Raw genomic sequence first — 71,305 nt, 5'->3', positions numbered from 1 at the left:
TTGTGGCTTCCTTGGAGGGACCCCATTACAGGCTGAAGTGGGGCGCCATGGTGACCGGAGGAGAACCAGGAAAGGAGAAACATTGAAGTGATGAAGAGAATTAATCTGTTGCTATGCTATCTTTCAACAACAAAATATTGCTACTGCTGTTCTGTAGTGTTCAATGTAAAACTTTTCTTTTACTGCTCTGTGTTGTTCAATGTAAAACTTTTCGGAAGCTGGCCTCTGCTGTAGTTATGTAGTTGTATTTACCCAACTTGTTTTGAACTTGTTTTGCTCTATATTGATCACACCTGTAAACCCCCTGCCCCCCACCCGGAGCATTTCATCCTGCTTTGCCACCTGGTTGTTTGATGATTTCCAGTGAAAATCAAGCCTTGACCTGTTTGTTGGGACTCACACCTCTAGGAAGTAACAAGCCCCTATAGTTAAGCTAAAGGGAAAATTCCTGTAGTTTTGGGATGTATAAGCAGCCTTCTCAGATGGCCTGGAACTATATCTTGAGATACCGACCTGCAGTCCTCGCGTGCCAGTACTTTCTCACTCAATAAAATATTTTAAATTTTTCTAATCTGAGTGTCTCATTGCCTGTTGATCTGTGGACTCCCCAATAACATGAGGAAGTATCTGTCTGGGCCTAAATAGGGGCAGGGGCAGGGGGCAGGGTCACAGGAAACTCAGGAGTCTCAGAGTCTCCCAAGTTTAAGGCATAGGACTGACAGGTCCAGGAACTTGTCATCCAAGTCCCTGGCACTAGGAATTCAGGTATGCCCATTACCTGGGGGTAGAACTTCCCTGCCTCTACCGTGAAGACTAGACGGTGCCGGTTAGACCCAGTCACCTTATTTCTACTTATGTAGTTAAGGCTATTGAAAGGGTGCTTATAAAAATGCTTATCTGACTGGGTGCTGGTGGTTCATGCCAATAATCCTAGCTACTCAGGTTTGAAGCCAGTCAGGGAAGGAAAGTCTTGGCTCCAATTAACTACAACAACAACAAAGCCAGAAGTGGAGACATTTTTATGAGTACAGAAGCCACCATTATCCGGCAGATTTCTGAGGTATCAGAAACCTAAGGAGCAGGGGTTCCACAGACCCAAAGGCAAAGATTCCGAGTGGTAAATTTCATGTCAGAGTTATGAAGAACAGCAGAACAAATTGTCAAATGAAGTGCTGAGTTTCTTTCATGCTTAAGCTCTGTTCAGTGGGTCCCTTTATGCTCAGATTGAAACCCAAACTCTTCAACAGGGCAGGGTGAGCTGAAGAGAGTCAGGAGACATGAGGCATGGCACAAAATGATGGATGAAGTGGTGGGGCCTAAATAGGGACATGGTTAGGGGGGAGGGTCACAGGGACCTCCAAAGTTCAAAGAGTCTCATGAGTTCATGGTACAGGTCTGGTAGGTCTGGAAACCTACTGTCCAAGTCCCCACCCCATCTCCTTCTAGGAGTTCAGGTACCCATCACCTGGGGGTGGGGAAGTGGAAGTATTGTATGGGAATTGAGTCAAGAGGAACAGAGAAGCCACATTTTGAGAGGTCCAATTGGGAATCTTTATTGGAAAGCCAGCGACTGTAGGTGAACGCCAGTCTTAAAGACCTGCAGCCACTTTGAATACACTTAACAGTTAGAAAACTGAACTATGAGAGTTGGAGAGGAAAGAAGGAGCAGAAAAACAATCAACAAACCAGATCAACTCCATTGGAGAGCTGAAGTGGGATGCCACATTGACCAGAGGAGAACCAGGAGACATGAGGCATGCCATAATGGTGCCTGAGCTGGTCCGGACCTAAATAAGGGCCTGGTCAGGGATAGAGTAGAGCTTAAGAGTTCACGACCCAAGGGCTGGGGATATGGCCTAGTGGCAAGAGTGCTTGCCTCATATACATGAGGCCCTGGGTTCAATTCCCCAGCACCACATATACAGAAAATGGCCAGAAGTGGCGCTGTGGTTCAAGTAGCAGAGTGCTAGCCTTGAGCAAAAAAGTCCCACCCCTTCCTCTAGGAATTCAGGCCCCTTCTTTCTGTGAGAAGTTGCACACAGACTCCCCTCTCCCTTTGTTTTCCATGCCAGACTGCAGCATGTGTCCTTCCCTAGAAGTCTCTGCTCAGAACCCATGGAACCCAGGTGACTGGCTTACATGGGATTAGGAGGTCCTCCGTGCTCAGGAATCACTTCCCTTTCCTCTGAGGTCACACCCTGAACTGCCCCGGCTCACCTCCTTTGGACCATGGAAGGGTTCCTGGCTCTGAGGTCACATCTGCATCTGCTGTAGCCACTCCTCCTCCGTGCCCTCTGCCTACATTAACCTTGGTCTCTCAGTGTGCTGGCCTCTGTAAGGTCTACCCTGGGAGGGCACCATGCAGTACCTGCACTACCTAGGTAACTGGCATACCTAGAGGCAGCCCCCTCCCTCACGTGGGCACATCTGTATGGAGCCCTTCCAGGTGGACCTTACAGTCTCTACACAGCTATACCTCCTGTGGACCAGCATTTCAGATACCTCTAATACACCCTTTTCTGCTTGAACAAGATTGCATGCCAGTCTCCTTTTAGCCTAACCTTTTTTTGTCTGTTTGTTTGCCTGTCCTGGGGCTTGATCTCAGGGCCTGGGCTCTGTCCCTGAGCCCTCTACCACTTGAGTCACAGCACTTCCAGCCTTTCCTTGTTATATGATACTGAGGAATCAAACCCAGGGCTTCATGCATGCTAGGCAAGCATTCTACCACTAAGCCACGTTCCCAGCTGAAAGCATTGGTCCCGGCCCTCCCAGAGGACCATGCAGAGATAATCACAGGCAGGAGAAGGTTCATAAGGAGGCTTATTAGTGGGGCCATAGTTCCCATGGGAGAGGGAGCTACATGGTGTCTGCACCTTATCCAGGTGGCAGCTTCTCTCTTTGGGGGTAAAGGGGAAGTAGATAGGTAGTGAGTAGGAATGGCTCATTAGGTATGGGTGGATCTGAGGGCTAGTAGGAGGAGCTGAGGACCTGAGGCCAGGGAAATGCTAACATTCCCCCATTTGTTGTTTATTAATAACAGAGGAGGGGTACCAGGCCGGGAGTATGGGCGGAGGTTGTTTCTTCTGGAGCTACTTCCTGCTATAAAGGGGCCAAGTAGTCAGGGCTCCCTGATTCATCATATGGCCTGGTACCGTCCAAGAAGTATTTGTTTGACAGTTTGGTTGGTAAAAGTCCTCATCATTTCCACAAGAATGGTTATCAGGGCCAATGGGTGTCATGGTCTCCTCTGGCTACCTCCTGCAGCTTGGGCACATCAAGGAGTCACTGGGGCTGGGGTCTTCAGGGTCAAGATCTGCACTGGGCAGAGCAGTATTGTAAGAAGATGGCCTTGAACTGCAAGTTCCCAGGTGGCGTCCTGGGTGAGGGATGTTATCCTGTTAAAAGAGACTTTTGAAAAGGTCAGGCAAAAGGCTGACAAGTTCACAGGACCAGTTAACATGAACAACATGGGAGAACACACACTGGGCATAAGCCAGAAAAGTTCCATTTGGAACATAAACCCAATTGTGGCCCATTACAAGGAAGGAGGAATAACTGGACTGGGGGAAGGAAGGATGTGTTTAGGGATAGTGGACTGGTTAGGAGTAACCAGTCAGAGGCACATATATATATATATATATATATATATATATATATATATATATTTGTGTGTAATATATATATATATATACACACAAATATATATTACACACAAATAGCAAGTAACAAGGGCAAGACTACGAATTTCTTTCCAGATGGAAAATGGACAGGTATGGACATTAGGTGGGTAAACAACTATTCCTCTTTGTCTCCTGGCTCTGATTAATTTTTTTTAATATATTTTTTTTTCTGATTAATTTTGAAAGCTCAAGTTTAAATTGACTCCATTTAGGATGAGACTTCATCTCCTCTTACTCCTCTCCATGGTTCCTCGTTGTCAGGATTGATCTTGTCCTGAAGGTCTAGGGGCTCATTGCTTGGATACCTTGTCCCACTTGGCATTCACAGGCTTTGAACTCAAGGCCTGGGCACTGTCCCTGAGCACTACTGCTCGAGGCTAGTGCTCTACCACTTGAGTCACGGTGCCACTTTCAGCATTTGGCTGGTTCTCTTGAGCCAAGCTTCTAGTCTGGCTCTTTGCTGGTTAGTTGGGAGATGGAGTTTTAGAGGGATATTTTTTTCTTTCTGCCCAGGCTGGCTTTGAACTGCAATCCAAGGAGTCTTAGCCATAAAAGCCCTTTTTATTTCCAATTAAAGCAACAGGAGAACAATAGGAGTAGAGCTTACCTGTAACTTGTTGAGAATTGACCAACAAATACTTGTCAGGGTTCAGCTATAATACTTAGAGAAAAGCAGACTGAATGAGATCCACGTGCCATCAAATCAAATCATATCATTTCACCTTACTAGCAGGTGGAAGAGAACACAAATGAATAACAATCAAGAAGGCAAAGGGTCAGGACAAGGTAAAAGTCTCAGCTTTGGCCGATCCAAATTGGCTGTGTCTTCCATCCCGAATCAGCAGGCTTTGTTAGTCATGTGTGATGGAGGCAGGCAGGAGAGATGGGTTGGATCTGAGTGAGGCTGTAGTGGCATCTCAGAGTCCCCTGGATAGATTGTCACACCTCCTGCTGGGTTGCCTGCAAATTTCTACACAGACTGGTTAAAGACATTTGAAATCTCCCAGTATTCCCTGGTTGCTTACTCTGAGTACTCTGGCTTTTGTAGGCTGGTGCCCTACTGGTTTAAGCAGGGTGACAACTTTAAAAAGATTTTAGAAGGCTTGGGCCTTTAACCATCTTCCTAGTCACAAAATCCACACAGACCAAAGGCCAACCAAGTCTTCTCTCTGAAGCAGCCACGACAGTTTCTGAGACATAGAGGGGGAAGACACCAATGCTACCCCAAGGCAACCCCGTGGCCATAAAACACAACTTGAATGTTTTAACCTTGGAGTAAGTCTCGGTTGCAACTCTGTCATGATAGGCCTGCTATACACCCAACTCTAACCTTGGAAGGGGGTGGGGCAGAGCCAGGGCAGGAGCACTCTGGGCCTGTCAAAATCTTCACAGGAACACCACCAGTGACTCCTAGATTCCCTGAGCCATTTTCCAAAAAAGAGAGAGAATAAGGAATCACTAGAAGTGAAACCAAGCAGTTTGGGAGCTGTGGAGGAAGCATCCTGTAGCCACGGTCTGCCACAGTCCATGCAGTTAACACACATATTGACCTGCATCCTATAAAGCAAAATATCAATCCTGGGTCAGGAAAATTGAGGTCAGCAGCCACATTTGCACACTTGTTCCAAAATGACTCTGGTCCCTTGATCTTAAAGAGTTTATGAGAGGGGCTGGGGATATGGCCTAGTGGCAAGAGTGCTTGCCTTGTATACATGAGGCCCTGAGTTCGATTCCCCAGCACTACGTATACAGAAAATAGCCAGAAGTGGCGCTGTGGCTCAAGTGGCAGAGTGCTAGCCTTGAGCAAAAAAGAAGCCAGGGACAGTGCTCAGGCCCTGAGTTCACTGGCAAAAAAAAAAAAAAAAAAAAAGTTTATGAGAGCACAGGAGAGAAAAACAGAGAAGCAAAATCTTAGTCTATACCAGAGAATTGTCAGGATCAGATATACACTTGACTTTTAGCATAGATGGACATAAAGAATAACACACTGGATTTACATCATTGTACTTGTACCATGTGCTACATATTTGAACCTTTTGGAGTTTTTCTTAGACACATTTGCTTGTACACAAACATGATCAGTTTGGGTTTAAAACCTGGGTTGTTTTTTTTTGGCTTGGAGTATGGTGATAAGAGTCAGGATTGCCTCCAGGCTGTTCACTGTGATTCCACCCACAGGCTGCAAAGATCAGTTTAACAGGACTTAAAATAAGTTAAAATACTAGTCAGAAAAGCAAGTAATTTTGAAACCATGATGCCAGTTTTTACATGTTTTACCGACAGACAGACAGACAGACAGTTGTGCACAAGCTTTGGGGCGCGCTTAGAATTGTTCTTTAATTGGCCATGTAAGTTTTCTGGAATTCCAGTAGCAAAATGATATTATTTTGCCCATATTTTGGAACCACGTGGTCACTTAGAAAACAAAAAACGTTTCCTGTAAACAAAAATGTTCACAGATTATCCGGCGAGGAAATGGAGAAGACACATTTTGAGAAACCAGTTCAGCTCCAATGGGGAGCTGAAGTGGGATGCTACGACCAGAGAAGGTCCAGGATATGGGAGACAGGACACGAACAGAACACAGACATGTGGCAAGGCATAATGGCAGCGGAGCTGGTCAGAGCCTTAGCAGGCTCACAGCAAGACACCTTCACCTTCAGCATTTGAATTGCAAGGCCACAGTTACAGAGTTTAGGGTGGGGGGGCAGGGTTACTGGGAGCTTCAGTCTCCAAGTCCCTGCCCTGCCTCGAGGAATTTTGACATGGCCATTACCTGGGGGATGGGTGGGCTTCACCTCCAAAAGTTATTGGAAACTTGATGGAACCAAGATGGCGCTTGCTAAAATCAATTCTGTTGTCCACCACGTGGTCAATGCTAGAGAAAACTTAGGATTTAGCCAACAACAAGCAGAACTTAACAGAATCTCCAAGCTTAACAAACATCAATCAAAACAGATGTTAAGGGCTGGGGATATAGCCTAGTGGCAAAAGTGCCTGCCTCGGATACACGAGGCCCTAGGTTCGATTCCCCAGCACCACATATACAGAAAACGGCCAGAAGTGGCGCTGTGGCTCAAGTGGCAGAGTGCTAGCCTTGAGCGGGAAGAAGCCAGGGACAGTGCTCAGGCCCTGAGTCCAAGGCCCAGGATTGGCCAAAAAAAAAAAAAAAAACAAAAAAACAGATGTTAAACAAATATTGGTACCTTTGGAAGCTAGTACCAGTCCATCACAGGCAGGCAGGCAGAGTTTAGAGAGAGGCAGAAAGAGAGAGAGAGAGAGAGAGAAACTCCATCTGCCCGAGAACTCCATCTGCCCGAGCACTCATAGAAGTTATGTAAGTCCTGTAAAATATTCCAAATTTGTAAGACTGGGCTCAAACTTGAGCAGTTTTAGACTGTGCCCCTCCCATGGTAAGTGATTAGTGGAGCTGAGCAGTTAATACCAAGCGTCCTCGGTATTATGGAAATGTGAGACAATCAACGATGGAATCATCACCCCAATCACTGTGTCTCAGACCAAGCGTGGAGTGTGGCCCTATGGCAGTAGCCCTGTGGCCCTATGCTACGGTCATTGAGTGGGACTCGGACCTTGGCGCCAAGATTTTTGGTGTGGCCCAGAAGCCATGGCCCTGTGGCCATATGGTAAATCAGAAAATCGGATCCCAGCCCTCGTTTAGAAAATCAAATACCCTGGGTGTGAGGGCAAATTTGCCGCTGTTGGATGTAGAGACGTGTTCGCTCAGGAGGAGGCCAGCTTAGCGGTCTTCTGGGTTGGTTAGGAATTTGGGCTAGGTCCTGGCGGCAGCTTGGCCCCCCCCCAAAAAAATGGGGGAGCTAATCTGCCTGGGAACCTATCCCGGGTTCAGCACCAATGAAAGCATATATCGGCCATCCCAGAGGACCATGCGGAGATAATCACAGGCAGGAGAAGAAGGTTCATAAGGAGGTTTATTAGTGGGGTCATAGTTCCCATGGGAGAGGGAGCTACATGGCGTCTGCACCTTATCCAGGTGGCAGCTTCTCTCTTTGGGGGTAAAGGGGAAGTAGATAGGTAGTGAGTAGGAGTGGCTCATTAGGTATGGGTGGATCTGAGGGCTAGTAGGAAGAGCTAAGGACCTGAGGCTAGGGAAATACTAACACCAGCTTCGCCCTAACTTTATAGCCATCATCTACTAAGACGCCAAGATGGAGCCACTTAGACCTAGTATCCATATTTCATTGCTATTTTTCACCTTGACTCCAGTGTGCACCGAACATAACAACTCCTCCTCCTCCTCCTCCTCCTCCTCCTCCTCCTCCTCCTCCTCCTCATCATCATCTTTTTTTTTTTTTTTTTTTGGCCAGTCCTGGGGCTTGACTTAGGGTCTGAGCACTGCTCCCTGGCTTAGTTTTGCTCAAGGCTAGCACCTCTTGAGCCACAGCACTACTTCTAGCTTTTTCTGTTTATGTGGTGCTGAGGAATTGAACTTCCTGCATGGTAGGCAAGCACTCTATTGCTAAGCCACATTCTCAGCATCTTCTTCTTGAAATAACCAAGTGCCTCCTCCAAGCTATGGGCCTTCCTGTTTGCTGTTTCTTTTGCTTTGAATGCTTGTATCACAAACCCCCTTTCACCTGTCAGTGGGTTCATGACTTAGTTCAGGTGTGACTTGCTCCAGGAAGCCATCTTTGAGTCCTCAGTGGGGCTTGGTCTTCTTGTAGGTGTAGCCATGAACTTCCTAAAGTTAAGGACTGGGAATGATACTGAGTTTAGCAAACAATTGTAATGTGGAAACTGAGTCATAGCCATCCCTTGCCTGACCAGGTGCTGGGGGCTGTTATTTTCACAGACATCCTGGAGCTAGCCAGGAGGTGGGGGGCTGTTCTTCCAGCTCCCAGGCCTAGAGGTGAGAAGAGCCATCCTTTGAATTGCAGACACCTGGCTCAAAGGATAGAGCCTGGAGGGCCAGGTTTGGGGGAATATGTACATACCTTGTGTTGTTTAGGAGAGTTCTACTCCTAGTGCAGTGTTTCTGTATAATGCTTTGCTGTGGCTTGGTCTCCACCCAACATGTGACCTTTGTGTTTAAAACTCTTCTGGACTGCAGGGTTTTGTAACTGGCCCGCCTGCAGACTGCAGAAGTCTTCCCAATGAAGACTCCAAAATTTGATCTGGGAATGTGGCTTAGTGGTAGGGTGCTTGCCTAGCATGTGTGAAATCCAGGGGAAACCTGGGGTTTGATTCCTCAGCATCACATAGAGAAGGCCCAGAAGTGGCCCTGTGGCTCAAGAGCTAGAGTGCTAAGCCAGGGACAGTGCTCAGACCCTGAGTCCAAGCCCCAGGACTGGCAAAGAAAGAAAAAAACACAACTCCACAATGTGGCTTCTCTTTTTTCTCACGACTGGTTTTATATCTGATGCAGCACAACAGAATCATTGTAATATGTGTGGAATAGCTACAAGCAAACATTTGAGTAGAGTCTAGATCATCACCTGGTAGGAATGCTACAAAGGAGAATGGAAGATTCTAATATTTCCATGTTCCAACATTCAGTATTCTCTACTTGTTTTTGGGGGAGGGATGTCTTTTCTTTTTTGGTACTGGGGATTGAACCCAGGACGTTGCACTTGCTAGGCAGGCGCTTTGCCACTGAGCTACATCCCAGCCCTAGTCTACTTCTTTTTTTTTTTTTTTTTTTTTTTTGCCAGTCCTGGGACTTTGACTCAGGGCCTGAGCACTGTCCTTGGCTTCTTTTTGCTCAAGGCTAGCACTCTGCCACTTGAGCCACAGCACCACTTCTGGCCATTTTCTATATATGTGGTGCTGGGGAATTGAACCTAGGGCTTCATGTATACAAGGCAAGCACTCTTGCCACTAGGCCATATTCTCCGCCCCTCCCTCCCCCCCCCCCCCCCATCGCCCAGTCTACTACTTGACTGCAAATGCAGCTACGGTGGTTTCCTTCCATTTGGAGCCCATTTCGCAGCTAGCCACCTCCACCCTGTGCCCTCTGAGTGTTTGTTCTCTGGTAGTCACACACACACACACATACACTGAACATAGCCAGGAAAGCAATTTACAAAAAATAATTGCCAGTCAGGTCGATGTGAGACTGGAAACAAGCAGTGAGCTCAGACTATTTCTATCTGTGCGTCAGCCCACCCAGCTTCCTGTTTGGCTGCCCTGGGGGAGGGGCTCCTGCCCATCCAGAGTGAGCAAGTTTGTGTCTACGCAGGACTCAAATAAGCCAACTTTAGTGAGAGCCTTTTCTGAGGATGGACTGGATTCAAAGGAGAAAAGCTGAACTGAGGTTGGGGGTTGGGGAGCTTCCTAAGGCCTGGGATGTATAGGTAGCTAGCGCATTCTATTCTCCACCTGTGCCTACCCCATGCACATGGGTTTCTGTGCTTGTTTGCAGGGCTGTGCTTGGTGTGAGGTCTCCTAGCCTGCGTCCAGAGTCCTCAAAGCTGCTCTTTGTTCTTCAGGGCTAGTTGTGCTCAAGGGTGGTCCCAGCCCAGCAGCAGCCATAGCTGTATCACCTGGAATTTGTTAGAAATGCACATTCTGGAAACTTACTGGAGCCACCAAGACTGGAGGGGGAGGGGAGGGGGAGCTGGCCTATGGATTAACAAACCCTCAGCTGGTTCTGATGCCAAAAGTTCCAGAACCTTTGCTCGGACACTGAGATGACCACTTGAGATTTAGCATGTGCAGATTCCTCTTCCTTATCAGGCTAGGAGCAATGTAAAGGCCACACCATTATAGAATTCTTCCTTGAGCTTCCCAGAAAGCCCAGATCAGAAGGTGTTCAGAGAAAAATTAAATTCTCCTGATGAAGATACAAAGGATAGAGATCTATCCTGTGAAAGGTCACAACCCATGGTCAGTGACTAGTGCTCTTCCCCATGATTGTTATTGTCACCCACCTTCCATACACACACACACACACACACACACACACACACACACACACACACACACACACACACACTGCCTAAGTGCTCCCCACAACAAGTAACTAGGAGTTCCCAGGCCACGCTGAGCTCTCTTATCTGTTTCTGAACAGACTGTCCTCTGACCATCCAGTCTTACCTGGAAACTTTGACTCATCTTTGATGATTCAGCCCAGACATGGCTTCTTGCACCCCCCGCCCCAGCAGTTTGAAAGACAGAGGGCTCACTGTCTTTTGCCTACTTCTTTCTGCCTACTTAGCCTTCCACATGAGCTCCTTGAGAGCAGGATTCCTCTGTTTCTGGTATCCTACACAGGTCCTGATATAGAATAGACACCACTGAGAATATGAAAAGCACACAGAGCACACACACAAACACATCCCCACACCAATAGGGCAAATGAAGGAAGACCAGACAATCTAGAGGCACCCTGAGTAGCTCACCCAGATTTCCCACCCACCATGTGCCTTTGGTTGCTCAGGACCTGAGTGTGCAGGTACCTAAGAGCAACTATCTCACATTGCCAAAGCCAGCAGCAGATTAGATCATTGAAATATCAGGAGCTGATTTATTCTATTTATTTATTTGTTTTGGTCAATTGTGGAGCTTAAACTTGGGACTGGGCACTGTGCCTGAGCTCTTTTGTTCAAGACTAATACTGCAGCACTTTGAGCCACCATGCCACTTCTGGTTTTCTGGAGGTTAATTCGAGATGAGAGTCTTATAAACTTTTCTGCTGGAGCTGGCTTTGAATGGCGATCCTCGAATCCCAGCCTCCTGGGTAGCTAGGATTACAAGCATAAACTACCAGGGCTTAGCAAGAGTTGCTTTTTAGGGGCAACTATGACTGATCCTTGTTTTGCACTCCCAAGCAATGCCTAGTACCTTTGCCAAAGGTAGTAGAACAGTCCGGAGAGAGGGGTGGCCAGAAGCATCCTGCCCTAAGATCTCTTTGCTATCAGCTTAATAATTTTGAAATGTTAAAAGCAAACAAACAGGGCTGGGGATATAGCCTAGTGGCAAGAGTGCCTGCCTCGGATACACGAGGCCCTAGGTTCGATTCCCCAGCACCACATATACAGAAAACGGCCAGAAGTGACGCTGTGGCTCAAGTGGCAGAGTGCTAGCCTTGAAGAAGCCAGGGACAGTGCTCAGGCCCTGAGTTCAAGGCCCAGGACTGGCCAAAAAAAAAAAAAAAAAAGCAAGCAAACAAACAATAACAGCTATCAAACAGTACTTTCTCTTGTTAATACTATTTAAGTATTTGAATTGATTAGGAAGGTGTTGCTAATTCCCCTGCTTCTCAGGGCACAGGGAATGGCAGGAACAGGATGGTGACCAGACATTTGGCTCCATAAGCATCACTCTGTGTGTGTGCATGTGTGTGTGCATGTGCATGCACCTGCACCAGTCCTGGGGCTTGTACTCAGGGCCTGAGCACCTTACTACTACTTCTTCTTCTTCTTCTTCCTCTTTTATTTTTTTGTCGGTTGTGGGGCTTGAACTCTGGGCCTGGGTGCTATCCCTGAGCTCTTCAGCTCAAGGTTAGCACTCTACCACTTGAGTCATGGGGCCACTTCTGGTTTTCTGGTGGTTAATTGGAGATAAGAGTCTCATGGGGGGCTGGGAATACGGCCTACTGGCAAGAGTGCTTGCCTTGTATACATGAAGCCCTGGCTTCGATTCCTCAGCACCACATATATAGAAAAAGCCAGAAGTGGCGCTGTGGCTCAAGTGGCAGAGTGCTAGCCTTGAGCAAAAAGAAGCCAGGGACAGTGCTCAGGCCCTTAGTTTAAGGACCAGGACTGGCAAAAATAAATAAATAAATAAATAAATAAAAAGAGTCTCATGGGAGTTTCCTAACCCAGGCTGGCTTTGAACCGTAATCCTCAGATCTCAGCCTCCTGACATGCTAGGATTACAGCCTTTTCTTTTTTGTAGCTTATTGGAGATAAAGAGTCTCACAGACCTTCCTGCCTGAGATGGATTTTTTTTTTTTTTGCCAGTCCTGGGGCTTGAACTCAGGGCCTGAGCACTGTCCCTGGCTTCTTTTTGTTCAAGGCAAGTAGCACACTGCCACTTGAGCCACAGTGCCATTTCCAGCTTTTTCTATATATGTGGTGCTGAGAAATCGAACCCAGGGCTTCAAGTATATGAAGCAAGCACTCTACCACTAGGCCATATTCCCAGCCCCCTGAGATGGCTTTGAACTGAGATCCTTAGTCACAGCTTCCTGACTCATGAAGACTAGAGGCATGAGCTACCAGTGCCCAGCTCCATAGATACTACTCTTAATGATCATATTATACTGAAAAATTCTCATCTATGACTTTAAGTCTTGTAGTACTTCCATGTTTAGGAAGAAAGTTCAAATCTATCACTTTGTTAAGGACTTTCAATAACCTAGCAAGGGAAGTGAGGCTCAGGAAAAGGAAGGCCAGCAGGGTTGGGAACTGGTCAGGTTCACCTCTGCAGCCTGTGTCTGGTCTGCTAACTATGTATTTTCTCATTCTCTCTCATTCATTATTTCATCCCTTAGGAAGTAACAGATGCTCGATCCCCGAGTCTGCTCCATTCCCTCTCATTCGGTGACTTAGTGAGTGACTGTCTGGCTCAGGGTGGGCAGGGAGGCAGGAGGTCCTTTGCCCTCTGAATGCTGAGCCCTCCCAGAAGTTCCTACATACACCTCCTCTGGGAGAGAGAAAGCAAATGGCAATTCTCTGACTCATCACTTAGAAGAGGTGCTCTCTGCATCCCCCCACAGGCTTCTCTGTGTGACAGGAATTGTTACCGGCCATTCTTCTGAAGACTCAGATCCTGCTCAATTCTTTTGGCCTGCAGCAGGCCAAACAGAATAGGGTGCCTGGGTCCACCGCAGGACTGGCTGCCTTTGCTGGAAAAGCCCTCATGTACCCCACCAGGCTCCAATGTCCCTTTGACCATCCCCAATCCTGCCTTCCACACTGAAAACAGACTCCAGAACGAATGATGTAGAGATATTTATTGGATGTTTATGGGACTGGTCCACAGGCATCTCCAGTGGGGTCAGTTACCTCCTCTGGGCTGACTGGAATGGTAGTCACGGTGGCCATGAAGCAGTGCTGGAGGAAGTGCTTAGAGCCCAGGGTCTGCCTCTCCTTGCTTTCCAGCCACCGGTTTGAGGAAGGGTAACTCTGTGTGAGAGAGTTCGTCCTTGGCAACTCCATTGTGATGGCTGTGTTTGTTCCTTGATGATCTGGGGGAACCGCCTCAGGGCCTGAAACACAACATGCTGAGGGGGCTTCCTCCTGTAGACCCCTTTCCTCCAGGACCAGCCCCTATAAACAGTGCATTGTGCGTAGTTGCATCACTCATAAAATGAACTCTTGTTCACAACAGACCACAGCATGCCCTAGGAGCTAGCAGTATTTCCCAGGAATGTATACATTCATAGGGGAGACATGAAGATTTGACTTTCACCACAGCCCCAGGAGACAGGCTCTCTTAAAAACCCATTGTGTGGCCAGGTGCTAGTGGCTCAGGCCTGTAATCCTAACTACTCAGGAGGCTGGGATTTGAGGGTCATGCACCTGATTCAAGGCCAGCTGGGGCAGAAAGGTTATTGACTCTTAGCTCTAATCACACACACACACACACACACACACACACACACACACACACACACACACACACATACACACACACACCCCCAGAAGTAGAGCTGTGGCTCAATTGGTAGAGTGCTAGCCTCGAGCAGAAGCAGATCAGGGTCAGTACCCAGGCCCAGAGTTCAAGCCCCAGCGCCCTCCCTACCCCCCAAGAAAGTAATCTCAAGTGTTTAAGCTGGAATTTCAAGGCTTTGCCTCCACTCCAGAATAAAGCCAAGAGTTTTACCAGGTCCTGCTGATTTCACCTGCTCACCAGATGCCTCCTCCACCCATTTCTGTCTGTCTTCAAGGCTGTAGCCTGATATGAAGATGTCATCATTTTCTGCCCAGACCACTGAAAGAAGTCTACAGTCTATCCTCCATGCTGTAGCCACAAAGATGGTTATCTTTTCCTTCCCTCACATCCTCTCTCTCTCTCTCCCCTCCCCCCTTCCTCTCTTTCTTTTTGGTATTGATTTTTTCCCCCCCAGTCCTGGGGCTTGAACTCAGGGCCTGACACTGTCCCTGGCTTCTTTTTGCTCAAGGCTAGCACTCTACCTCTTGAACCACAGCACCACTTCTGGCTTTTTCTGTATATGTGGTGCTGAGGAATCGAATCCAGGGCTTTATGCATGCTAGGCGAACACTCTATCACTAAGCCACATTCCCAGCCCCCAGTACTACATTTTGAATTCAGATCCTTGCCCTTGGTAGGTAGGTACTCTGCCACTTGAGCCACATCCCCTGACTCTTTGTTTTCATTACTTTTCAACTGGAGTCTTACATTTTTGGCTCAGGCCAGCTCAAACCACATTCCTCCTATTTCTCCTTCCTGCTTATCTGGGATGGCAGACATGGGCCACAGCATCTAGCTCTTGTTGATTGAAAAAAGACTTTCCAACTTTTTCCCCCCAACATTTTTCCTGGGCTGGTCTTGATCCTCCTAATCACTGCCTCCCAAGAAGCTGGGATTACAGGCATCCTCCATTGTACCTAACCTCCAGAGAGACCTTTTTAAGGTTTGATGAATCCATATATTATGCTTTCTTAAAAGCCTCCAGTGGCTTCACATTACCTATGATCCTTGAGGTGACATCAAGGCTCTTCAGGAACTGGTCCAATTCTCTCCTGTAGCTTCATTACTACCACTCTTTTGTCAAGAACTCAATGAAAGACTTGCATCTGACCTCTAGGCTCATTCTATGTGTTCAAAGATGGAATATGAAGAATTGACCCCCACCCAGTTTTCCCAGGCCCATACAGGCACCAGATAAAACCTCAGGTATGTGTGAGCCTGCTTTGATATGCAGGCAGGACAATTCACCTAGGCCCAGCTGTAAAAAGTCCATTGTGGGCCCAAGGAAAAGCCACCAACTTCCTAGGCCTAGTAGTGCTTTCATTAGACTCTGCCTCCTTGCTCAGACTCCATATAAGTCTGGTCCCAAATTCACCCCCTCGCACAACCTCCAAACCCTACAAACCCAAGGGAAGGTTTGTGCCCCTCACTGTTCCTCAATAAACAGTCCTCGCCTGTTGATGATCAAGTCCGACCTGTTCCTATTCCTTTTCTGTTCCTCTCCATTTTCCCAACACTTTGCCACACCAGGGTTTTCATGAATCCTTAAGTGGGTCTTTTCCATCAAGTTGCTGAGCCTTTTCTTGTACTGTTTCTTCTTCCTAGAAAACTATTTTATACCTTCTCTGCCCAGCAAACTCCTATGCTTTAAGACATAGGATCTCTATCCAGGAAAAATGGTGCCTTGGAAACCAAGGGGAAGAGTCTCATTCAAGGAGGATGAAGAGCTGGAGTTGGCTACTCAACAACCATCCCCCACTACTCCATTTAGATAGCTCATTTGGGTGGGATTGGCCCTATCCCAGCTCTAGGAGTGGGCTCAAAGGATCCAAACCAATAGTTATCCCGTTTCTTTACTACATGAATGGGCAATCAATGCAGAGCATTGACCTTAGGTGGTCCAATCAAGTAGGGCTCACTCCATTTGCTCTTTTTCTTTTTCACTGAAGGAAGGAATGGCACCCTCTGATGCCTTCTGCTTGATGGGAACCAAAAGCCTGTAGTCCCAGGGACTGTGGTAGCCAATTCGCAACCAGAAGAAAAATCAGCAGTGGAGGAAGCCAGCCCGAGACAGAGGGCAGAGCTGAGAGTTTTGAGTACAGCCACAGGCCCAGGACCGTGAACCTTGCACACACCATGCCCACAGCCAATCCTCCTTTTGGACTTCTCACCTTTTATTTTTTTTTTCTACGAACTTTCTATTTTTAAGTAACCTGAAACTCACCAGAAATGATCAAAATAGCACAGAGATGCAGTGTTCCCTTTATCCAGCTGTCCCAACAATAGCATTTATAGAATCCTAAGGAGAACATTTATATAACTAGAAAGACTGATATTGCTAGAAATTGATAAACCCAACTATAGGTCTTATTTATTCTTACCTGCTTCTATATGCCACTATATACTATACTATACTATATGGCACTATATGTATAGATTTCTGTGATCACTGCTACCATAATCAGGATAAAGTACTCATCACTGCTGAGAAACCTGCTCCCACTGGCTATATGTAGTCAGACCTTCCTATTAAATCTCGTGCTTGGTAACCACTACCCTACTCTCTATGACTTCAGTTTTGCTATTTTGGTAGTATAGAAATGGAATTATAAAATACTCAACCATTTGAGATTGGCTTTTTCACTTGACTAAGTAATACTGAGATCCACTCAAGCCATTGCATGTGTTGACTACATTCCTTTTTAGGGCTGTGTAGTATTCCACTGTGTGGTTGTATCTTTGCCCACTGAAAAGACATTTAAATTGTTTCCAGCTTTTGTCTACTAGAAGTAAAGCTGCTATAAACATTTGGTATACATGTTTTTATACAGGTTTTCTTTTCATTTCTCTATAAGAACCCAGGAATATGATTACTGGTTTGTATGATAGAATAGTGGACCCCAAAATAACAGACTGTAATCAGATAGTATCTGTGTATGTTACTATATGATAAGGCTTATTTTTTGTGTGAACCTAATGGTACTCTAATTATGCTGCAGTTCTAACACTATTGAAAAGACTATTCTTTTCCAGTTGAATTGCTTTTGCATCACTGTCAAAATTCTGCAAACTTACCAGGCACTGATGGCTCACACTTGTAATCCAAGCTACTCAGGAGGCTGAGATCTGAGGATCAAAGCCACCTAAACAAAGAAGTTAGAGAGATCCTTACCCAATTAACAAACAAAAAAACAAAGGCCAGAAGTGGAGGCATGGCTCATGGCTCAAGTGGTAATAGAATGCCAGCTTTGAGCAGAAAAAGCCAAGCAAGAGCACATGGCTCTGAATTTAGACCCCAGTACTGGACATATAAACACACACAAAATTCTGCAAGCCAGGCACTGGTGGCTCACACCTGTAATCCTAGCTACTCGGGAGGCTGAGAGCTGAGGACTGTGGTTCAAACCAGCCCAGGCAAGAAAATCTGGGAGATTTTTTTTTTTTTCCAATTAACTACCAAAATGCTGGGGCTCAAAGTTGCTGAGTGCTAATCTTGAGCACAAAAGCTCAGAAATGTTGCCCAGGTCCTGAGTTCAACATGACCAGAAAAAGAAAAGAAAAGAAAAAAGAAAGTACCATGTTTTGAGACTAACTATATACCACGTACACATCATAGTAGATATTATTCTTTACATTTTACAAAGTAAATTGAGGCCCAGGGGATAGAGACTTGATTAAGACCACATAATGAGAACAGGAAGACCAAGATTAGAAAAAGAGGGCGGTGCTTTCTTACCTTTCCCCAGGGACCTGTGGCCAGCTCCCTACCTGGAGACCTCAATCCTGCCCTTGACACTGGCCTTGGTGATCATCCTTGAAGTTAAGGTCTCAGATTTCTTTTTTTCTGCTTAGATTAACTCATGGATGGCACCTGTGAACTTAAGTGTGTGGTTTGCAGTTGTCGCCTGCAAGTACAGTTAATTGAAAAGCAGTGGGATCAGGGATGATGGAGCACTCTCTGAAAAGTGAGATGGGTAACAGAAGTCACTCCTCGGAGAAAGAGAAAGGCCCATTGGCCTGCAAGGCAAAGGCTTGACCGCTAACTGGCCTGGTGACCATAGGCATAGTACTCTCCCTCTGTGGGCTCCACCTTTCCCATCTGCACAGTGAGAGCCACCAGACTTGATTTAGAGGAGCCCTATGAGTGACAGTGGTCAATTAATGAGATTTTCAAGGTATTAACTTTTTCAAGAGGAGAATGACAGATAAAACCTTAAATGCCTTTAAATGTTTTCCTGATTTGCTTTGTCCCATTAAATGTACCTAGGTTGGAACATCATCTCTATAGTCACCTCGCTTAGCTCACCTGCAAAATATTTTGTTTTGTTTTGTTTTTGTTGGTAGTTGGGCTTGAACTCTGGGCCTTGGCACTCTTCAGCTCAAGGCTAGCGCTCTACCACTTGAGCCACAGCACCACTTCCTAAAATATTTTGATAATAACCACCTGCCAGAGTAGTTGATCAGGTTACACATGCCCAATGCTTAGCAAAACAGTATGGACTCACCTTTCTGATATAGCTAGTTCCTCAGAGTCCTAGAGTAAGGAAGTTACCGGGGTTAGAGATGAAGCTTAGAGGTTGAGGTGTGATGTGGAGATGTGGCTCATGTAGTAGTGCCAGCTTTGAGCAGAAAAAGCCAAGCAAGAGCACAAAGCTCTGAGTTCATGCCTCAGTACAGCATACACACACACACACACACACACACACACACACACACACACACACACACACTTGTGCCCTGCATGTTCAGGGCTCTGATTTTGATCCTCGGCACTGCAGGAAAAAGCAAAGGAAAAGAAAAGAAAGTCACAGTGTCTTTTGCATTTCAAGTATGAGGAGCTACAGATGAAGAGGGGTCTAAGGGGACAGAGTTTGGGTTGGCAGAGGAGCCTATGTGCGAACTGCTTCTCCATTTCTACTATGCCATGGAGACTTCTTCCACCCTTCTTAGCTCCCCTTCTTAGAGATAAGGACCCGAAGTACAGCACAATGATCATAAGCTCTAAAATTTGAGAGATCTGAGCAGTCATCCCAGCAGCACAAATTCATTGTTTGTAGACACTCAATTCATTTCCCCTGCTGTGAAGTGGGCTGAATCATCTCCCTACATGTCCTACTAAAGGACAGGGCAGAAGACAGAATTGTTTAAGTCTATAAAGGGTAAAGCTCTGAGGAATATAAACCAGTGGGCCTATAAACTGTCTCAGATGGAAAGAGGAGTCAAGGCTCCTGGGCTGAGGCTTTGGGTGCAGAGGACAGAAGCCAACACAACAGAGAAGGAGGAACAAGACTTGAGATTGAGCAAAGCTATCACATGGTAAAGGTCAGAAAATGAACATTCCATCTTCAAAGTAAGCCAAAAAATGGTGTCCCAATCATTGTAATAGCCAGATTGCCATTGAAGAAGGGCATACCTTTTTTAAAACAATTTTACTGGCAAAAACGTAGAAATGGATCATATTAATAGTGAGAAAAGTGGGGTAGAACATAATGTTAGGGACATGATGTCCCACACAGCTGGTGTCTGAGCATTGAGAAGCTGGAGGGTGGTTCATCCACAGAGCCAAGACTGAACTGTGTGCCCACATAGCCAGAAAGGCATGAGGGGAGGCACAGCACAAGGTTAGAGAATCCATAGTTCTGGCTTTGCATGATGGAAAGAATGGGGCTTTGGCAGCCAGGACACAATGCTTGATTCCAGTTCCACCATTGACAAGCTGCGATCCATTGGGGAAAACATGTGACCTCTTTGAGACCTGTTTTTCACATCTGAACAATGGCGGATCAGTGACATCCTTCTCTCCAAGGGAAATGGAAATGGTTCTATGGTTATAGGAAGATTAGATGAGATGGTGCATGTAGTTTCAAATGGTGCTTAGTACATACAGAGAGCTCCTTCTTGTGGCAAAAGGGATAAGGAGAGGAAGAAGGCAGAGGTAAAGTGGCTCTATCACTCACTAGCCTCGGTTTCCAGCCTCAGTTTCCCCATCTTTTTTTTTTAACTTTACCTTACCCATCTTTAAAGTGGGAATAGTACTAGTATCTCTACACTGTTCAGTTACTGTTAGAGTTGGTTCATTCCTTTAACTACTGTAGCATATTTTAGCATTATGAGAACCACAGTTTATATATCCATCTTTCTACTGATGAACCCTTCATTTCTTTCCAATATGACCAGCTAGCATGATATCTACTTTACAAGTCTTCTGCCTTACATCCAATTGCTGAGTTACGGGGTCCATGCATTTTAGTTTTAAGTTGGCACTGTAAAATTTCTGCACAAAGCGGCTATACCAATTTACACTCTAACCATCCACATATGATAGTATCCATTTCTACTCCAATTTTCTCATTATTAATATGATCCATTTCTAGGCTTGTGTCAGTAGAATTGTCTTAAAAGGGAATATTTTTATTTTTTTTTTCAGTTGTGGGGCTTGAACTTGGGGTCTGGATGCTATCTCTGAGGGCTTTTTGGGTTGTTTTGTTTGTTTGTTTGCTTGTTGCTCAATGTTAGCACTCTACCACTTTTGAGCCACAGCACCGCCTCTGGTTTTCTGGGTAATTGGAGATAAGAATCTCACCAATTGGGCTGGGGATATGGCCTAGTGGCAAGAGAGCTTGCCTCGTATACATGAGGCCCTGGGTTCAATTCCCCAGCACCACATATACAGAAAACAGCCAGAAGTGGCGCTGTGGCTCAAGTGGCAAAGTGCTAGCCTTGAGCAAAAGGAAGCCAGGGACAGTGCTCAGGCCCTGAGTCCAAGGCCCAGGACTGGCCAAAAACAACAACAACAACAAAAGAATCTCACCAATTATCCTGCTCAGGCTGGCTTCAAACAACAATTCTCAGATCTTAGCTTCCTGAGTAGCTAGGATTAGAGGCATGAGGCATGAACTCCTGGCAGAAATATCATTCTTAAACTGCATTTTGGTTATTAGGAAGGTTGAGCACCCTTCTATGTATATTGGGCATTTGTGTATGTAGAGTACATTTTTCTGATTTGTCCAACAGTGTACTTACATATTCTAGATATCAATTCTGTTTTATTTTAAATGCAGTCAATTCTCATTATTCACATTAGTTATGTTCTGGAAAGTTATCACCAACACCGAATTAACAACTATTAAATCATTGCTCCTAGAGGAAGCATAGTTCCTGTGTATTTCTGGTTATAATACTTTTGTCTGTTAGTCAATACATAACCTTGCTTTTGTGTATTGATGTTCAAAGATACCTTATTTAGTATATACAACTAATTTGTTAAAATTGAAGTCATAGCCAACAGCACTGAACAATAGACATAGTTTTCCCTCAAGATACAAGCCTTCTTATGCTAGATAGATATCACTTCAACACTATGCTTATAGGATATACCTTATTCTTATTGTTGTTGTTATTTGCAGTGTTGGGGATCAAGCCCAGAACCTTGTGCTTGCTAGGCAATTGCTCTAACCCTGAGTTACATCCACTGCCCTCAATGAGGTTATTTTAAACAGTGAAACTGCCAACAAAAATCACACAAAAAATTTTTTTTGCCAGTCCTGGGGCTCGAACTCAGGGTCTGAGCACTGTCCCTGGCTGCTTTTTTTTTGCTCAAGGCTAGCACTCTACCACTTGAGCCACAGCGCCACTTCTGGCTCTTTTCTATATATGTGGTGCTGAGGAATCGAACCCAGGGCTTTATGTATGTGAGGCAAGCACTCTACCACTAGGCCATATTCCTAGCCCAGGAAAAAAATATTTTTTAACTCGGTGTTATTTTGTTAGTTTTTTGGTGAGTTGTGGGGCTTGAACTCGGGGCCTGGGCGCTGTCCCTGAGCTCTTTCACTCAAGGCTAACGTTCTACCTCTTGAGCCACAGCTCCAGTACTGTGTTTTTTGTTGTTGTTGTTGTTTTTTGTTTTTAAAACTGACATTGAACAGACTGCAAATAGGAACTTGTTTTTCGGTTTAGAGCTGGAACAAGAAAGCAGAATGTCACCAGGGTCAATATTACTTGGAAAGTGTGTACCTCACAGTTTTTGTCCCTCTGCACTGCCCACATCTGCAAATAACCTCAGCAGTGCCTCAAATATTGATTTAGAGGTTACATTTTAGCAAGCAGATAAGCTTGCAAATACAGGATCAGAGAATAAGATCAATTGTGTGCTATTGTTGGTAGATACTTACATGTCTACATTATATATTTTTCTTCCTAGGCCATGTTTGTTAATTTCATGTATGGAATCGTCTGTATAATTTGTATTTGATTTAATTTGATTGGCCTAAATTTACCAATATGTTCCTTACATTCTGATTTCTTTTCCTATTCCCCTGCCAATGCTTCCTGGGAATTTCTCACTCCACAGAGAACCATTGGAATCCTCCAACTTCTGGGTCGTTAACTGGAAATAAGAGTCTCATGGGACCTTCCTTCAGGGGCTGGCTTCCAACCTTGATCTTCAGACCTCAGCCTCCCAAGATAGATGCTAGGATAGAGGTATGAGTCACCAGTGCCCAGCTAGAAATTTTATCTTTTACAAATAATGACTCTGGCCTTGTCTTCCTCTAAAACTTGACTACCACCCACCTTGCCATTCTCCTTCCCTGATATTTGCTCAGCTTGACTCCCTCCCACTTCCCAGCTGTATTTCCTGTGGTGCAGGTTGTAACTCTGTGATTTTGGCTTTTAGAGGCTCTAGATGATCTCTGCTTATGAGAGGATAGGTAGTGAAAACAATGGATTATATAAAAAAAAAAAATCCTGTAGTTTCTGAATCACTTTGAGTTTGGGGAGCAGCAAACTTGTCATAGTAATGTCTGTTTTGTTTGGGATAATATTAAAATCTGTTTGTATTCCCTATGGCTTGAATTAGAACATCATCTCAGAAAATCTACCACTCGGATTAATCTTCATGTAACAAAGTGTTGACTACATTAAGGGACTCAGATAAACTCTGGGCCTGATACCTCCTGATAAATGTGCTGCTGCTTCTGCATCTTCCAGGAACAGTCAGGAAGCAAATGTTCCCAACACCATTTCTAATTAGCTCCCTTCCGGAAAGGTGCTAGCCTGCTCAGTATAAAGAAGTCATGTGGCCTCATTCTTACCTGTCATCTGTAAGCTTAAGCCCGGGTCCAACTTTGTGTGGGGCTTTGAGCTGATGAACAAGTAACAAAGCACACAGGCAGTCACGACGAAGGCAAGGAGAACCATCGCTGCTATGGAGAGGCCCACCAGAGCGCCAACACTGGGGAGAGAAGACCACATGGGAGCTGAGTGTTAGGGGGTGGGGACGGGAGGTAGCCCGTTAGAGAATGGTGGTAGGAATCAAGCCTGACTTCTTTTGTTCTGTCCCAACTTGTCTTAAGCTTTTTGTTCCTAAGTATGAGAAGAAATACCAACGACATGCCAAGTACTAACTACATATACAATGTGACAGTGCTTAGTCAGTGCCTCTTGGAGCTAGCATTCAGGATGTGTTTCCTTCCTTCTTGCTTTCTCTTCCAGCTTTCCTCAGCCTCTCTCCCCAGAAGACTGGAGTTTTGTTTGTTTGTTTTATTTTGTTTTTGGTGCTAGTCTTGGGGCTTGAACTCAGGGCCTAGGACCTATCCCTGAGATTTTGTTTTCAAGGGTAGTGCATTCTATCACTTGGGCCATATCTCCACTTCTGTTTTTTGGGTATTTAATTGGAGATATGAGTTCCACAGACTTTCCTGCTTGAGCTGAACAGTGATCACAGTCTCTTGGGTGGCTAGGGTTATAGACATGAGTCACCACAGCCTGGCTGGAGATGGCTTTAAAGCCTTCCTGACTTTACTTCCCCCCAAATCAAGAGATATAGATGGGGGGGGGAGGGAAGGTGGGAGAAAAATGAAGGAAGGGGTAACAAGTATGACAAAAAATATACTCCCTACCTTACATATGTAACTGTAACCTCTCCATACATCACCTTGACAATAAAATTAAATTTTTAAAAAAGATACAGAATGCCTTGGTTTAAAACACACACACACACACACACACACACACACACACACACACACCAGCTGTCTTTTGAGCCTGAAAGTAAATTCTGACCCAATGCAAGGTCATTCTGACCATACCCAGGGTCAACTCCTCTTCATGCTGTAACCTCACAGTCTCTACCCTAAGGCAGGAAGCCTTGGCTACCTGGTATGATGAAAAGGTTTGCTTTTTCCTTCTACCACCTAACACAGCACTTTTTTTTTTTTTTTTTTTTTTGCCAGTCCTGGAGCTTGAACTCAGGGTCTGAGCACCGTCCCTGGCTTCTTTTTGCTCAAGGCTAGCACTCTGCCACTTGAGCCACAGCCCTACTCTGGCTTTTTCTATATATGTGGTACTGAGGAATCGAACCCAGGGCTTCTTGTATGCAAGGCAAGCACTCTATGACTAGGCTATAATCCCAGCCCCTGACACAACACCAGATATGTGGGGTTTCCCCCATCACATACAACAGACAATTCTCTAGTTGATACCAGCTGGGTATATTATTATTTAACTCAGGCTTTGGACTCAGACTAACCTAGGTTCAGACCCAGCTTGGAAACTGACTCACTGTGAGATCTTGAAGTTAGTTAACCTTTTCAGTTTCAGAAAAAAAGAAAGTGATCAAAACACAGGCAGTAGTGAGAATGTATGATATTGAAATATATTCTTGGCTCATAGTAGGTGTTCAGCATATTCCTTATGTAACTCCTGAAGGTGGAGTCAGGCCATGTTTAATCAGCTTGTCTTTGTCTGACACATGTTAAGCAGTTGGGAAACACTGTTGAATCTCTACTGTGTCAGGTATTGTATCCTCTGATAGGAAGGGATGGGTAGGAACCAGGCTTTGTTTATGCATTCCTGCCTTCTCCTCCTACTCTAGAATTCTTGTTTACGCTCTGCTTTAACTCTAGTACCAGACTCCTGCTCTTGCCACTTCTTCAAGATCTCCTTCACAGCTGGCTGATGGGTAATTTACACTGAAAGACACTGAGAGCCAGGTACAGTGGCATATGCCTGTAGTCTCAGCTATTTCTTACCTCAGGATGTTCAGGATGGCTTCAGCCTGGGAGTTTAGAGCCACACATACAACATGGTCAGACCCCATCTCTCAAAAGAAATAATACAAAACAAAAAAAGCAAACTCCATCACATGAGCGAGGTGTTTGAAGAGTTGCTGGACATCGCTGCAATGGACTAGTATACAGCCACTAAAACATGGTTTCAAATAATACCTAAGTTATGTATAATGGGTTTTTTTGAGACAAGGTCTTACTATATAGTCCAAAGTAGACTCAAACTCAAGATCCTCTTGCCTTGGCCTCTGAACTGCTAGCATTGCAGAGGTGTGCCATCATGCCAAGCTGATCATGGATAAATTTTTATGAGGTTGTGTTATGTGAAAACAAGACTGTACTAAAGATATTGTTTGGGCTGGGGATATGGCCTAGTGGCAAGAGAGCTTGCCTCGTATACATGAGGCCCTGGGTTCGATTCCCCAGCACCACATATACAGAAAACGGCCAGAAGTGGTGCTGTGGCTCAAGTGGCAGAGTGCTAGCCTTGAGCAAAAAAGGAAGCCAGGGACAGTGCTCAGGCCCTGAGCCCAAGGCCCCGGACTGGCCAAGGAAAAATAAATAAATAAATAAATAAATAAAGATATTGTTTAATCACAACTTAACAAAGTAAGTGTAAATATATACATATCGCTATATATGTGAGATGGGATGGAAATATGCCAAACTACTAACAAGCTGTCTCTGGGTGTAGTTCAGGCTGTGAATGTCCTGTCTATGTCTCCTTGGGTCTTAGCAATGTGGAATCTTCTGGCCATCTGGATCTCTGCTTGAGGACTTTCTTGGACCCAGAAAAAGTTCTGCCTGTACACAGAGCAGGTAGAAGTACAGGATAATATCTTCCTTTCTCTAACAGCCCATGACTAAAGTAACAAATCAGTGCACTGATTCCTGGCCTTCAGATGGAATAACTCAGTCCATTCTACATTGGCTGGCAGAGTTTCCATTCTGATTATGTTGTTGTAATTGGCTTGGTAAAACACCATCGCTGTCTTCTTCCTTTCCTGTCTCCCTTTCCCACCGCCCCACCAATGTTTTCTGGACTATCATTTTCCATATAAAAATATTTGCCATCAGATCTGTATCTTAGCCTTCTGGAGGAACCCAAACTAAGACATTGACTTTCCATAATTTCTTTTTTTTTTTGGCCAGTCCTGGGGCTTGGACTGTCCCTGGCTTCTTCTTGCTCAAGGCTAGCACTCTGCCACTTGAGCCACAGCGCCACTTCTGGCCATTTTCTGTATATGTGGTGCTGGGGAACTGAACCCAGGGCCTCAAGTATACGAGGCAAGCACTCTTGCCACTAGGCCATATCCCCAGCCCGACTTTCCATAATTTATTTCCCTTTTTAATTTCATCTGTTCTTTCCACTTGGTACTCTATCTATCTATCTATCTATCTATCTATCTATTGTACTTTTTAGTTCCTGTGAGTACTCCAAACGTCATTTTCTCATTTCAGGTATACTTAATGGTTACAGAGCTGCTGGTAGATCTGTGCTCATGTGGGGATTCCACCTGTTATGACGGGCATCTATGGGTACCTGGATGGAAAAGAGCCTCTAAAAGTAGTTTTTTTGTGGAAAGGGTGAGAGGACTGTGGAATGTGTCCCAGATTGGAGGTCGGTGGAAAAGCAGGCAGTACCTCTGCTTGTGTCTGCCTGGAGAGTGGGGAATCACCTCTGTGTATAGAGCTGGGGACAGAAGGGAAGACTCTAAGGAGGAAATTCTGGTCTTAGTATAAGCTGAACTTTAAATGATCAGAATTGTCCCATGGAAGACACTGCCTCAGGAGGTGGTGAGTTCTCAGTCTCAGGAAAGGTTTGAAAGGACATTTGGCCTTGTAGGAGTTCATTGGCCTGATTCTAAATGGCAAACAAAAACCACTGTGAAGTTTAAAAAGAATCTGAGGAGCAGCTTTGGCACCAGGGAGTTCTAGGTTTGAATCCAGGTTCTGTCACATATAAGCAAGGAAATAATTTTACCCTTTGGGTCTTCATTTATAAAGCTTCCTATCTCACCAGGTCTCCCTAAGGATTAGATACAGTGCCTGACCACCAACTCTGCCCTCCTACAAGGCTGCTGTTTTCCAACTCACATCCTGGTACGAGCAGAACGAGGTGGTTCAGTTGATACGCAAGTAACAGCTGCTCTTCCATGGGGTGTCTTGCTTTTAAAGCCCACTCAAACATTCTTTCTCTCCAAGGAAACAGAGCATACCTGGACAATTTCATGTTTGCAAGAATCACTTTTCATGTAAAAGACCAAATAGAACTCAGAGTAAAATTAAGCTCTCCATGCTTGAAGTGGTAGGGCTCTGTCGGGATCCTAAGGGTGGGAAGGACAAAGGTGTTTCTGGTTCAGAGCTCACTGATCCTCTAGATGCCCTGAGGCCCCTCCCGGTCGTTCCCAGCCCCACCACTGTCAGTGATGTTTATGAACCACTTTATGTTTGAGCTCAGGAGGAAATGTCCCCTCCCCCCAGCCTTTTAACTGCCCTTGGGGTCACAGTGACATGAGATGTGACTTCAGAGATCATTGCACCCAATCCTCTCCTGAAACATTGTCTGAACCTGAGGTACTCCATGGGGAGAGGGTTTCCACAGCAACAGGAGGGATCCTGGACATGTGTAGGGAAGGGGTTCCTCCTGGGTGCTGAGAGGGTTGCTCATCTCTGTGTTTCCCAGGACCAGCAGGGTGCTCCAAAGACACCACTATCGGTGAGTGCTTTGTGAGTGATCTGAGTAGATTAGGTTATAAGAGGGCCAGGCTAAGTTTAGAGAGCCCTAGAACAACACCAGCCCAGGCTTGAGGCCAGATAAGCCTGTGTACTCTTCCCAGCTCTTCCACTTCTCACTAGGGCATGTGCAGATAAGCAACTTAACCTCTTTCAAGTCTTCCCATCCATAAAATAGAGACATAAGCCAAGGCTGTGATTTCTTAAAAGCATCTAATCCTTGTGTGGTCCTGGGTAGTGTTCTCAAAAATCTCAGTCTGCTATGATATTGGTAGATCTTGATAATTCACTTTCATACTCCCAGCTTCACATCCCACCCCCATGAACAAGGAAAGGGAACTCTCTTCTATTGAATGTCTACTATATGCACTGGTCATTTGACATATGCATTATTATACTCCTTACAACAATTCCATGTGATAGGCCCCTATTTTTAAGATGAGAAAAGAGATCGGGAGATGAAATAACATTTCCAACCCATGCAGCTAGTAAGACAGAGATGAGGTTTGGACCAGGTTTTGTTTAGACCCAAAGCCTCCCACTTTCCTTGTACTTCAAGGGGAAGTCCAGATATAAAGCACTCCCACTTTCTCTGTACCACCTTATTTCCACTTCCATACAGTGGGCCTGCAACAAATATTCCATTGTTTTACTTCTGTTCAGGTAGCGTCTCTCTAAATGGACTGGGAGCTCCTCTGGGGCAGAGAATAATTGGTGGTTGTATCCCCAGTGTCTTTCCAAATGCCTGGCATAAAACAAAGACTGTAGTAAACCAATGATGATGTGGATGAATGGAAAATGAATTCATATGCTTCCTATGTGCAGGCTCTGATAATGTTGCCGAACCTCCTTTAGAATTACAGGTGGAACATCCCAGAAAAAAAGTAATGTTTGTAACTGTCAGTGCCTTATACCTTAGTTGCAGTAGCATAAAAGAGCTGCCTTGGTCAGAATTCAAGCCAATGACTGGTCATTCTCCCCACTGCCAGGCCATTATGCCAACATGTCAAGATGAACTAGAGGCAGTCCTGACCTCCAGGTCTTCTGTCTTAGCTTGAGAACAGGGTACCACTAGATTACTTACCACAGGGCTGGGCACACACTAGCGGTCACTAAAACAATGACTGAATGAGGAAGTGAAGGAAAGGGCTGGGCTGGGGTGCAGCACCAAGTGAGGGATGCAGGTTTGAGGCTGAGGTTTGGTTGCAGGGCTAGACCCTATGTGAAATCAGAATGTGGGTGAAGGACTGAGGTGGGGTGGCAGGCAGGCTTTAGGAAAGGAGGTTGAGGTGAGTGAAGCAGAAAGACTGTGCTCAGTACTGAGGACCGGGAGAAACCAAGGGTGAAGTGGTTGTGGCCATCAGGAAGGGGGTTCGGGTGGGTGGCTGGATGAGGACTGGGATCCGGTGAATGCCTGAGGGGCGAAGTTTGCTGTGAGTGGATTTAAGTGAAAGTGGAGGTGGAACGGATTTTGGAATGGGGACAGAGTGAGGGTGGGGAGCAGCCTGGGGTGGGTTTCAAGCATGGTTCTAAACCATGGTTGGGGGTTAGGGTTGACAGAACAGAGCTAGAGGAGGTGGGGCTGGCGAAGGGGAGAAGAGAGGGGTGGCCTGGGCTGGGGGCCCGGGGCGGGGGAGGGGGCGGCTAAGGCTGGTAAGGGCGGGGTTCAAGGTGGGGTTGGGGCCCCGGGCCGGTACCTGAGCCACCACATGTAGCTGTGCTCGTAGGGAAAGAAGCTGTGCGGGTCGTCGCAGCAGTACTTGTGGTCGCGGAAGCCACAGCAGAAGACGGCGGCCGCCTCGCCCCCGGGCGGCGGGCAGCTGAAGCCGCGCACCACCTCCTGCTCGGCGCTCACGTAGCTCGTGCAGGCGCCGCTCATCGCGCGCCCCGCGGGCACGCCGGACGGACGGGCCGACCGACGGAGGGACGGACAGACGGACGGGCGGACGGCGGGCGATCGAGGGACTGTCGGAGACACACACACACACACCCCAGCTCAGCCTGGGGAAGACGGAGACCGAGGGATGGCGAGGCAGAGACGGACACCGCCGCCGGGTGGGACCCCGTGGGCGCCAGGAGGAGGAGGAGCGCGAGGTGCGAGGCGCGGGGCGGGGGGAGCCCCGGCGGGAGCTCAGCGTGGGGGTGGGGGTGGGGGGGCGCCTGCTGGGCTGGGCACTGCTCCCGCTCCCACGTGTGCGCCGGGGGCACGCGCGGCCCGGCTGGCACGGCTGGCATTCGAGGCTCACCTGCGCCAGGCGCCTTCCAGCTGCCGTGCCGGGGACCACAGGGGGCCGGGCCCGCGACCCCACCGCCGCCGCGGGCTGAGGAGCGCAGGACTGGATGTCGCCGTCTCCACCGCCCAGAGGAGCAAGGATTCGCAGACCCAGCACAAGTTATTCCCCTGGTCCCTGAACCCCTGAGACTCTAACCCCGGTCTGTGCAGCTGTGAACCCCAACGTACAGCTATCGCAGCAATCCCCCTTTTCTCCCAGTGGGCTTTTTTTTTTTTTAATGTCCCCGTTTTCCTGATTTCTAACCTGTCGCTTCCTTTCTCCTGCTTTTTAAATTTTTTAAATTGGTATTATTAAGATGAGGTACAGAAAGGTTACAGTTACATAGGTCAGGTAATGAGTACATTTCTTTTCGGATAATGTCACCCTTTCCCTGGCTCTCTCCCAGTTTTTCCCTCCCAACCCCACCCACAAGGTGTATAGTTAGTTCATTTTCAACATAATGTCTAGTGACTACCATTGCTGCATCTGTTCACTCTTTGTCCCTCCATTTCCACTCAAAAGACAGATAAATGAACAAACAACAAAAAGAAAACGAAAACAAAAACAAAGAAAAACTCTCTTGTTTCCGTTTCTTGGAGTTCATTTGGATAAATCTTATTTTGTATGATCAAAGGCACGTAGGCATTGCGCCTTTGTGTTCCTCTCCTGAGAGTGTCCTCCGGCTTCTTCATGCACTGACAGTGCCCTTATTCCCTGCCCTGTGGTTGGGGATTGCCCGGAGAAGCAGATCTTTCCCCAACTCCAGCAGTGCAGGCCCATGTAGACCTCTTCACATTCAGAAATGCGTTCCACCATCCACATGCCCCTCTCTGGACACATGGGTCCAAGAAAATGTGGCATATAGACACAATGGAATTTTACTCATCCATTAGGAAAGATGATAATACATCCTGTGCAAACATAATGGATAGACCTGGAAACAAATTATGTTAAATGAGGTGAGGCCCAGAGAGACAAAGGATGCTTGTTTACTCTTGTGTGGAAGCTAGAACTAATTTATAAATATACAAGTAAACACAGTGGGGTTGTATGCAAGTGTACATAAATGTATCAAGTGACATATAGTATTTGCAGGGGAGAATTCAAATTCCTTATCAAAACTAACTCATAGTCCAACAAAATGAATACAAGGAAACTAATACTTGAAAGGCCGAGGGGCCAAGTAGAGGAGGATAAACAAATGAAGACAGGAAGGGAGAGATGTACCAACAATACTCAGTGCATATACTGTGAAACTAAGAAACTTGAAAGAAGGGGCTGGGTTGGGAGGAATAGGGAAGAATAATGGGAGCATGATATCAGCCAAGACACATTATAGTTATAAACTAATTTATTGAACCATAACTCCTTCTACAACTACTTACAGATAATAAAAATATAATTTAAAAATTAAAGAAGCCAGCTTGGGCAGGAAAATCCATGTAACTCTTACCTCCAGTTAACCACCAAAAACCCAAAAGTACAGCTGTGGCTCAAATAGTAGAGTGCCAAACTTGAGCAAAAAAAAAAAAACTCAAAGACAGTGCCCAGGACTTGAGTTCAAGCCCCACAACCAACAAAATAAATAAATAAAAGTTCAGAAAAAAATTCATTTTAAAATGGTTTCCAGATCACAAAGGCTGTATGTTCAGAAGGATTAGAGGACCACGGTTGAAGTTGCTTTTCACACTTGGTTTCTCTAATGTGCCTGAGGATACACAGATGCCAAGGACATCATACAGTGGCTTCTTCAGAGTCTGAGCTCTCTACATTTTTCTCAGCAATGGACAGAACAGAAAATCACTAGTTGTGATACCTTGGTACACACACATACACCCCGTTCTTCCCCTTTTGCTTTGGATGTGTATGGGTTGGTTCATGGGTATCAAGGGATCTTGGTTCAAGTCTAGCTCTACTCCTTCCTGCTTCCCCCCCCCCCCCTTTTTCCAGTACCTTGTCTTCCTTTAGACAGTTCCATTGATGCTCTGGCCTGGGTTCTGGGGACCCTGAGCAGAGTCAGATCTACGTCTGAGAAACACATCATTTGATGGAGGAATCAGACAGCCCACCACTGCCTATAGGGCAGCACAAGAGGAAATGAAGGGACCAGGGAAGGGTTTTGAGGGGGTAGTGTCCTCAATAAGGACTGTGAGGTCAAGTACGAACACTGGAGGGATCCTGGGTATGGTGGCATGTCCCTGTATTCCAGCTACTTAGCAGGCTGAGACAGAAGGGTTGTTTGAGCCCAGGAGTCCAAGACCAATTCTAGGCAACACAGATTGCATCTAAAAAGTGTCGGGCCAGCCGGCAGGAAAAAGAATAAAAAAGGGGCTGGGGATATAGCCTAGTGGCAAGAGTGCCTGCCTCGGATACACGAGGCCCTAGGTTCGATTCCCCAGCACCACATATACAGAAAACGGCCAGAAGCGGCGCTGTGGCTCAAGTGGCGGAGTGCTAGCCTTGAGCGGGAAGAAGCCAGGGACAGTGCTCAGGCCCTGAGTCCAAGGCCCAGGACTGGCCAAAAAAAAAAAAAAAAAAAAAAAACAAATAAAAAGAATAAAAAAGGGTAGTGATGTGGCCTAACAATAGAGCACTGGCCTAGTGTGCATGGTGCACTAGCATCTCAAAAAACAAAACAAGAATTTATATTCCCCCAGATAATCCCTCCTTTGAGGTGTGGATCCTTGCGGATTGGGACTAGACATCTTACTCTAATGAAAGTGTACTTTGGTCTCTATCAGAAGGGTAAAGGGGGAGAACCTTTTGGAAAAGTGCAAAGACCTCCTGGAGAGATAGTGATTAGCTGGGAAAGAAAACATTGATCTAGTTTTTGCTAAAACTGACTGGGAAGGCAGTTTCTTGCTTGCTTTTCTTTTCCCTTCCTTCCTTCCTTCCTTCCTTCCTTCCTTCCTTCCTTTCCTTCCCCTCCCTCTCTCCTCCCTTATTCCCTCCCTCCCTTCTTTCCTTCCTTTCTTTTTTCCTCCCTTCCTTTCTTCTTTCCTTTCCTTCTTTCTTTTCTTCCTTTTTGCTGGTCCTGGGCCTTGAACTCTGGGCCTCAGTGTTGTCTCTGAGCTTCTTTTGCTCAGGGTTTGCGATCTACCACTTGACCCACAGTGCCAATTCTGGCTTTTTTGAGTAGTTTATTGTAGATAAGAACCTCATGGACTTTCCTATCTGGGCTGGCTTTGAACCTCAATCCTCAGATCTCAGCTTCCTGAGTAGCTAGGATTACAGGCCTAAGCCACCAAGCACCTGGCTTGGAAAGACAATTTCTAAAACCCTTTTCCAGACAAGAATTAATTTGTTCCAACAACTCTGAGGGAAGATTGTACCCCTGAGAGAAATAACAAGCAAAATGCCATACAGCAATTAGTGGCTTACTCAGCAATAATACCCATGCCTGTTTAGCCAAGTGTTTCATTTAGATTCTGATCAAGCTCATCAACCCACTACACAATGACTCTTTTTTTTTGACAGGGTAGTACTAAGGTCTGAAAAAGATCTAGAGATGAATCCATTAACTCCTATCATTTTATATTTTATATCTTGGAGGTGCTGGTTCTTTCTTTCTTTCTTTCTTTCTTTCTTTCTTTCTTTCTTTCTTTTTTTTGCCAGTCCTAGGCATTGAGTAACTCAGGGCCTGAGCACTGTCCCTGGCTTCTTTTTGCTCAAAGCTAGCACTCTGCCACTTGAGCCACAGCGCCACTTCCAGCCGTTTTTCTATATATGTGGTGCTGAGGAATTGAACCTAGGACTTCATGTATATGAGGCAAGTAGTCTTGCCACTAGGTCATATTCCCAGCCCGAGGTGCTGGTTCTTGATGCTGATACTGGGGCTTGAATGCAGGGCCTAGGCTCTATCCCTGAGCTTAAGACTACTGCTCTACTACTTGAGCTCCAGTGTTACTTCCAGATTTGTGGTAGTTGATTGGAGATAAGAGTATTACCAACTTTCCTGCTTGGGCTGGCTTTAAACCACAATCCTCAGATCTCACACTCCTAAGTAGCTAGGATTACAGGCATGAACCACAAGCTCCGGGCTAGTCCTCTGCTTTTAAATGATAAGAGAATGAATGTTACTTTGGGTCTTTTATTGTTTGACTTTTTTGAACTGTGTATTTTGGATCCTCTTATCTGTTGAATAGCTGGTGAAAATTTTCTCCCATTCTGTGAGTTGTCTCTTGATTATTTTCTTTCTTTCATTCTTTCTTTTTTTTTTAGAGAGAGAGAGCTTATCTCTGGATTTAAAAAAAAAACAACAACAACAAACTTTGCCAGCTCTTCTTTTTCTTTTCCTGTTTTTTTTTTTTTTTTTGCAAGTCCTGGGGCTTGAACTCAGGGCCTGAGCACTGTTCCTGGCTCCCTTTTGCTCAGGGCTAGCACTCTGCCAACTTGAGCCACAGTGCCACTTCTGGCCTTTTCTATGTACGTGGTGCTGAGGAATCAAACCTAGGGCTTCATGTATAGGATACCACTAGCCCATATTCCCAGCCCTGATTATTTCTTAAGTGGTGCAGAATCTTTTTAATTTAAAGGAGCCACATTTGTCCATTATTAACTCTTACTTTCTGAACAATTGGAGTCTTGTTAAAGAATAATTACCTATGACTAACCTGTATCAAGAATTTCTCTATAGTAGTTTCAGAAATTCAGATGTTATATCAGGTTGCAGGGTTTGTTGTTGTTACTTTGCTTTTTTTTTGTGCCAAAACTAGGTCTTGAACTCTGAACTCCAGACCTCAGCATTCTTGCTTGGCTTTTTCGCTCATGACTAGCGCTCTACCATGTGAGCTACTCTCTCTCTCTCTCTCTCTCTCTCTCTCTCTCTCTCTCTCTCTCTCTCTCTCTCTCTTGCACCAGTCCTGGGGCTTGGCCTGAGCACTGTCCCTGGCTTCTTTTTGCTCAAGGCTAGCACTCTACCACTTGAGCCACAGCACCACTTCTGGCTTTTTCTATATATGTGGTGCTGAGGAATTCAACCCAGGGCTTCATATATATGAGGCAAGCACTCTACCACTAGGCCATATTCCAGCCTGTGAGCCATGCCTCTATTTCTCAATTTTTGCTGGTTGATTGGAAATAGAACCACTTAGATTTATCTGCCCAGGCTGGCTTCTAACTATGATTCTCAGATCTTAGCCTCTTGAGTAGCTAGGTTTATAGGTGTGAACAATCAGTACCCTGCTCTAGCTCACAAATTTGAAGGTGAAAGCCTAAATGCTGGCAGGGGCCCGTTGGTTACATTACCTCCTAGGATGGCATTACCGTGTGGGAGAGTATGAAGGAGCAAAAGCTCATGTCATACACAATGAAATGAAGCTTGGTGCTGGTGTCTCACACCTGTAATCCTAGTTATTCAGGAGGCTGAGATCTGATGATTACCATCCAAAGCCAGCCTGGGCAGGAAAGTCCATGAGACTCCTTTCTTCAACTAACCACCAAAAGCTGGCAGTAGAGCTATGGCTCAAGTGGTAGTGTTAGCCATGAACAAAAACACTCAGGGACAGTGTTCAACTCCAACAGCAGCTTTGAGTTGGCAAGCCCAGTGGCACAGGCAGGTGGTATATTTGGGTATGTTCTTTTTTTTTTTTGCCAGTCCCGGGTCTTGGACTCAGGGCCTGAGCACTGTCCCTGGCTTCTTTTTGCTCAAGGCTAGCACGCTGCCACTTGAGTCACAGGGCCGCTTGTGGCCATTTTCTGTACATGTGGTGCTGAGGAATCGAACCCAGGGCTTCATGTATACGGAGCAAGCACTCTTGCCACTAGGCCATATTCCCAGCCCTGGGTATGTTCTTTAGAGCATCATTCACCTTGCAGTGTGAAGGATGGGACTGGAGGAGGGAGTTGGGGCTGAAGAGATGAGCTGGCAGCTGATAAATCTCCACATTTCCTTTAGACTTTCCAGCTTAGCCATCTTCTTTGGCTTCTACCATTCTGTTTGATAGAGGTTTCACTGCTTTATGAGCAATCCACAGTAAATAGTCTCAAACAGGGACTGTTTGAGTTAGTAAGCAGCAGGAAGAAGGAGAGGGAAAGATAAGAACGACATAGAGGTTTGTAGTAGAGGAGACTACTGCCCTGTCTCCTCAGTGTCACTTTACTATGTTAATGAACCTCTTTTTTTTTTTTTGCCAGTCCTGGGGCTTGAACTTAGGGCCTGGGCACTGTCCCTGAGCTGCTTTTGCTGAAGGTTAGCACTTTACCACTTGAGCCACAGTGCCACTTCTGGCTTTTTCTGTTAATGTGGTACTGAGGAATCGAACCCAGGGTTTCATGCACTGTACCACTAAGCCACATTCTCAGCCTGAGCCTCCAATTTTTTATCTGGGCCTAGCCACACAGAATAAAAATTTGCATTTCAGTGAATGAGGGTAGGTATATGATCAAGTTCTAAATGGTATGGCATGACATGTTCACCTTAAAGGAATTATGGTTCAGATGGTCAGCCATCTTTGATCATGCAAATAACACATTCTAGGTTTAGCAGAGCAATTAGCCTGAGCTCCCAGGGAATTCATAGATGAGTGAAGGTCTGGGTTTTACATGGGATGGGCATACATGTCTAATTCTTTCTCATAGTAAACTGCAGTGTTTACTCTGTATTTCTGTAGAAGCAGCTACATCTGTTTCCCAACACAAAGTGGTTGAAACCATAGGCAAAGGCTAAGATGTAGGTATTAAAGGAGATACAGGGAGGAGAGGAAGTTGTCTATAGTACTTTAAAAAAATTATACTCAAGGGGACTGGGGATATGGCCTAGTGGCAAGAGTGCCTGCCTCATATACATGAGGCCCTGGGTTCGATTCCCCAGCACCACATATACAGAAAATGGCCAGAAGTGGCGCTGTGGCTCAAGTGGCAGAGTGCTAGCCTTGAGCAAAAAGAAGCCAGGGACAGTGCTCAGGCCCAGAGTCCAAGCCCCATGACTGGCAAAAAAAATTATACTCAAGGCAGTATATCTTAAAATGTGGCCTTTGAGCCAATTGCAATATAATCATTTAGTGGGGCCTGGGAATGTATGAAAGCAAGTGATTTTTCGGGATTCAGTTCTTGGCAATCCCTTCCAGCAGTTCTCAGGCTGGCCCACTGGAGCTTCGCAGTGTAGTCCTGCCTGCTTCCCCGGGTGTCTCAGTAATGACTGGTCCTCCAGGCAACTACTGGAGCAACCTCCTTTTGCCTAGAGTACAGTGTCTACCAGTGTGCCAAGATTTCCTTCTGGCCATCAGATTTGGGACTCTAAGAAGTGCTTCCCATACCTCCAGAAGACAGGCTCTGTGTGCTGAGTCAAAGCATTATCATTTCTCACTTAGATCATAAGACCCAAGGTGAATTGGCTCCTCCCTCCCCCTTCCTACTCCTCCAGCCCTTCTTAGCTTCAAGTAGCATTGGCTTTATCATATCCAACATCTTCTTCCTTTGGGCTTTTGCCCAAGCTATTCTATCTGCTTAGGACCTCCTTGCCCTTTCTCCCAGTTGAATTATTTTAAAAATTATAGCTCTCTATTTTAATGTCATTTTTCTGGGAAATGTTCTCTGAACCCTGGAATAGGTCAAGTGCCACTTTATCCATGTACATGGGTCCCTGTTCTTCTTAGTGCTTCCATAATTGTAATTATAAAATAATTGGTATAATTATTTGCATTATGTCTGTCTTTCCTACTGTTCTCTAAGTGCCACACAGCTGGGAGCGTGCCTGCTTTGTTCACTGATATACCTTTAGAACCCAAGCAGTGCTCAAGAAATATTTGTTGAGTGAGTGTTCTTTTCTTTCTTTTTGCCAATCCTGGGGCTTGAACTCAGGTCCTGGGTACTGTCCCTGAGCTTCTTTTGCACAAGGCTAGCACTCTTCCATTTGAGCCACAGTGCCACTTCCAGCTTTTTCTGTTCATGTGGTACTAAGGAATCAAACCTGGGGCTTCATGTATGCAAGGCAAGCACTCTACCACTAAGCCACATTCCCAGCCCATGTCCCTTCTACCATGTTCCAGGGGCTCTCTTCACAGTCCCATCTTTCTTCACTCTCCAATCTAATGGAGGTGCAAATAAGTACCTGGGGCCAGGTGACATTGAAAGAGAACTCTTTAGAAATCAAAAGAGAGCTCAGCAAAGGACAGAGACCTTCAACATATCTGCAGCAATGAGGATCAGCCCCCAAACTCCTAGCCAGTGGTCTACAGTAGTAGTCCTCCCTTTATCTTCACTTTCACTTATCCGTGGTCAATTGTGGTCTGAAAACACTAATGGAGAATTCCAGGATTAAGTAATTTATAAGGTTTAAATTGCTGTTCTGAGTGACAGGAGGAAGTTTTGAGCAATCCTGTTTCATTCTGTCCAGGTGTGAATCATCCTTTGTGCTGTTTGTCCAATAGCAGTTGAGGAAAAAAAAGAGGGAAGAACACATTTAGATAACTCTTATTACTGCATGCTGTTATGGTGGTTATATTTTATTATCTACTTATGTTGATCTCAAACTATGCTTAATTCATAATTAGACTCACATAGGTATATATGCATAAGAAAAAACTCATATTACGAGAGCTGATCTTCAGTTTCAGGCATCCATTAGAGATTTTGGAACCTCTGAGAGTTATCAGTAATTAGAGTTAAGTAACTAAAATATTAATTAATAATTAAGTCATTATGTGGTAAGATTTAACCTAAAGAATAAAGTATGTGGCGTCTAAGCAAAGCATTAGGAAATAATTAAGGTATTAGTAGATGATCAAATATTAACTACTCAGATGTCAGCTGATAGATAACCAAGGGATTAATTTAAAACCCAGATGTTAGCAGGTCTTAGTTAACCAATGACTAAGGTGACAGTTGACAGGGATTTAGACTGACATTTTCTTAAGGGACACTTGCATGCACTGGCACTTGCAATTAGAAGAAAGTTAATAAAGTCTATAAGAATTCAGGTCTAATTGAGAGTATAAAATCCTCAGTTATACTGGAAGGTTCTGGGGAAATAGTTTGCTCACCTTTAGTGTTCAGATAGAGTTTCGTCAGGGATGTGCATGGAGCTGGTGCTCAAAATGCTTACCATCTAACCCAGTCTAATCTGGAGAGGAGAGGAGGGCAGTTGCTTCAACAGTCACAGAGTATAGTGTGTGAGAGAGTGAGTAAATCAGTGAGCAAACTGTGTGACGGCAAAGCTTAAGGGGGGTACCAAGGCTAGGTGCATAGGACAACAGGTGTGTCACAGAGAGAATAGTTCAGAATTAATGAGATGTGCACTGGGCAGGTGGATATGTGTCCAGCATGGATACAATGTAGAGACTTTGGGTATCATCAGGGTATAAGATAGTGGTCAAAACCATGAGATAAAAAATGAGGTGGTTAGAGACAAACATAGGAAGTTGGAAAAGGGGCCCACCTAGAACCCCAAGGAAGAACCAGCAGGGAATCAGTGAGTAGGAAGAGACACAAGCAGACACTTGAGATGAATGAAGCACTCTGAGAGAAAGGAGGGAAAGTATGGTAGAAAATTCAAGGGAGGAGAATTTGGCAAGGAGAGCTTGGTCAGCAATGTCACGAATGGTTGAGAGGTCAAGGAAAATAAGGTCAGAGGGATGTTCTATTGGACTCAACAATAAGGAGCTAAGTAATTGCTTCTGTGAGTGGTGTGAAGTAAGGCATAAATATGGATGGTCGAGACAATGCAGCCCAGGAGAATGTGGTTCTGAGATGCCACTATGAAAAAGTGATAGTTGGATTTTGTTGTGTGCATATGTGCATGAGCATACACAGAACAGGGCTTAGAGTAGGGTTGAGAGGAAAGGCTGCAGGCCACCATACAGGGGCTTGTGGTTACCACACAGTATTTCCACTGTTCCCTTTACTCTGGGCAGATATAAGAAGGACCACTAAGGAGGGCTGTGAGGTATACGGGGAAATGAAGGACAGTAGAGACAGGACAATATGCTCAGTTTGTGAGCCAGGGTAACAGGCAGGAATTAAATCTGAGTCTCCAGATTATAGAAGAGGCTGATCTTGGAAGGCGAATGGCTGATCGGTGTTTTTATATTTATATAAAATGAAAATATAGCCAGGTGCTGGTGGCTCACACCTGTTATCCTAGATACTCAGGAGGCTAAAACCTAAGGATTGCGGTTCAAAGCCTGCCAAGCAGGAAACTCTGTGAGACTCTTATCTCCATTAACCACTGGAAATGGTGCTATGGCTCAAAGTGGTAGAACACTAGCCTTGAGCAGAAAAGCTCAAGGATAATACCCAGGCCCTGAGTTCGAGCCCCATGACTGACAAAAATAAATACATATATACATAAATACAAAAGTAATATATATAGTATAACAATTGAAACATTAAAGAAATATTTCAACAAAGAAATGGACTCCTTATTTTACCCCTTCTCCTCCACAGATAACTACTAACAGTCTGGCCAATATTCTTCCCCCTTGTATAACATTGTTAATTTGCTGTAAAGGCATTACACTAAGTCATACCATTTTTGTGAATATATGTGCACATGTTCATTCTGCTCTATAACTTTTTCACTTTTAGACAACTTTTTCTTTTTTTTGTTGTTGTTATTTTACTGCTTTTGGGTGGGGTTTGAACTCAAGAACCTCAAGCTTGGTAGGTGGGTGTTCTATCACTTGTGTCATGCCTCCTGCCCAGATTGACAAATTCAAGACTCTTATCTGCAATGAACCAGCAAAAAAGCTGGAAATGGAGGTGTGGCTCAAGTGGTAAAGAACTAGTCTTGAGCAAAAAAGCTAAGCAAGAACTTAAGGCCTTGAGTTCAAGCCCTAATGCCAGAAAAGCTAACCAAATCACCCAAATCTGTGTAGTTTACATTCTACCAACAGTTTAAGTGAATGCCCATTTCCCCACCTTTTTTTGTTTGTTTGTTTTTGCCAGTCCTGGGGTTTGGACTCTGGGCCTGAGCACTGTCCCTGAGCTTCTTTTTGCTCAAGGCTAGCACTCTGCCACTTGAGCCACAGTGCCACTTCTGGCCATTTTCTATGTATGTGGTGCTGAGGAATCAAACCCAGGGCTTCATGTATAGGAGGCAAGCACTCTACCACTAGGCCATATTCCCAGGCCCTCCCCACCTTCTTACTAACAATGGCCAGTGTTATTTAAAGAAGCTGAACAACTTTACTATCCTTATTGGTTCTCTCATTTCTATGAATTACCTATTAAAAACCCTTGCCATTTTCCCCCTTCAGTTGTAGGGCTTCAACTCAGGGCCTGGGTACTGTCCCTGAAATTTTTCACTCAAGGCTAGCATTCTACCACTTTGAGCTACAGTGCCACTGCTGGTTTGCTGGTGGTTAATTAGATAAAAGAGTTTCATGGGCTTTCCTGCCTGGGCTGTGTCCTGAGTAGTGAAGATTACAGGCATGAGCCACCCGTGCCAGGCCCTTTGCCTATTTTTAATTGTAGTATCCTTTTTTTGTTTTGTTTTGTGCTGGTCCTGGGGCTTGAACTCAGGGCCTGCGTGCTGTCCCTGAGCTTTTTTTTTTTTTTTTTTTTCCTCAAGGCTGGCATTCTACCACTTGAGCCACAGCTCTACTTCTATTGATGGTTAAGTAGAGATAAGATTCTCATAGATGGGGCTGGGGATATGGCCTAGTGGCAAGAGTGCTTGCCTCGTATACACGAAGCCCTTGGTTCAATTCCCCAGCACCACATATACAGAAAATGGCCAGAAGTGGCACTGTGGCTCAAGTGGCAGTAGTGCTAGCCTTGAGCAAAAAGAAGCCAGGGACAGTGTTCAGGCCCTGAGTCCAAGCCCCAGGACTGGCCAAAAAAAAAAAAAAAAGATTCTCATAGACTTTTCTACTGGTTGGATTTGAACCACAATCCTCAGATCTCAGCTTCCTGAATCATTGAACTATAGACAAGAGCCACCAGTGCCTGGCAGTAGTAAATTTTTTATTGGGCATTTCTGATTGGATCGGTAGAAAAGGGGGAGTGGCTAGGAGCCTTTGTATCAAATTGCTGACAACCTTTACATACAAGGGGTAAGAATATAGAAGACTTAGACTTTTATGTCAATCTATACTCTGAGTTTTAAAAGAAATTTGCATCCTTTTTTATTTTTTTCCAGTTTTGGGGACTGAATCTAAACCTGTACATTCTAGATGAGTGCTTACTCTACCACTGACTACAACCCTGGCTCCATGACTTGTATCTTTTGTAATTAAGAATGAATACAAGCCGGGTGCCGGTGGCTCACACCTGTAATCCTAGCTACTCAGGACGCTGAGATCTGAAGATGGCAGTTCAAAGCCAGCCCAGGCAAGAAAATCTGGGAGACTCATCTCCAGTTAACCACCAGAAAACTGGAAATGGGGTTTTGCTAGCCTTGAGCTCAAGAGCTCAGGGACAGGGCCCAGGCCCAGAGTTCAAATCCCATGACAGACAAAAAAAAAAAAAAGAATACAATCTGGTGGGTTATACCTCTAATCCTAGCTGCTTAGAAGGCTGAGATCTGAGGATAATGGTTCAAACCCAGTTGGAGTAGGTAAGTCTATAAGACTTATTGCCAATAAACTACCAAAAAAAAAAAAAAGAGCCAAAGTGGAGTCTTGGTTCAAGTGGTAGAGTGCAAAAGAAGCTCAGGGACAGTGCAACAGCCTTGAATTCAAGTCCCAGCACTGGGCGCACACACACACACACACACACACACACACACACACACACAAAAAAAAAAAAAACAATACTAAAAGAGGAAAACAACAAACACATATTTGATCTGGATTTCCATTGGGTGAAAATTCATACTGAGTGCAAGCTTTCATTGATCACAAGTAATTTTTTGGTTAATATGCAAAAAAAAACATTTATTGAATGTTTTCTATTTGGCTTGTACTGCCTAAGGCACTTGCACATATATCTCCTCACAACCCTCACAAGAACCCTGTGAGGTAGGAATCAGTCCCATTTTACAGGAGCCTGCCCAAGACCTATCCTCTGCCTGTCACATGTTACCATTGGCTAGTTTTTATTAGCTGGTGATTCACTGTCAAAGGAGTTTTCAGTGGCCAGGAATTCCTATTAGTTGCTCTGGTTCAAATAATCAGACTGCTAGAAATGTTTCCCCTATAGAAGTGATAGGTATGGTAAGAGTGAAGGAAAGAGGACCAGTAGGTCTCTCCCTGGGAAGCACCACTTGAGTTTGTTTTGGTCACTTATATACAGGCGGGATGCGATGGGGAAGGAAGGGGACTGGAAATCTGGTCACAAGTCTTCTCGCTTTTTCAGGATGAGCTTCGCCACTAGGCTTATGATGTGAGGCCTGATTTCCTCCACGGACACAGTTGGATCCCAAGCTCCCACCACCTTTCCATCTGGGGCTACAAGGTACTTCCAGAAGTTCCAGGTGGGCTCCTTCCCAGAAGTCTCTAGAAAAAAAGGATGGGAAAACAAAGTGTGCTTCTCTGTGTAATTGCACTATCAGTATAATGCTGATACACATCCATACCCCAGAAAGACTGAGAATAAGACTCTGGTGGTAATATTTTTCAAAAGCTTTCCAAGAAGCCCCAATGTGAGATTAAGGCTGAGCACAACTGCTTTAGAATTCTGTGATATGCTTGATAAATAAATCTTTCCCTGGGCTGGAGATATGCCTAGTGGCAAGAGTGCTTGCCTCCTACACATGAAGCCCTGGTTCGATTCCCCAGCACCACATATACAGAAAATGGCCAGAAGTGGCGCTGTGGCTCAAGTGACAGAGTGCTAGCCTTGAGCAAAGAGAAGCCAGGGACAGTGCTCAGGCCCTGAGTCCAAGGCCCAGGACTGGCAAAAAAAAAAAAAAAGAAAGAAATAGAAATATCCACTGGTCCACTAGGCACTGGTAGATCATTGTCTATAATTCCAGCTACTCAGGAGGTTGAGAACTAAGAATTCAGGTTTGAAGCTAGCCCTGGAAAGAAAAGTCCGTGAGACTCTTATCTCCAATTAATCACAGGAAAAGCCGTAAGTGGAGCTGTGGCTCAAGTGGTAGAGTGCTAGCCTTGAGCAAAAAGGAGCTCTAGGACAGCACCTAGGCTCACAGTTCAAACCAGGACCAGAAAAAGAAAAATCCAAACATTTAGAATTGATTGGAGAAGGAAGTTTTGGTAAGAGAACTGATGTGTCAGACCGACGACTCCCCCAGAAACCACCAAGGAGCCGACCTGATGCAAGGACAAGAGAGTCATTTAATTCAGCTCCAGCCGGTCCCACAACCATCCATGGCAGTGGCCATGGGGTCGTGAGCCCTGCTTCTTTGTTCAGCAGGGTTTTTATTGACCATAGGGTGGGAGGGGGTTAGCTATGACAATGGCTTTGTGATTGGGTGGGGGTTTGCGGGCTTACACCTGACTGGCCAGGTAAGCTGTCTCTGACTCATTGTCTAGGGGGTGTGTTCCTAGGCCTATGAGGAGGGGAGGGGCTGGGGAGATAGTGGGAATGGAGTCAGCTTCTGTCCTCTTTTGTTGGCCAGATCTGATCACCACATTACAGAACTTTCTTATTTAGTCCTCTAGGTAAGTGGGTTGTAGAGTGAGATGGTGGTGAGGACATATGACAACCACCTTGGAGAAAGAGTAAGCAAAAATGGAACCCTCAACTGGGTGTTGGTGGCTCATGCCTGTAATCCTAGCTCCTAAGGAAAATGAAATCTGAGGATTTTGATTTGAAGCCAGGTAGGGCAGGAAAGTCTGTGAGACTTTTAACTCTAATTAACCACCAGAAACCTGGAAGTGGCACTGTGGTTTAAAGTGGTAGAGAGCACTAACCCTGAGCGAAAGAGCTCAGGGAAAGTGCCCATTCTCTGAGTTCAAGCCCTATGATTGACAAAAAAATAAAAATAGAAAAGAATGGGCTGGGAATATGGCCTAGTGGTAGAGTGCTTGCCTAGCACACAGGAAGCCCTGGGTTTGATTCCTCAGCTCTGCATATATAGAAAAAAGCCAGAACTGGCACTATAGCTCAAGTGGTAGAGTGCTAGGCTTGAGCAAAAAGAAGCTCTGGGACAGTGCCCAGGCCCTGAGTTCAAGCCCCAGGACTGGCAAAAAAAAAAAGAAGAGAAAAGAAAAAAATGGAACCTCCAAAGAAAGGAGAAAAGCCTGAGGGAGGAAAGAGTATGAGAATGTCAAACTTGACCCATCCATCAATCCATCACTCTTATTTTGTTATTCTCAGGCTTCTAGGGCTGGAGATGGTAACTATTTCTGAAACATTGAGGTCTAGTATTTTAGCTTAAATTTCCCTTTCCGGGCATAAAGAGACTGCTTCTGATTCAGGGCAGGAGATATCTATCCCCATTTTGGTCAGCCTGCTCAAGATAGATGGTATCCCCAAACCAAGTCTGTGTCTTGGTTTATCCATCCTAAGAAGTCCATGAATTCAACTAGTCTATACTGACTGAACCATGAGGCCAGTGTCTTTCCAAGCACCCCAGCAGGTGAAACAGGATCCCTGGGAAGTCCTTAGAGAGTAGGACAGCTTGGAGGCTGCAGGTGTGAAGACATTCTTATGCAGGAATCCCCCTGGACTCAAATTTATCCCTTCTCTCCTCCAAGATTAGTGCTAGACTAAAACATCAATCCACCAGGGTGGGTCAGGAAAGGAAAGGTAAACTAGCCAGCCAGTGGCTTCTGCTACCCAAGGAGCCACAGCCTCCACCAGCTGGCTGAAGATGAGGGGAGGGCAAGGGCTAGGACTCACGGGTCAGGTACTTGAAGGCAGGATGGGCACCAGTGCCAATGACTGCGACCTTGCTAAACATGGGGAAAGACACACTGTAGGTGCGGCGGGCAAAGCTCTCAATCTCCCTGTTGCTGTCTGGCTCCTGTTGGCCAAACTGGTTGCAGGGAAAGGCAAGCACATTGAAGTGGTGGGGCCCCAGGTCCCGCTGCAGCTGCTGAAGCGCTCGGTAGTGTTGGTCTGTGAAGCCGCACTCGCTAGCCACGTTCACCACCAGGGATACCTAGATGGTCAAAACAAAACAAATCCCAGATATATACACAGCCCCATAGATGCGTGTGCTCCCCGAACAACGAACCTTCCCTCATTCATGTAAAAATACTAAGAACGTAGGGAAGTGTGTGTGCGCTGCTCTCCTACAAATGTGTAAACACATGCACACTGGCACATAGGAAACAGGCATGAAGGTGCTTACACATGTGTGCACACATGAAAATCTGTGAGTATAAGTACACAATGAATACTTACAAATGGATATTCACATCCTATGGCTCAAACATGCATTTGCCAGTACAAATATATACATTGCAGTCGTGGGGAGGTGATGTGGGGGAAGGGAAGGCACACCTCCATTCCTTTTTGTGGCTCAGTCAGCTAGCATTCCATCAACAATACTGTAGTTGCTTGTACATGATTGATCTCCCTACCCAAGGCAGGAGCTATGGCCAGGATATCTCTGGGGAAAGTTTCAGTATCTGCTGAATAAATGAGTGTGCACATATTCATATATACCTGTGTAAGTACATAAACAGACATAGTAGGTTTTGGTTTTTTGATAAAATGATTTCTAGGACCCTAGGGCAATCCTTTTTTTTTTTTGTTCCCTTCCATCTTTCTCTGATTACTGGTCTCTAATTTTATTCAAGACTTTGAGTAACACATATAATGGCTAGGTGATATCACTAGGTTATAATGCTGCATTCAGAATTTTGACACCAATGGATACATTTTGTTAGCTTCTAACTACCTATTAAAGGATTAGAAGCCTTACCCTGTGCCTGGGCAGCCTAGCCCTATCTTCCAGGCTGCCTTTTTTTTTTTTTTTTGGCTAGTGCTGGGGCTTGGGACTCAGGGCCTAAGCACTGTCCCTGGCTTCTTTTTGCTCAAGGCTAGCACTCTACCTCTTGGGCCACAGCGCCACTTCTGGGCTTTTTCCTATATATGTGTGCTGAGGAATCACAGGGCTTCATGTACACAATGCAAGCACTCTACCACTAGGCCATATTCCCAGCCCCCATGCTGCTTTTTAAGAAGAGTCAGGAGGAGAGGTCACCTCCTAAGAGAGTCTTGAGCATTGGACACAAATTGCTCAGGCTAGATGGGTCTGTCTCAACCTTGGCACCACTGGCATTATGGGCAGTGCTGTGTTATGGGGAGGCTGTCCTGTTTGTTGTAGGATATTTGGCAGCATCCTTGATCTCTACTCACTAGATGTTTACTCATAAAAAAATTTTTTTAAAGTTTCAAAATATCCAGGTATAGTGGTACAGATCTGGAATCACAGCACTTGGAAGGACTGAGTTGCAGGCCAGCCTGGGTGACAAAGAGATCTTGTCCTGAAAAAAAAAATGTCTTAGCTGGCGCCAGTGGCTCACACCTGTAATCCTAGCTACTCAGAAGACTCAGATCTGAGGATGGAAGTTTGAAGCCAGCCTGAGCAGAAAAGTCCCTGCTCTTATCTCAAGTAACCACTCTTAAAAAAAAATGCAAGCGGTACTGTGGCTGAAGTGGTAGAGAGCACAAAAAGGCTTAGGGACCCAGACCCTGAGTTCAACCCCCACAACCTACAAACACAAAAAAGTCTCCAGACATGATCACATGTTCCTGGTGTGTGTGTGTGTTTGAGCGTGCCCATAAGCACACACACAGAGTCCACTCACCTATTGAAAACTTCTGGGCTAAATGACTAAACCACTGAGCTCTAACGCCTCTATCCAGCCTGGCCAACAAAGGAAAGACATTTCCTAGGGCTACATGCTATAACAATACCCTCCCTGTACCATTTATGGTCAGCAAAGGCCATACTCTGCTTGGAGTGGAGAGAGGCTAGGACTACTGGGTACCTCTTAGTAGCTCAAAACCTTGTTCTTTTTGTTTAGCACTTCTTCCTATCAGGAATCACCATATGCATTTCCCCTTCCTGACTGTCCCTCTCCTCCCCACAAAGGCTCTATAAAAGCAGAATTGTCTCTTTTATTCATCACTATATCCCCAGGGCCTAGCCTAGTAACTAGTATACAAAAGGTGCTAAATGATGAACAGTGAATTAATGAGTAGCTGAGATGATTATATGACAAATCTGGGGCCCTCCAGGTAAGATGCTCTAGTGGGAAGGAGAGGCCTAACAGGAATGGGTCCTGCTCTCCTCTCCTCTTTGTCCTGAGTTCTGGACAAGGTTCCTGATGAGATTTATCAAATAGGTAGAGCACTACAGATTACCAGGTGCTTCCACTGTCATCTCATGAAACTCACAGCACCCTGGGAGATGGTGAGGACGTGATTTACTGCTGCAAAGACTCCCAGCATGACTGAGAATTTGATGGCCTTGCTCCTAGGAAAAGCATTTTCATCTGGCTCATCCAAATCTGGGTGATGTGCTTGCTCATTGAAGTCCAATCCCCCTACTTTTTATACACCAGGGTTTCCAGGTCCAGGCATTGAAAGGCAAACTTGGGGGGAGGGCTCCTTCATGTGTAACACCTGGGTCTCTGACTGTGTGGTTTAAGACCCCTTTTAGTCCCCTCTGGCTCATTCAGCCTCATATCCAACACTGAGCCTCAGAGGTTCATATTCTCAAAAGCCTTCTGCTACAATCTCCCCTCCCCATGGCTTCTAGGCCTAGATGCAGTAGGGGGCAGTTCTCTTGTCTAGAAGGTCCTTCCCAATTTTGCTAACATCCACTCTTGTTTCAAAGGCTGAACCCTGACACTCTTACTCCCAGACCCAGATTCTTCTTTCTTGATAAGGAGGGGCCCATGCTCTGGGATGAGTAGTATCTTCGCCTGGACGGCTCTCTAAGGGATGGCGGGGAAGGGGGAAGGGGTGGGCTTCTCTTCCAGGCTGCGTGGACCTGGGTGTTCTCAGTCTAAGGGTGATGATGCCTGCAAAGGGCCGGTGCAACTCGCATGCAACGCTCCCACCCACCCCCACCCCCGTCCTACCAAGTTCTCAGCAAATCCCTCCCCTCCATACACGGGAGGCGAGGTGGGTGCGGGCTTCGGTGTCAGCAAAGGCCATGCCACGTAGGCGCGCGCGCGCGCGGGATCCAGAGAGGCTCAGGGTCCCGGGGGCGCTGCGCGGGGGTCGGGGATGGAGGGCGGGGTGGGGGTGGGTGGGGAAAGCTTGGGGCCGGGTGGGGGAAGGGAGCCGCCCCTCCCCCACCACCAACCCCCCCCCCCCCCCCGCCCGGTCGGGGCGGCACTCACCGAGCCCCGGTACTTCTCCAGCGACACTAGCTTGCCCCGGATGTTGACCACCTGGAAGTCGTAGAAGTCCGGCTCCCGCCGCGCGCAGGCCGCACCCCACAGCAGCAGCCACGCCGCCACCGCGCCCGCCGCCATGACTCGCTCCGGCCGGGGTGGGGGGCACGGGCCTGGGGGCGGGAGGGGGCGGCCCGCGAGGCCGGGCGCGCCCCTTTCTCGGGCTCCGCGGGCTCCGGGCCCTGGGTTTCCCCTGCCTCCCTGCGGGAGTGCAAGGCCCTGCTCGCCCGGCCTGGACCTCAGAGCCATGGCTCAGGATGCTGAGCATCGAGCCCGGGGCTGGCAGCGGCCAAGCGTCCTCTCGTTAGCCCGGAGCGAGAGACAAAAGACGGAGAACTTGGTCCGGAGCAGGCGACTCCACCATCCCAGGCCTCATTTTCACCGCTAGGCGATCCACCTGGGTCGCTGTCGGTGGGAGCGCCTACCATGCCAGAAAAATGGATGCGAGACAGGCTGACAGTGAACAAAACGCCTGTGAACTTTAGGTGAATGGGTGGATGGAGGCCTGGCCTGCTGCGGGTGGGGCATGGGGATTGGAATGCAGGAGGTTTAGGAGGGAGCACCCTTGGGATCCGTATCTGGGAAGGAAGGGCAGGAACCCAAGTGGCAGACAGGTGGAGAGCTCATGCAGGACTAAGGATGTCTGACCCAACAGGGCCTAAAGCTGGAATGGTCCATCGAAGTTGTTTGCAGATGAACTAAAATGGCCAGGCCTTTGTTCCTCAGTCATCATCAGTCACTGGATAGAGGACCTAGGTACGCTTCCTGACCCTTTTGTGCTCAATGCTAGTACTCTACCACTTGAGCCACAAATAAAGTTCTAGGTCTTTTGGTGTTTATTTGGAGATAAGAGTCTCATAGACTTTCCTGCCCAGATTGGCTTTGAACTGTGATCTTCAGATCTCAGCCTCCTGAATAGCTAGGATTACAGGTTTGAGCCATCAGTGCTGACACCGGATGCAGGTGAGAGTTTGTCCCTATCTTTAGAGGTAGGGACTCTTCACTTAGCGTACTGGACTTTGACAGCAGAATAAGAATTTCTGAACAAGTCATAATGGTAAGAAAACTTGGCAGAGCTTAGTAAGTAAGCAAGCAGGCAAGCAGATAAACAGACAAAAAACAGACAAGCAGAAAGGCAGGGGTACACTCTTAACAGAATTTGGGAGAGACACCATGGTCTCTTTTTCATCAGGGGTGTTTATAGGATCAAGACAGGGTCTGACTTAACAGTTCTGCAGACAGGTGTTTATCTTTGCTCCTGATCACTGTCAGTGTTACGCTTTTACCATGGGGGGCTCAGGGCCGCTGAGATTGACCTTTTCTTTAAATATATGGCCATGATGTTTGGGCATCCCTTTTAGGAAACAGTGCATTCTGTCATATGTTTTAAAATTGGTGTTTATCCTTGAGATACAAGCATCTAGCCACAAATGTTTATCCTTTGGGATAAGCACTTTGTGCCAGGAAGAGCCATTTTTCCAAGTATTTGCTTCTCTAGGATACATGTCTTTTTGATTATGTCCTTTCTCAGTTTTCAGAGCACACTAATTGTTTGGGGCCAGCAGGCAAGGTCAGATGGAGAAAACCACTCTTGCTCGTGTGTGTGTGTGTGTGTCTGTGTGTGTGTGTGTGTCTGTGTCTGTGTCTGTGTGTGAATACTGCAGCGGATGAAGGGAGTACCAGGGAGTACCAGTGCTTTTTCTAAATACACTATTTCCAAATTACTGGCTGCAATTCACCTTATTTTCCCTAGTCTATCCTGACTCATTTTCCCCTAAAATGACTTTGGTCCCTTTTTCTTTCTTTCTTTCTCTTTTTTGGCCAGTCCTGGGCCTTGAACTCAGGGCCTGAGCACTGTCCCTGGCTTCTTTTTGCTCAAGGCTAGCACTCTGCCAACTTGAGTCTCAGCGCCACTTCTGGCCCTTTCTATATATGTGGTGCTGAGGAATCAAACCTAGGGCTTCATGTATACAAGGCAAGCACTCTTGCCACTAGGCCATATTCCCAGCCCTGGTCCCTTATTTGTTTATTTGTTGCCAGTCCTGGGGCATGGACTTGGGGCCTGAGCACTGTCCCTGGCTTCTTTTCGCTCAAGGCTAGCCTTCTACCTCTTGAGCCATAGTGCCTCTTCTGGCTTTTTTTTCTATATATGTGGTCCTGAGGAATCGAATCCCGGGCTTCATGTATATGAGGTAAGCACTTTACCACTAGACTGTATTCCCAGCCCCTGGTCCCTTATTCTTAATGGAAGTTGATGAATGAAGATCAATCTCCTGTATTTGCTTTAAGCTGAGTTTTAAAAATTTCTGGCTACCCTTTACCATGCCTCATTTTCCCTAATGTGTTCTGCCTCAGGTCCAGGCTATAATTATTTTTTGGTGTTGTTGTTGGTCTTGGGGCTTGAAATCTGGGCCTGGGTGCTGTCCCTGAGCTCTTCATCTCAAAGCTAGCACTCTAGCACTTGAACCACAGTGCCACTTCCAGTTTCCTGGTGGTTAATTGGTTAAAGTCTTACAGACTTTCTTACCTGGGCTGGCATCAAATGGAGGCATGAGCCTCCTGAGTAGCTAGGATTTCAAGCATGAGCCGCCAGAATCCAGCATTGAGGACATTTTCTATGCCAAGTTCCAGGTGCCTCTGATGTCGTGATGGGTGGGACAGACATAGTCCATACCCTGGGAGATACAGGCATTAAATAATTCATAATTAGCTATGGAACTGCTATTGTGCCAAGCAACCTAAACTAGCCTAGAAGCCCAAGGAGAACTTCCTAGAAGAGAGATTTGAGCTGAACTCTGATGAATGAGTAAAAAATGGCCAGGTTGAAGCAGTGAAGCATGTACAAAGGTCCTAAGAGAAGAGAAGCCTGGTGTACTGAGAAACAAAGAAGGCCAGAGCAGAAAGAAAAAGGGATTGACGGGCTGGGGATATGGCCTAGTGGCAAGAGAGCTTGCCTCATATACATGAGGCCCTGGGTTCGATTCCCCAGCACCACACATACAGAAAATGGCCAGAAGTGGCGCTGTGGCTCAAGTGGCAGAGTGCTAGCCTTGAGCAAAAAGAAGCCAGGGACAGTGCTCAGGCCCTGAGTCCAAGGCCCAGGACTGGCCAAAAAAAAAAAAAAAGGGGGGATGTGAGGGGAGGAAGGTGAACAAGTATGAATGAGTGAGGCTATACAGAACATGACTGGTCATGGCAAAGATAATGGGTTACCCAGGCACCAGTGGCTCCCACCTGTAATCCTAGCTACTCAGGAGGCTGAGATCTGAGGATCTGGGTTCAAAGTCAGCCTGGACAGGAATGTCATAAGACTCTAAGCTCCAATTAACTACTGGAAAACTGGAAAGGGTGCTGTGGCTCAAAGTGGTAGAGTGCTAGCCTTGAGCAAAAAGAAGCCAGGGGCAGCACCCAGGCCCTGAGTTCAAGCCCCAAGACTGACAGAATCACCACCCTCCACCACCATCATCATCATCATCATTTCTCTTCCTCCCCCACCTCTTCCTTTGGGGTAAAGGAAGTTCAGTGCCTTGAGGCCTAAGGGAGGGAAGACAACAATAGGAATTGAGGTTATTTGAACTTGGGAGGCTTCAGAAAGGAGGACTCCAGAAGGGAGGAGGCTTCTGCCTGGTCCTTGGGTGAGGAGGAGTTCATGATATTGCCACAAAATAAATAAATAAATGTTAGGACATATGCAGTTACACACCAAGAAAGTTGATTAGTAAAGTGAAACAAGGAAAGGATAGTACATAATCCAGACATGGGTTCAGGCACATATGATAAGAGGGCTTGCTGGGAGCTAGTGGCTCATGCCTATAATCCTAGTTAGTCGGAAGGCTGAGATCTGAGGATCAGTTTGATGCCAGCCGGGGCAGTAAAGTCTATGAGACTTTCCAATTAACAACCAAAACACTGGAAATATGAGATTTTTTTTTTTTTTTTTAGTCATGAGGCTTCATCTCTGGGCCTGGTTGCTGTCTCTGAGCTCTTCAGCTCAAGGTTAGCACTCTGCCACATTGAGCCACAGCGCAACTTCTGGTTTTCTGGTGGTTAACTGGAGATAGTCTCACAGACTTTTCAGCCCTGGCTGGCTTTGAACCATGATCCTCAGATCTCAGCCTCCTGTGTAGCTAGGATTACAGGCGTGAGCCACTGACACTGGCCAGTATAAAACTCTTATCTCCAATTAACCATCAGAAAACTGGAAGTAGAGCTGTGGCTCCAAGTGGTAGAGTGCTAGCCTTGAGCAAAACAGCTCAGGGACAGCATCCAGGCCCTGAGTTCAAGCCCACAACTAATAAAAAAACAAAACAAAGGACTTGCTGAGTGCTCTAACTGAACGGGCATTGTAGTGGGAAAATGAGTGGGAACTGATTCAAATTTACCCTAATATGACTATGCCCCTGTGTTCTGAACACCTGATACATTTAATCATTCTTGCTGTTACAGTTATCAAGTGAGCTTAGAGCTATCAAGGTTGCTCTGTTCGTTAAATTTGAGTCATTGAAACATAATTTTCTGAGATTCCTTTTAAACAAAGGACGGCTTTTGACAGATGCTCCTTGTAAGACAGATGTCCATCCTTGAGATAAATATTTTCCTTTGCAAACACTTTTTGTGTCCAGATGAGTCATTGTATCAAGTGTTTTTTCTCCATTGATAAGTATTTGTTTGGTGTGTTTTTTTTGTCATCCTTGTTCAGCTCCCAGAGTGTACTAATTATTTGGGCAAGTAGACAAGGTCACAGGGAGATAACTGCTCTTTTTCCTTTGTTTTCTTTTTACTAAATATTGTAGTTTATTGAAGAATATAGGTTTTAAAGCCAAGTAGTGCTTGTGTCCATTTAATCAAGCTGTTCATTAGTTCAGTGTTTGTCTGTGAATTTCCCAGCTGCTGTTTCCCATACCTCATCTTTCCTGCCCCATTCTATTGAAGGGCTGGACCTGTGAGGACACAGAACCTGTGAGGAGGGCACTTGTGTTTGGGATAAAAAGAACGTGAGGGGTAGGTAGAGTGCCGGCAGAGCACACAAACTGAGTAAGTGTAAGGCCTGAATTCAAACCTTGAGACTGACAAAAGTAAATGAATAAAAGGAAAGAACTGGAGGCATGGCTCAAGTGGTAGAGTGCTAGCCTTGAGCAGAAACAGACAAGTGAGAATGAGAGGCCCTGAGTTTGAGCCCCAGTACCAGCACCCAAAAGCAAGGATGTGGGGTTGATGAGTCTGGAAGGGACATCTGAGGAGCCAGATGGGGTTAAGACCTTGAGTGTACAGTCATCGCTAGGCAAGCAACGATTTAAAGCTGAGCACAAGATCACACACTTAATGAAACTTGAACCCAGGCTTTAGAGTGTGGAGTCCCTTTGTACCCCCAAGATGGCTCTGTTCAGGAGCAATGTTAGAGGGAGTAGGGAGCTGGAGACTTGGGCAAGGGCCAATAAGTAAGTACCCTGCTCCTTCTGCTTCTCCCTCCTTCTGGTGGGAGCTCTTGTTTATGCCTGTGGTGGGTTATAGGGGGCAGGAGGGGGTACTAACTGATACCCTCTTCCCTGTTCTGCCCATGCACATGGGTGCCCTCCCTCTCTGCCATCTCTCCCTTTCACTCAGAATTCCTTCCTATTCTAGCACCGAGGGTTTCCAAATGCTATGTCATACAACTAGTTTTGGCTAAGCTACTTGAAGGGAGTCTTGCGAATCTAGATAGGTAGGCCTTTGACAAACAGAAAAAGGTTATTGTGCAATGTTTCTCAATTGTAAATTTCTTTCCTCAGTCCTTCCTTCCCTATTTACGCTTTAAAACCTACCTCACATATCATCCCGCTGTTTTTGTACCTACCATATGTTTCCTGTTAGTAGCTGACGATATGGTTATACAGATGTCAGTTTCTGTGGTTGTCCCCTCCACCAGTCTTGGAGCATCTTTAGGGTGGACCAGCCTGTGTCTGAGTCATCTTTGTGTCCCCATGGAGAAATACTAGTTACATAGCAAGTATTCCTTTTTCTTGAACATTCTAGTGACTTCTTTTCCTTGCCTGTCCTAGAACCTGATAGGAGGTACTGTTGATTTCAGTCAACAATGTTGTATTTTGGTATTTTATTTTCAGTCCACTATAAATTGTTTTGGAGGCAGGACTTGAACTCAGGACCTTGAACATGCTTGGCTGATGCTCTACCATTTAAGCCATGCCTCCAGCCTGGCTTTTTGCTAGTTATTTGGAGATAGTATCTTGGGCTTTGCTTCCCTGGGCTAGCTTTGAACAGTAATCCTCTAGGTCTTAGCATCCTGAATAGCTAGAACTATAGGTATCACTGGCACCCAGCCTAACTTTTGTCATTTTAGAAAAAACACAACTATTTCCAGGTGGGCCGTCTACACATCTAGGAGACTTACAGGTGCAAACACACACAGTTTTCAGCTAAGCACTATAATAAGCTCGAAAACACTATGAGTGTTAAAAATGCTGATAATTGTGGCTGGGAATATAGCCTAGTGGCAAGAGTGCTTGCCTCATATGCATGAAACCCTGGGTTCGATTCCCCAGCACCACATATACAGAAAACAGCCAGAAGTGGTGCTGTGGCTCAAGTGGCAGAATGCTAGCCTTGAGCAAAAAGAAGCCAGGGACAGTGCTCAGGCCCTGAGTCCAAGCCCCAGGACTGGCAAAAAAAAAAAAAAAAAGATAATTATTCAACAAACTATTGAGTCTCTCTTACTATATTATGTAAGAAAAAAATTTAAGGACTTTTAACATAGTAGAGAGAAAAAAGACAAAACACTCTTGAGCATGCATTCTAGTGGGAAGAGGAAAAATAAAAACAAAACTTATAAAACCTTCAGCACTTTAGATGATATTAAGCAAGGGGTAGAGAGAGGGCTAGTGTGGTGGGAGGTAGGAGTTACCCTAATTTTAAATCACATGATCAGGAAGCCCTATTGAAAAGGAATATTTGAGCACACAGTGGGGAAAGTAAGAGGAAGAACATTCCAGGTAGAGGAAACAGCAAGTACAAAGGCCCCTGAGGCGAGAACATGTCTAACACGTTTGAAGAATAGCAGAGAGGTCAGTGTGGCAGAAGTACAGTGAGTGACATTAGAGAGGAAAAGAATGTGTGGGCAGATACTGTAGGATCTTGTATGCTGTTGTAAAGACTTTGCCTTTGACTCTAAGTGAGAGGGAAAGCCATTAAAGGTGTGTGTGTGTCTTAGGGCTTGAACTTGAGGCCTGGCACTATCTCTAAGCCTTTTCACTCAAGATGCTAGTAGCGCTCTAGCACTGGAGCCACAGTTCTGCTTCCAGCTTTTTGGTGATTAATTAGAGATGAGGCTCATGGAGTCTCATGGATTTTCCTACCCTGGCTGGTTTTGAACTGTGATCCTCAGATCTCAGCTTCCTGAATAGCTAGGTTTTAAATGGTTTTAACCATGGAAATTCCATTTCTACTTTTTGTTTGCTGGTGCTAGAGATTGAACCCAGGCCCCATGCATGCTAGGCAAGTATGCTACTGAGCTACAGCTCCATCCCAGGAAAGGACATTTCTAATTCCTCATTTAACAAAACCACTCTGTTGACAGCAGTGGAATGAGGAGACTAGCCAGGAGGCTGGGCACTTATCCACATGGATTTTAAAAGTAGAGGTAAAAGGTCAGATATGGAGTATGAAACAAGAGTTGGGTTGGGAATGTGACTTAGTGGTAGAGTGCTTGCCTGGTATACATGAAGCCCTTGGTTCAATTCTTCAGGACCACATAAACAGAAAAAGCTGGAAGTGGCACTAGCTTTCAGCAAAAGAAGCTCAGGAATAGTTTCCATGCCCTGAGTTTAAACCCCAGACTGGCAAAGAAAAACAAAAAATGGAAGAGTTGCAATTGATTTTAAGGTTTGCGGTCAGAGAAGTAGAACAATAGAGACATTAATTGAGACAATAAGGCCTGCAGAAGCAACTAGTTAGGGATGGAAAATTAAAAGCTCAATTTTGGATATGTTAAGTACAAGTTATCTATTAGCAGTGGTATATAGTTTAATAACTGGCTGTCTAGGAAAAGAGAAGTGTGTATATATATGTCCAAACATATAAGTTTACTGATAGTGATATGTATCACACAAATAATAAGATATGCAGTATTCATTGTTGGAAAATTGTTTATGGTCAATTTATTCTCACATAAACGTTGAATTGACTTTTGCTAAACTTTGGTCAACTAATGGTTGCAACTGCTGAGCAAATGTAGTTCCAAGATGAATGGTGGTAGATATTTTTATTTAAGTAGAAAAGTAGAGACTTATGCAGAATTTTACTAGTTAGTCATGTAGTGGCTTCACTGTGGGATCAGACTATAATTTTCCAATACTGGAGGAATACTTCTCAATTTTTTGTTTTTATTTTGGTTTCTGTTTTTGTTTTGTTTTGTTTTTTTGGCCAGTCCTGGGGCTTGGACTCATGGCCTGAGCACTGTCCCTGGCTTCTTTTTTTTTGCTCAAGGCTAGCACTCTGCCACTTGAGCCACAGCGCCACTTCTGGCCATTTTCTGTATATGTGGTGCTGGGGAATCGAACCCAGGGCCTCATGTATATGAGGCAGGCACTCTTGCCACTAGGCCATATCCCCAGCCCCTTTATTTTGGTTTCTGTCTGAGATTGGGACTTGAACTTGGTACCTGATGCGTTTGCTCATTGGCTAGGGCTCTACCAACCGAGCAATCCCAATTTCTCAGTTTCGTTTTGTGCTATTCACATTATGGTTATTCACACAATGCATTTTAGTTTAGACTAAATTATTAAATATTTCCCCATTAACTCCTGAAACTTTATCTAGTCAATGAATAAAACAATCATTCAACCTCTGATTGGTAGCATTTGACAATTTCCAGAGTATAATATTTAATCCAATGGTTGCCTGAGCTTCCAACATGACATTACCCACCATGGAGTGAGGAAGGGATATGACAAAAGCATGCTATGACATACTATTTCTACAATACAGATAGAATAAGTGTGAATCAATTTGAGAATATAGAAAATAGTGGAAGATAGTCAATGAAAAAGACATGAGGATATTTTTGTTTTGTTTATTGTCTTATTTGTTGCAGTGCTAGGGATAGTTCAGGAGCCTATATGAGCTATTAACACCCTTACCTACAATGGGCAGGAAGAGAGAGGACAGCTGACAAAAATTGGGGGAAGGGCTGGGGATATGGCCTAGTGGCAAGAGTGCTTGCCTCGTATACAGGAGGCCCTGGGTTTGATTCCCCAGCACCACATATACAGAAAATGGCCAGAAGTGGCGCTGTGGCTCAAGTGGCAGAGTGCTAGCCTTGAGCAAAAAGAAGCCAGGGACAGTGCTCAGGCCCTGAGTCCAAGCCCCAGGACTGGCAAAAAAAAAAAAAAAAATGGGGGAAAAATACTGTATAAGGGGCACTTGGGGCTGGGAATGTGGCTTAGCGGTAGAGTGCTTGCCTAGCATGCATGAAGCCATGGGTTTGATTCCTCGGCACCACATAAACAGAAAAGGCTGGAAGTGGTGCTGTGGCTCAAGTGGTAGAGTACTAGCCTTGAGCAAAAAGAAGCCAGAGACAGTGCTCAGGCCCTGAGTCCAAGCCCTAGGACTGGCAAAAAAAGAAAAGGAAAAAAAAAACCCAAAACATTTCAGATGGGGCTGTGTGCATCCGTGGCTCATGCCTGTGATCCTTGAAGTAGAGTGGGGGTTCGCTACAATGAAACGGGGTCCCCCCCCCAAGGGAGAGGATTCCTGGTTCCCCCAAGAGTCCACCACACAGTCTCCAGCTACAAGATGACAAAAAGACAGATTTATTGGGGAAGTAAAGAGTGAATGAAAAGTGAACGGACCGGGCCTTGGTCGCAGCCCGGACTCGGGAGCCGAAACTGCCGACCATGAGTGCAGAATCGGGGCCCAGACTCAGGAGCTGGGACCGCCCGTACGTGTGCAGTCCAGACTCGGGAGCTGGAACCACGCACACAGGTGCAGCCCTGACTCGGGAGCTGGAATCGCGTGTCTGTGTGGCCTTCCAGCCTGGTTATAAGGCAAACATCACAGACAAACTTGTCACACGCAGGTGACCAATGAAGATACAACACTTACAGAGCATGCTAGGCCGCACGCAGGTGGCCAATAGAGTTACAGTCTGTCTCATAATATCTATTTGAACTAACCTATCATATCTATTTGAACAAACCTATCATTCCACGCCTACTCATAGCAGGTTCCCTTGAAGCTCCCAGGCCTCAGATGGTCAATTTATATAATATCATAATAAAGAAGAGGACACAGGTTCCCTTGAAGCTCCCAGGCCTCAGGTAGTCAATCTACATAACTTAACATAGTAAAGGGGAGCTTCCCTGAATAGGTGGGGGAGGGCTTAGTGGAGATGGAGTTGGCTTCTGCTCTTTTCTGAGCTGGAGTCAACCTGAAGTCCCTCCACAGTTAATGATGGCACTGGGCAGATATGGCCTCTCTATTACAAATCCTTAGCTACTGGGGAGGCTGAGATCTGAGAGGCATGGTTTAAACCTGGTCAACCTGACTAGGAAAGTCTGTGAGATTCATCTCCAACTAACTACCGAAAAGGTCTAAGTGGAGCTGTGGCTCAAGTGGTAGAGTGCTAGCTTTGAGCAAAAAAGCTCAGGGACAGTGCCCACCCTCTGATTTGCCCTAGGACTGGCCCAAGCGCGCACGCGAGAGTGTGTGTGTGTGTCTGTGTGTGTATGTGTGTGTGTGTGCACACAGGCACCCACCCCTCCGACTACTCCAAATGGGCTGAGAATGTAACTCAGTGGTAGATCAGATTACTTGCCTACCTAATGTGTAAGGCCCTGGATTCAATCCCTAGCATTGAAAAACAGACAACCCTAAAGTGCAGCTAGGACTGAGAGTCCTGCTATGTTGCCATTGTCTACTTGTGTGTTACCTTTAGGAGCAGCGGAGGCCTGACACAGAGTGAGTGCTTAAGATATAAACGTTTACAATAGAAAAGATTATGGGCTGGGGATATGGCCTAGTGGCAAGAGTGCTTGCCTCCTATACATGAAGCCCTGGGTTCAATTCCCCAGCACCACATATACAGAAAATAGCCAGAAGTGGTGCTGTGGCTCAAGTGGCAGAGTGCTAGCCTTGAGCAAAAGAAGCCAGGGACAGTGCCCAGGCCCTGAGTCCAAGCCCCAGGACTGGCAAAAAAAAAAAAAAAGAAAAGATCATGATTTGGAGATTCATGTGATTTTGTTACAACTATGGTATGGAGAACATTTAGGGCATTGCTTTTGAGAATGCAAGTTGCACCCCATTATTGGGTTATAGAATCAATTTAGTGGCTCTGTGATTGACATGGTAGGGGGGGCAGGAGAACTCAATTGAATACTATCCGAGGGAGTCTCATATGGATATGGTCAGAGTTAGTATAGTCCTGTAAATCACATGATGTGATCCAAGTTGCCATGAAATGGCATCTCCAGTGTGGATTGCATTCAAAATGCTTAGAATCCACTGAGCTTGGACAAGTAACTGTGCTTCTGCCTCTGTGTAATGTAACTGTGCTTCTGCCTCATTTAAAAAAAAAATGTGGGTTGTGAGATTGTAATAAAGAGTAAATGAGCTCACACACGTGAAGTGCTTTGCGTCCAGCCCAGAGTAAATAAACAGTCACAGATGTTAGTATTGTACCATAACAAAAATATATTTTAAAAGCAAAATATAAAATTTTATGACATGGTTACTCCTGTATGATATTATGTATGCAAATGGGCAAGCTATTTACTCTATCAGACCAGTTATTATTGGTAAATATTATAGCAATACATAAGTTTTTGAAAATAGGAAACAGTATACTAAATCTTCTTCCTCTTTTTTTTTTTTTTTAAAGAACTTCCATCTACATTTGTTTATTGGATTCTAGGTAAATTTTTTTTTTTTTTTTGGCCAGTCCTGGGGCTTGGACTCAGGGCCTGAGCACTGTCCCTGGCTTCTTTTTGCTCAAGGCTAGCACTCTGCCACTTGAGCCACAGCGCCACTTCTGGCCATTTTCTGTATATGTGGTGCTGGGGAATCGAACCCAGGGCCTCATGTATATGAAGCAGGCACTCTTGCCACTAGGCCATATCCCCAGCCCCTTTTTTTCTTTTTTGCCACACAGTTTGTCAGGCCTTTTTTTTTTTTGCCAGTCCTGGGGCTTGAACTCAGGGCCTGAGCACTGTCCCTAGCTTCTCTTTGCTCAAGGCTAGCACTCTACCACTTGAGCCACAGTGCCAATTCCAGCTTTTTCTATATATGTGGTATTGAGGAATCGAATCCAGGGCTTCATGTATATGAGGCGAGCACTTTTTACCACTAGGCCATATTCCCAGCCCTCCTTCCTTTTTTACTTTCTCTCTCTCTCTCTCTCTTTTTTTTTTTTTTGGTGCCAATTCTGGAGCTCTAACTTAGGGCCTGGGCACTGTCCCTGAACTTTTTTTGCTCAAGGCTAACACAGTACCATTTGAGCCACAGCTCTATTTCTGGTTTTTTGGTGATTAATTGGAGATAAGAGTCTTAAGGACTTCTGCCAGATTGGCTTTGAGTAATCTTCCTCAGATCTCAGCTTCCTGAGTTAGCTAGGATTACAGGTATGACCAATGCACACCTGGCTCCTTCTTAGTTGTTGAGGCTAAGAATATGATGGGACCTAGTTAGGGTGGTGGAGGTGCTGCCTTTCAAGTCTATCTGAAGCCACATCCTATTAATACCTTTACTGCCTCTGACCAGTGCCCACAGGCTCTTACTGCACCTGCTCTTGGAAAATTAACACAGCTCTGTCTAAAGGCCCTGGGGATAGGGGTAGGGACTCCATGGGGCTTAGTTATTTAAGTATGTAAAACATTTAGCACCATGCTTGTCATTCAATGAAATATGGACTAACTGGAATTAAACTGTTGATAACTGTCATGTGACCTTCATCAAGTCACTCTCATTCTGATGGCCAGAATATTCTGTACGTAAAATAAGGGAAGTTGCATAGAAGGTTAAGGTTGGACAATACTGGTTTTTCAAATCTGAAACTCAAATTGGGAAGGGACTTGCCCAAGTCAAACCACAAGTTCATGGTCACATTACAGCTGAGGTCTCTCCATTCTCTAGCACTCCATTCCACTGCTTCATTGTAGTGCCAGTTCTCCAATCCCTACAAACAACAAACTAAGCATAACAATAACAGTAGAGAGAGGGAGAGAGATCATGAAAGCTATAGGATGGAGTACAAAAGGAAGGTGAGATTCAGAATGAGATATAGAAACTGGTACCACTTAAATGTAAAATATAGATGTGCACACAAAATCAAAAGCAACTTTTTCAACAACAATATAAATGATACACAATAAATATGTCAGAAGAGTTGCCGCTAGGAGCAGGGAAAGGAAAAAGAATGAAAGGAAAAATAGGCAAATAACAAAGAGATCTTTAAGAATAAAGACAGTGTACTATGAACCATATGTGTACATATGCTTGTGATATATACATATATAAAATATGTGTGTATGCTATTTTTTTATTTATCATTTTGCAGTCTTGGGGCTTGAACTCATGCTATTCCTGACCTTTTTTGCTCAAGGCTAGTGCTGTATCACTGTGAGCCACAGCTCCACTTTCCATTTTCTGGTGATTAATTATGGCTAAGAGTCTTAATGACTTTTCTGCCTGGGCTAGCTTTGAACCAAGATCCTCAGATCTCAGCCTACTGAGTAGCTAGGATTATGTCTGTGAGCCACCAGTACCTGCATTATATATGTTTTATATTTTGCAGTACTTGGGATGAATCTAGGGCCTCCCATATGTTAGGCACTCTACCACTGTATGTATGTAGACAATACATTTAACTTGATTCTCAGCATTTTTTTTATTTTAAAGAACTTGTTATTGTTATTATAAAGGTGATGTACAGGTGGGTTACAGTTTTATAAGTCAGGTAATGAGCACATTTCTTTTTTTAAATTTTAATTAATTTACTTTGTTATTATAGAGGTGATGTACAGAGGGATTACAATTACATGAGTCAGGTAATGAGTACATTTCCTTTTGTACAGTATCTTCTGTTCCCTCATTCTCTCCCAGTCCCTGCCTCCCGTCTCCACCCACGAGTTATATAGTTCACTTTCATCAGTGTCCACTGAGCTTTATTGCTACACTTTCTCACATTTTTTCCCTCCTTCCCACTCTCCTAAAGAGGTACACTTGAATACACCATACATGAGTACATTTCTTTTTGGACAGTGTCACCTCTTCCCTTGCTCTCTCACAGTTTTTCCCTCCCTTTCCCACCCACAAGTTGTTCATTTTCAACATAGTGTCTCCTGAGTTACCAGGGCTGCATTTGTTCCTCCCCTTGTCCTCCCAAATACTTTTCTTCGTTTTCTAAAGCCAAAAAATAAAATATAATATGTTGTGTTTTCTTGTTGACTTTCTGTTTCTTTCAGACAGGGTTGTTGAGCTTCATTCAATCCAATGTAACTTCCCACAGAGCAACTAGAATGGCCTTTGTCACACAAAAATCTAGTCTTGTTATTCCTTTGTTTAAATGCCCCTCAGGAACGTAGTCAAAGGACCAATGAGCAAATAGGCAGAGTGAGTCAGTGGCAAGCACACTGGGATTGGCTGGCTGCATATAGCTCAGTTCTGCCACTTTCTGTGGGATTTCCCCCACCCCCACCCCCCCTTGGTAGTACGGAAATTTGAGCTCCAGGGCTCACACAAGCCACTGTTTGAGTCCTCAGCCCTTTTTTTGCATTAGTTATTTTTCAGTTTGCCTGAGATTGGCTTTGCTAACGTTTTGCCCAGCCTGTCCTAGACTTCAATCCTCCCAATCTCTGCCTCCTGAGTATTTGGGATTATAGACATGAGCTACTATGCCCAGACCTCGATGGGTTTGTTATTGTTTTAAGATCTCTAATTTCTCTTATTAAAATTTTGAGCTGTTTAGCATATACATCTAACTACCTTATTACAATGATTACTAAGTATTCACTTATATTTTTTGTTATTATAAAGATGATGTTTTATATTAGTCAGGTAAAGAGTCCATTTCTTTTTGGAATGTCACCCCTTCTCTTGCTCTCTCCCTGTTTTTCCTTCCCATCCCACCCACAAATTGTATAGTTCACTTTCAACATAGTTTCTAGTGAGTACCATTGCTCCATTTGTTCACCCTTTGTCCCTTTGTCCCTCCATTTCTGTGCCTACCCTTACACTCCTCTGTGGGTTTTTTTTTTTTTTCCCTGTCCTGGGGCTTGAACTAAGGACCTAAGCTTTGTCCCTGAGCCTCTCTGTGCTCAAATCTACTACTCTGCCATTTGAACCACAGACCCACTTCTGGCTCTTTCTGTCTATGTGGTACTGAGGAATTGAACCCAGGGCTTCATGCATACTAAGCAAGCACTTTACCATTATGCCACATTCTCAGCCCCCAGCATTAAACCCATAATGCTTTGATTTCCTACTCTGTAAAACAGGAATGGTATAGCCAGGCATTGGTGGCTGACACTTGCAATCTTACCTACTCAGGAGGCTGAGATCTGAGGATTGCAGTTAGAAGCCAGTCCAGGCAGAAAAGTCCATGAGATTCTTTTTTTTTTTTTTTTTTTTTTTTTTTGTCCAGTCCTGGGCCTTGGACTCAGGGCCTGAGCACCATCCCTGGCTTCTTCCCACTCAAGGCTACCACTCTGCCACCTGAGCCACAGCGCCCCTTCTGGCCGTTTTCCATATATGTGGTGCTGGGGAATCGAACCGAGAGCTTCATGTGTAGGAGGCAAGCACTCTTGCCACTAGGCCATATTCCCAGCCCCCATGAGATTCTTATCCCCCACAAACTACTCAGAAACATCTGGGAGTGGTGCTGTGGCTCAAGTGGTAGAGTGCTAGCTTTGAGCACAAAGAGGCTAGGCCCCGAGTTCAAGGCCTAGTATAGGCCCCAAAAAACCAAATAGGAATAGTAATAGCACCTACTTCATTGTGTGGTTGATAGACAAAATGAATTAGTATTCATAAATTAGGTGTTTCACACTGCCCGACATACCACAGTTATTATTGTTTTTCCAGGCTCTCCACACTTTATAACCCTCCAGCCCCATTTCCTGCCTCCTCCTCCCTGTTACTGGTTCCTGAAAAGCACTGCTTCCTGTCTTGTGCCTGTAGACTCTCACTTGATTAAAAAAATCCTCTTTTCCTGAAAGCCTGTGTGGCCCCTTGGCACAAATAGGGTACAGTTGATAGGGAGTCCCTTCTTTGTGCTACCCAGACTGTTGTGTATCTATAATGCTGTCTTATGCATTCCATTTTAAATGTTTACACAACATACACATAGGTGTTCAGTAAGTACTTTTAAACTGCTTTCCTTGTCATGAAGTATGTATATAGCAGAGCTAGGATACGGTAAGTGTACTGCCTCCATCAGCTTTTGCAAACTGAACACACCTAGATGTATAAGCAGAAGGTGTATCCATTTCTCATGGGCTTCCTTCACCCCTCATCTGTGTCATTCATCAATATTCCCTGTTTCTGTGTGCATTTGTAAATTATTCATTCCCAAGCTTTGTGCAGAGTGCATACTATTTACTTGTGTGAATATACTACCATTCATCCACCTATTTTCCTGTTATAAGCACTCAACAAGTATTTCTTGAGTGAATGAAGCAATCTGTCCATCTGCTCCTTTGTGAATTTCTTGAGGAAAGAAGTAAGGTTTTACTTGCCTCTGGATCCCAGTATCTAACATGGGGCCTGGTCCTTGATGGGAGCCTAGTGAGTATTTGAGAAATGAACTGAGGTAGGATTCCCCTAAGCCTTTGTAATTAAACTGGTCATTTCCCCATCCTCCGTGGGGCCCCAGCTTCAGATCCCAGGGTGATGCAGGTGAGTTGCTAGGCAACAGCATGAGGTTGGCTCCAGGGTCATGGTGGAGAGTGTGCTGGGAGGCCAGCCTGCCCATAATTGGAAACACTTCTATTGAGCAGCCTCTGGTTTCTCCCCCTCCAGCCCATCCCCCCACAGCTGCAGGAGGAATTGCTCTAAAACAAGCATCAGATCCCTGCTCACCCCATTCCAAAACACTGAGGAGGTTCAAAGGATGAAAAAACCTGCTCAAAGTCCCTATCACAAGTAGAAATCAGAGTTAAACCAGGCTTGTCTACTTGTACTTTCCTACATTTTATTTTAGGACACGTTGAATTTAGGGTGCCCACTGGTGGAGAGATCCAGACTGGAGTCTATGCTGGCTCTCCTCATCATATATGGGGGGGGGGTGCACGCGCATGTGTGTGCGTGTGTGTATGTGTGTACACATATATGTGTGTGTATGTATGTGTGTGTGTATAGTGCCAGTACTGGGACTTGAACTCAGGGCCTAGCTGCTCTCCCTTAGGCTTTCCCTCAAGACTGGAGATCTATTACTAGAGCGACAGCTCCACTTCTGGCTTTTTTCTAGTTAATTGGAGATAAGAGTTCCATGGACCTTTCTGACTGGGCTGGCTTCAAACTATGGTCCTCAGATCTCAGCTTCTTGAGTGGCTAGGATTACAGATAGCACCCAGCAACCCCAGCTTGAATTTTTTTGAGAAATAGTCTTCCTGTGTAGTCCAGATTAGTCTGTACAGCCCAGGCTGGCCTGAAACTTATAATGCTCCTCTCTCAGCCTCCTGAGTGTTGGGATTACAGGTATGTACCACCATGCCCAAATAGAAGATATTGAATAATCAGAAGCTTACAATCCAGATGAAATTACAATTCTTTCAAGCATGAATTAACATTTATTTCACAAACATCTTTTGGGAGTCATGTACCCTATGCTACAACCATAGTGAACTTCTCACTGCTCCTCATTCAATGAGCAAAGTATCTTTCTCCAGCCTTTGTGTATGTGCACATAAGGGAAACCATGAAAGCAAGTCTATAGTTTGGGGACATGTGAAGGAAGATTTCTAGGAGAAAATGTCACTCACACCAGGAAAATGTGTGGCTTGCCAGATCAGGCCTGGGAACCAGAAAGAAGAAATCTAGGTGGACCAACATGTTGAAAGGCTCAGAGGGAAGACAGTAAAGCATGCTTGGATGAGAAAAGAAGCTTCTCATAACAACTTGTAACATTCTTCAAACCTGAACTTAAATATGACCTTTCTCCTTTGGGGGGAGCCATCTCAATTTTAGGCTGAACCACAGGTGAAGCTATGTGACCTTAAGCTATGTGTTAAGTTACTTAACATTTTCTGTCTCCAGTTTTTCTGTGGTTAAGAGAGCAATAGTTTCAACTTGTTATTGCTATGAGGCATGAGCTAGGAAGTATACCTAAATTCTTTTTAGTTAATAGTGTGGCTGGGTGGTGGACAGACAGATGGCTGGTATAACAGGGGCTTAAGACAACACTGGAACTTACTATTAATATAGATACATGAGATAATATCTCACCTCAGTTTAAAAGTCTGTTATCAAAAGGACAAAAAAAATCAACCAAACAAATCAAGCTCTCTTGATGGGATTGTAAAGTAGTGCACCTATTCTGGAGAACAGTCTAGAAGTTCTCAAAAAACAAAACAAAACAAACATGATCTGTCTTGGGGTCTATCTTGAAGGAAATAAAATCAGCAGATCCAAAGACACTGGTACACTTCTTTTTATTGTAGCACTATTCACAACAGCTAAAATATGAAATCAACTTAGATACTCATCAACAGAAGACTAGATAAAGAAAATGTGGTAGCTATACATATGGAATAATGGTCAGCCATGAAAAGATGATATACTATCATTTGTAGCAAAATGAGTGGGAGTAGATGATATTATACTAAGTACAATAAGCTAGACACAAAATAGATAGTACATGGTCTCTCTTATTTGTGTATGCTAAAAATAAGCCAGTGAATCTAAGGCAGAAGGAAGTAAGATGAGTAATGGGTGATGTCCCCAGATAAGAATGCTTCCCCTCCCACTCAGGGGTCCTCAAATTCCAGCTTGGAACCCACTAACTCAGTGTTGTGTGCTTAATTTCCCCAAAGACAGAAAGCCCACTTATTTTATCTTTTTATTTTCTTTTGTCTACTTCCTCCCTAGATTTGGGAACAATAATCAGGATGAGTTTGTACCTCTGTCTGCTCAGTACCTAGTACAGTATGTGGTACATGGGGAGCAGTTCTTATCAGCCACAAGTGAAATATATGAAACAATGGATCTGAAAAATACAGCCAGGGTGATTATAGACTAATTCCAACTCCAAGACATCTCATTAAAAAAAAAGAATCCTTCCAGGTAGCAATTTTCTGCTTGGGGCCAGTGACTTGGCTTATTGAAAGCTCTTTAAGTACTATTGAGCTCAGTGAAAAGAAAGTTCAGAAAGCCTTTTCTTGGCAGGGACTCAATCTTTTCTATTATGTTAGTTTCTTTAAACAAAAACAAAAGAATTTTTAAAAATCTTTTTCAATTGAGTCTCCTGTAAACACAGAGGAAGAATGTCTATCCATGGCGGGACTGATTGACTCTAAGAATCAGTGGCCGTCTCCTAATTGTAAAGGCATGTAATGTTTGAGCCCTTCTTGTCTACATATTTTGTATAATTGGCAATAATTCCCCCTTTCCCCCCACCTCTTGATTGAGAGACAGCTCACTTCCTATTAGAAGAAAACCAGATCACTAACCTGGGAACCTGAGTCTTGAAGAGTTTATTTTACCAGTGTATGCTTCCAGAGGGAGCGGGAAGCAGGAAGCCTGCATTTTCTCTCTGCTCCAGTCCACCTGGTACCTGGACTTATCACCAGGCTTGTGATTGGCTTCAGCTTTCCCCCCTCTCTCTTGGGACACTCTGTAGCCTTGGAAATATTCAGGCAGATGTTTCCTGTGGAAACTATTCCACAGGGCTGCCCTCTGTTATATAGGTTTCTGGTAGAAGTATCCAAGGTTTGAGGCTGGATCCCATATCGAGATTCTAGGAGGTTGGTTGCAATGTTAGAAAATGCTTACAGATTTCTTTGCATGGTGAAGAATAAAGACCTCTTCTTTGCTTTAGCAGGAACATTTTGGAATTTATCCCACTCTTGATCCTAATTCCTTACTGGAATTTATCCCACTCTTGATCCTTACTCCTTATTAATGCTGGTTTTGGACAAATTGTTTAACTTCTTGGGGATTCAGTTCACTTTTCTGAAACAATTTTTTTTTTTTTGAAATGACAGTTCCCATATCCAAGCTCTGCCCAGTTTCTGAGCCAATGCAGGCCAACACCAGAGCACATGGCCTCATGGTCAGCTATTGTAGATGGGGCCAAGATGGCTTTAGATACTCTTCTACCTTCATCTCAGGAGTCTGTTTTCAAATGCCCACGGCTTCTGAGGTACCTTGTTTAGCACATGATAGCCAATCCAGAGTTTGTTGTTTTTTTTTTTTTTTTTTTTTTTGGCCAGTCCTGGGCCTTGGACTCAGGGCCTGAGCACTGTCCCTGGCTTCTTCCCGCTCAAGGCTAGCACTCTGCCACTTGAGCCACAGTGCCGCTTCTGGCCGTTTTCTGTATATGTGGTGCTGGGGAATCGAACCTAGGGCCTCGTGTATCCAAGGCAGGCACTCTTGCCACTAGGCTATATACCCAGCCCGCCAATCCAGAGTTATAATCATTGGTGGCGAGGCACCCCAACCTCCCAACCTGAGGCAGAGATTAGATACAAGTTTCTGTACTACAGAGACATACTCCCATATGCCCCAAGTAGATACACTTTTTTCATTACTATTCACAATCATTTAGAAAGTTTCTAGAACTGCTCATTCCTGTGCTAGGCAAATGTAGGAAATAAAGAAGAAAGAGGACAGGGGAGGGAGGACAGACAGAGAGAGACTGGCATACAGAGAAACAGAGGGACAGAGACAAAGACAGACAGAGAAACACACACACACACACACACACACACACACACACACACACACACTCTTCCAATCAGGCTGTGGAGGAAAAGAGACATGCAGATGCCCAGAGCTAAAAATGTGCTACTAGGCATGGTTAGCTGGACACTTAGACTTAATCCCTCAGTCTGCATTACCCTGGCCCAATGTCTGACAGGCTCAGGACATTGCTTTTCAGAAAAGATCTATCTTCAGACTTACATTAATAAGTTCATGATGACTGGCACATAAACCAGAAGTCCATTTATTAATTTGCAAAAAGAAAGTGCTTTGCAAAACCAATTTAATTTGCAAAGCAGACCTTACATCAGAAGATCTGTGCATTTCTGTCTTCTTCTGAGTATGTTACATGGGAAGCCAAGAATCAGAGGGTGGCCTGTAATGAAAGCAAGGGGTATGTGAACCAATCTTTATAAAGACTTGTCAGTGAGCTTTGATCCTATTCACTTTAGCTGTGTCGGCCTGATTGCCCACTAGTGTTACCTGGAGAGACTTCTGAACTACTAATGCTTGTGCCATACTCCCTCTGAGAATCTGATTGGTGGGTCTGAATCAGATATTTTTTCTCAACCGTGTGATGGAGAATATGAGTCCTTTCCGCTTTGTTATTCTCCTTCCCTGATTGGATTCATAACTAAGCAATAAGATGGCGGTAAACCCCAAATAGGAATTTTATCTTCAAAGCTGCTAAGGCAAAGGACTGCATCCTAGGACATGCCTGCGTTGTTTGTGAAGGCCTCTCATCTCTGGGCAGTGCCTAGAAAGATGCCTCCATAACTTTCCCTTCAGGTCTCCATGGTTGA

General features: G+C 45.2%; 2 protein-coding genes across 2 annotated transcripts; both read right to left on the bottom strand.

Annotated features, from left to right (window-relative positions):
* Nucleotides 1-13,627: 13,627 nt before the first annotated feature.
* On the bottom strand, nt 13,628-29,999 carry Shisal2a (shisa like 2A). Its single transcript, XM_048349916.1, has 3 exons — nt 29,818-29,999; nt 23,411-23,550; nt 13,628-13,872 (listed from the first exon to the last, which is right to left on the bottom strand). Exons 1-3 carry the CDS (start codon nt 29,997-29,999, stop codon nt 13,628-13,630), a joined length of 567 nt encoding a protein of 188 aa, XP_048205873.1.
* Nucleotides 30,000-43,091: 13,092 nt separating this feature from the next.
* On the bottom strand, nt 43,092-49,709 carry Gpx7 (glutathione peroxidase 7). Its single transcript, XM_048349915.1, has 3 exons — nt 49,545-49,709; nt 46,081-46,342; nt 43,092-43,769 (listed from the first exon to the last, which is right to left on the bottom strand). The coding sequence occupies exons 1-3, from the start codon at nt 49,677-49,679 to the stop codon at nt 43,606-43,608; spliced, it is 561 nt and encodes a 186-aa protein (XP_048205872.1). The 5' UTR covers nt 49,680-49,709; the 3' UTR covers nt 43,092-43,605.
* Between the last annotated feature and the right edge of the window lie 21,596 nt (nt 49,710-71,305).

This window comes from Perognathus longimembris, chromosome 7, assembly GCF_023159225.1.
Source record: "Perognathus longimembris pacificus isolate PPM17 chromosome 7, ASM2315922v1, whole genome shotgun sequence".
Classification (NCBI taxonomy): Eukaryota; Metazoa; Chordata; class Mammalia; order Rodentia; family Heteromyidae; genus Perognathus; species Perognathus longimembris.
The sequence above is the reverse complement of the archived record's forward strand: the minus strand, read 5'-3'. Positions and strand labels throughout refer to the sequence as shown.

Bases quoted from the DNA above. Each gene is read 5' to 3' on its own strand.
- Shisal2a (XM_048349916.1), bottom strand. From the start codon at position 29,999: ATGAGCGGCGCCTGCACGAGCTACGTGAGCGCCGAGCAGGAGGTGGTG. The intron at 23,551-29,817 runs GTACCGGCCCGG...TTCTCTCCCCAG, and splicing joins AGCTACATGTGGTGGCTCAG to TGTTGGCGCTCTGGTGGGCC. The intron at 13,873-23,410 runs GTAAGAATGAGG...GTTGTGTTTCAG, and splicing joins CTTAAGCTTACAGATGACAG to GCCCTGAGGCGGTTCCCCCA.
- Gpx7 (XM_048349915.1), bottom strand. From the start codon at position 49,679: ATGGCGGCGGGCGCGGTGGCGGCGTGGCTGCTGCTGTGGGGTGCGGCC. The intron at 46,343-49,544 runs GTGAGTGCCGCC...TTGACCATCTAG, and splicing joins TGGAGAAGTACCGGGGCTCG to GTATCCCTGGTGGTGAACGT. The intron at 43,770-46,080 runs GTGAGTCCTAGC...CTTTTTTTCTAG, and splicing joins TGCCTTCAAGTACCTGACCC to AGACTTCTGGGAAGGAGCCC.